At 38.1% G+C, this 72,089-nt stretch overlaps 2 non-coding genes across 2 annotated transcripts; both read left to right on the top strand.

Annotated features, from left to right (window-relative positions):
- The first annotated feature begins 37,520 nt into the window (after positions 1-37,520).
- TRNAG-UCC (transfer RNA glycine (anticodon UCC)) lies at positions 37,521-37,593 on the top strand. Its single transcript has one exon. It is a non-coding gene; the product is annotated as a tRNA-Gly (tRNA).
- A 1,796-nt stretch (positions 37,594-39,389) lies between these two features.
- Positions 39,390-39,462, top strand: TRNAG-UCC (transfer RNA glycine (anticodon UCC)). Its single transcript has one exon. It is a non-coding gene; the product is annotated as a tRNA-Gly (tRNA).
- The last annotated feature ends 32,627 nt before the right edge of the window (positions 39,463-72,089 follow it).

The following is a 72,089-nucleotide window of genomic DNA, read 5'->3' as shown; positions in this document are numbered from 1 at the left end:
ATGTTTACAAAGTTGAAAATCACAGAATTATATACACTTTAAAAAAAAAGGAAACTGATCATTATAATAGTATACTTACTCTATAGATGTTTCATAATAATTTAAAACAATGGTTATAAAGACTACACAGAGCAGGGGTCACAAACTCATATGCCCACAGGATCAGGAAAGAAAGAATAAAGATAGAAGCAGACTGGTTTAAGAGACAACAGGGAATGATGACGACTATGGTGAACTCCTAGCTAACAAGGGCAGCCACTACTCAGCTCCAGTCATTTACTACCATGGGGGAAGGTGGACCCAGTGCTGCCAAATCTTCTGATTTTTCAAAAGCATCTGGAAGTCAGGATCTCTTTGTGAAATATTTTGACATTCACACATTGGCAATTAATTCAATCTAAAACAACAACACCACCGAGTGAGCCAATATTATGAGAGTCAAACAAAACATGAGTATAGCCTGGATTTGGCCTGGAGTCTGCCAGTTTGAACTCTGCTCTGCAACTCTGAAAAATGCTTGTGTTATAATGTTTAAAAACAAAAAATACTGGGACATAAGTCAAATTATACAAATGCAATGCACTCTTATCATATCAGAGATCTTATCAGAGATCTATCAAAACTGTCCACGAGTCACATGTAATATAAAGCAGTAAGAAAGTTTGTTATCAATGTCAACTTTTATCTCCATGAAAACAGTAGTCATTTGTATTACTCACACATTTATGCACTTTATTCTTTTAAATCTGGGATTGACTTACAAAATCAACTTAACATATTCTATACATTTTAATAAGCTTGAGCTGGAAATGTGTTTCTTTCTAGCAAAGAAAACTATAAGTAATGTTCAGATTTTTAATAATGTTTTGAGTCAATCACACATAGAAGGGTGACATTAAGCAAAACCACAGAAATATATGTAAAATAATAAAAACTAAGACTGGATCGAGATGATAGGCTTTACACACATCTAAACACCTTCCTATCCTAAACCCAATGAGATGAAAGAAAATACTTTAAAAGAATAAATTCAGAATTTCAGTGAAAGCAAGGAAGAGTGCTGTTAAGCAGATCATAAATTTTGAGAATTTCTCAAAGGATAGGAAGCAGGTGGACTCAGATCAGAGAAACAAGATCAGAGGAAAACTGAGTTCTAAACACTTGTAGGAAAAAACTGCTGTGAAGGTAGGTGCAGTTTCAGGGGGCTTCAAATTTAGAGTCAGTTGAATGAGGAGCATATGGAGGTTCTGAGGCAATCGTCAGGATGAAAAGGTACACCAGGTACAGTAAGACAGGGTCATTTCTTCTCCAGATTATGCTAATAAGATGACTGATCAAAGCATCTAATATTAGCATAGGAGTCTAAGCTATCCCTTTTTGACAATTCAGGCCCTCTCCCATCACCCCTATCTGACGGCCAGCCTTCTCCAATATGACAGCGTCTTATAATATGTGTTAACCAGAGGAAGTGGCAGGCATAAGGAAGAGAAGGAAAGATGATTTATTTGGGGATATGGAAGAATGTTTCAGGATATATAGATATATACAGAGATACAGATATAGATTTTTTTTTGCTTAACAACTGGCAGAGCCTCCACCCTGACTATGAGGCTATAACAGCCGGAGGATCTGAATGTGCCAGTTAGACGTGATGCTGCCAGCATAAAAGACTTCCATTAAACAGCTAAAGGATTAAAGAAGGAATCTGTTGCTTGCAACTGAATAAGGTTGGGAGAGAGGGAGAAAAGGTCAGCACTATCTCCTTTGTGCTCCCCCCTCCCCTGCTGCTGGTTACTGCTCTCTTCTTTTCTGTCTGCATCCTTGCTCTCTTGGACCCAGAAAATAGAATTCCGGGATCCTCAAAGCAACCTTATATGACCACAACAAGATTTATTAAAGTGTGAATGTACTCCTCCTCGGAGAAGGAGGAGAAAACTAAAATGCATTTTGTCTCCACACATTCAACTTGCCCTAACCCCTTTCACAGCCCTCTAAGGAAAGTTCTATTTTGTACTGCCCAGTTTCCCAGGACTTATTGTGGTTCAGAATCCAGAGAATGGACAGAGAAGGGCAGAACCAGAGAGGGAAGAAGGAAGAATTCCTGCTTATTCTGTCAGTTTCTGGATTCACCTTTGTTGCAGACAATGTAATGTAGAGAATGTAATATAATGGGCAAGGAATAGAGAAAAATAATTAAAGAAGCCAGAAAGACTAAGTTTGCCCATCTAATAAAGAGTTGGAGAGAGTAGCTGAGAACAAAAAAATCAGGTTGAGGTGCTAGAAATAGCTCAGTCTTTTAGTGAGGGAGGGGTGTCTGAGCAGCCCTAAGGTAAAGAATCTGGAGAAAAGAATAAAGAGGATTGCGAGAAACATAACTAGACTTTTATTTCATATTCTTTGAGAGAAGCAAGTCAAGACTGAGATCCCTTTTAAATTCCTCCTGGTTGCTGGATTGTGCTTCTCTGTATGCAACTCTGCAGAGATGATCCAGCAGGGCCTTAGTCCTTCATGAAGGTGAGGGACTTGGGGTGGCCAGGAGAGGTAGAAGGGAACAGGGTGTAGGTATAGTCAGGGGTTCTAGCAGCTATATGTACTTCTTCCCTTGTCTAAGATACGTATGTTCCAAACAATAAAAGGCATTTCTAAATATAGCAGCAGCTTTCAATCATTAATATGTCTTCTACCCTCTCTCTAAAATGTACACACAGCCTTAACAGTCTGCTTTGAGGAATTAGAGGAAGGAATAAATAAAAATTAGTTAACCTGGATTCCATTTAAGTTTTTGTCACTGTTCTTTGCAGAAACAAATATCTCAAAGATTAACGAAGTTTACTAGGAGTAGTGATTGAGGCGGGTTCATATATTCTAGTAATTCTCCACTTGTGATTTAGAATAAAACTATGAGGAAGAAACTAAAGAAGCAATTATGAAAACTCTGGTACCTAAATTTCTTTAATAGGTCACAGGCAACTTGATATTAGTACATAACTCCAGGGCAGCATCTAAGCCAAATTTCAAAGCAGACCAAGTTAATTTATAGAGAGCATAAGGTGTTTTTCTTTCTACACACATTTGCATTGCACAAGGTCAAAGACATCTTTCAAAGAATGTTTAGCCTAGTAAATGGAAAATATACTTTAGGGCAGAGGGAGATGTCTTTCTGGTGCTCCTAAAAATCCAAAACATGTTGACAGTCTCCTCCTCTGACCACTACAAGGCCAACCTTGCTTAATACTCTCTATTATTTTATCATAGGAACCCCATTTACCATTTCTGCAATATCTTAGATCCATATTCAATCACTTTTGCCCATATTCACTTTTCCAAGAACCTATCTCTTCTTCCTTTCCTACCCTTATATTTTTCACTTCACTGAATTCTTACCTCAATTTATCAGATTATTTCCTTCTCTCATTCAAAATACAATTCAAACCCAAGCCCCAAGCAGATAATCTTCATAAACTAGGCAGTCACAAACTCAAATTCAATCAGATCCCCAACGTGATTCACAAAGGTGTTACAGAGAACTTTGTATACAGCCTCTCCTCTAGGAATAGTTTTAAATTATTATCATTGATTTATTAGATTTATATGGCACTTTTCCTCCAAAATGGCTCACCAACCTTCCCAAGATCCAAGAAAAGGAAGTAAACAGTATTTTTCTCCCTAGCTGACAACTAGGGATAAAAAAAATAGCATGAATGGGCTCAAGGTTCCTCATGAAATCGTCACAATGTAAAAACTGAAGGCCACTGACTTCAGACTCAGAGTGACTACCCACCATAACCTAACTGGTTCTATATCAGGATGCCTTTTTCTTTCTTTCTCTTTTTTTCAGTTTTAACAGTATTGAAAAATGCAGATTGCTCCAAAATTTAAACTTGATCTTAAGCAATTTGATGCAAGCGTAAGGTTTCTCTGGCCTTTTGGAATTGAATATCTCTGAGAGAGACAATACTTTAAACTCTCATTTTTACCTTCTATAAAAGGAATAAATTTAAGGTCCTTTCATAAGAACAGGTTTTGATAATGGATGACAGAGAGGGCAATTTTTATGCATTAGCAGTGATGCCATCTCCAGGGAAGGATATGAGAAGAAAGGTCCTTTATAGAAACGCCAGCATCACAGAGACTAACTTCATCTACTTCATACTGAATTTAAGAAAAAAATTTTTTAAAAAAGAGTAAGGCACTGTAAGAGGAGTAAGGCACTGTGAGAGGACAAAGGCACCTAACCCAGTTCTAGTTCTACTAGAATGTAAAGCTCCAGAAAGATTCCTCTCTGTTTTGGGGGGTTTTTTATAAGTTTTTGTTTTGTTTTGTTTTGTTTTGTTTTTTGACTGCGTTGGGTCTCCGTTGCTGCGCGTGGGCTTTCTCTAGTTGCGGTGAACGGGGGCTACTCTTCATTGCGGTGCATGGACTTCTCATTGCAGTGGCTTCTCTTGTTGCGGAGCACAGGCTCTAGGCGCACAGGCTTCAGTAGTTGTGGCTCGCAGGCTCTAGAGCACAGGCTCAGTAGTTGTGGCACATGGGCTTAGTCGCTCTGTGGCATATGGGATGTTCCGGGGCCAGGGCTTGAACCCATGTGCCCTGCATTGGCAGTCAGACTCTTAACTACTGCGCCACCAGGGAAGTCCCCTCCTCTCTGTTTTATTTATTACTATCTCTGGCATTTAGAATAGTACTTTACACATAGCAAGTAGTAAAAAGTATTTATTGAATGAATGAGTGAGCCTCTCAAAGGATGTGACTAAGTAAAGAAGAGGGAACATATCTCAAGGGAACAGAATGTGCAAACACAAAGTAGGAATGGTCAAGAGATGTACAGATAATTCAATATGGCTGGAGCATAGAACACCTGTCAGGGATGATCAGGACATAATGTGGACAGGTGCAGAGGACTCAGATCATAAAGGGACCTATAGATCATGCTAAGGAGTCTGGGCTTTATTCTGACAATAATGAAACCATTAAAGGATTCCAAGAAAAAGAATGGCATAAGCATACTGGATTTTAGAAAGATCTCTCTGTAATCATTGCACAGGTTAATTAGGAAAGAACTGTCTAGAGGCAAGGAGCCTAAGTAAGAGGCCACTGTAGTTTGAGCAAGAATAATGAAGACCTGAAATAAGATAGTGGCAGAGGAGGTAGGGTGGGAGGGCCAGATTTAAGAGAGATTTCGAAGATGAAACTGACAAAATGTGGTAACAGATTGATGCATAAGTGAGACAGAAGAAGGATTATAGGATAAGTAATAGATTTGGCTTAGGTAACCAGATGGACAATAAAGACACTGCCTCAAAATAGGGATTATGTCAGAGCAGAGGATTTTGGAGGTATGATGATGAGTTCAATTTGGACGTGTTGAGTTTGAGTGTACATGCCTCATGCTTGGAACACAGCCTGAACTCAATCAACATATAGGTTCAGTAGTCATCAGTGTCTTAAGTGGTAGTAGAAACTGAGGCCAAGGGTAAGATTACCCAGAAAGAAAGTATAGAGTGAGAAACAGAAATTCAAGTATAGACCTCTGTGAATCCCCAGCATGTAGGAAGGAAAAAGAACTTGCAAAAAAAACTCAGAGAAGTGGAAAAGAATGAACAGAAAAAGAGAAAGAAATATTTAGATTGATTTAAAGGAAAGCATCACAGAAGAAATTGTTAGCTGTGTCAAATGTTGCAAAAAGGCCAATCAGGATAAGGGCTAAAAAGCATCTCCAGCATCTAGTAGTTAGAAGATCACTAGCGACATTAACTACAGCATTTCAGTAGGGTGGGAGCAAAAGCCCGATTCTGGTGAGTGTGAAGTGAATAAATGCCAAGGAAGTAAAAACAGCAAGAGAAGGTGCTATCTTTCAAGGTGGTTGGCTATGGAAGAAAAAGAGTAACAAACAACTATCAGAGGGAGAAAAGGACTTTCACAAAGTGAGAAAGACCACTAAAAAAGTACTGCCACACTAGTGTTGAACTATTGACCTAGTTTCAATCTTTAAGCCAATGATCATTGGTCTAAATGTAGTAAAACTAAGATGGGAAGTCTCTAATAGGTAGACAACAGTCCGATCACCAAATCTCTAAGGCTTGTTTCTTGACTTCTATTCCCTCCCCTCTTCACCTTCTGTCAGACCCTTTCTTGGTAAATTCTATAACTTGCTGTACCCTTCTTGGGTATTTCCAGGCTTCATGGGAGAACATTTTTTAAAAGTATTCCTTATATGATAGCTAAAATAGTCTAGTCAATACCATACTTCTCACTATAAGATATAAAATACATTTATTCAAATTGCATTCCTAAATTATAGTGACATGTAACTATTAATAAAGATGTAGTGAAAAATAAAAATTCATTAACAAAAGGTAAAAAACCTTGAAACAGACATTATTTTAACAAAATTTAAGACATTTATTTAAGGAAAGAGACTTAATGGTAGAATAAAAGAAGACATTAATTAATAAAAGCTACACTTCAAGCTGATAAGACTAAGTATTGTAAAGATAAAACTCCTAAAGTAAAAATAAGTTTAATTTAATACCAGTTAAAATATTTTTGTATTTTCATTGATTATCAGCCTGATAAAACATGGAAAATAAGATGGCAATAATTATTTATGAAAAAAAAGAATTATTTATGGATACAATAAAATGAACATTAATCAAAATTGTATGACACAGACTTGAGAATAAGTGACCCACGGAATGGGATAGATTTATTTAGTATTGTTTATTTAATACATAGCAAGTGAGAAATCAGTAGCAACCCAACATTTGGGGGAAGGACTCACCACTTAAGAGATGTTGAAATAACTGAATATTAGTACAAAAAATTTATTTGGATCCATACTTTGCCTAGTATATCTGTATATGTGTATGACTGAATATTTTTAAAAATAGTAAAATAAACCAGAAAATTAACCTTTTGTGGTGAATAAGAAGATATCTCACAGAAAAAAAATAAAAACATCAGTTTACTAAATTGTAATAAAGAAAAACAAAAAGGAATACAAATTGAGAAAATGTGATAAATGAAATGTGATAAATGAAAATGTGATTTGCTGTCCAAAAATGTAAAAGAAGTATACAATTATATAAGGACAACATCTAAAAATCACTCACAAGTGGTCAAAGGAAAAAATTTTGAAAAAGAAAATACAAATGAGAAAGTAATCATGTGGGAAAATACACCATTAGAAATTAAAGAAATGCTAATTAAAATTGGTTTTAAGTACTACTGCTTAACTAACAAAATAGAAATTATAAAATCTGATGTTGAATGAACTGTATTTTGACTTAGTGACATTATTAGTCAATTCAATCTTTCTGAAAAATAATCAGTAATGCAGAATCAGTAAGAACTATAAAATTGTTCATATTTTTTGATTCAGTAATTCCAACTGGCAATATGAGGAATGTAAAGAAATATTCAGTACCCTAAAAAAAGAAAGAAGGGAGGAAAAGAGAAGGAAGAAGGGAAAAGAAAAATACAGTTGGCTCTCCAGATCCACAGATGTGGAACCCACAGAAACAGAGGGTCGACTGTACTATGCCATTTAATAGAAGGTAGTTGAGCATCCACAGATTGTGGTGTCATGGGGATCTTGGAACCAATCCCCTGTGGATACTAAGGGATGACTGTAACCTATATAGAGATGTTCTTAGATGTGCTATTTAGAATAGTGAAAAACTAGAAATCACACAAGTACCCCTCAGTAGGAGAATGGTTATAAAAACTACAATATATCAGTAAGACAGACGTTGACACAGAAATTAAAAATACATCTGGTGACAAAGGACAGCAATTAATTTGGAAAAATCTAAATAAATTTTTGTTTTTACTGTATTCTTTTTTTCTGTGCAGTTTCTTACACTCATGAAAGGGTGCTTTCTAGTTTTTCAATGAAAATGTCTCATGAGTCAGAATCGAAAGCTTACTGAAATTAAGAAACAGTAACTAGGGCTTCCCTGGTGGCTCAGTTGTTAGGAATCCGCCTGCCAATGCAGGAGACACAGGTTGGAGCCCTGGTCCGGGAAGATCCCACATGCCGCGGAGCAACTGAGCCTGTGTGCCACAACTACTGAGCCTGCCCTCCAGAGCCCACAAGCCACAATTACTGAGCCCACGTGCCACAACTACTGAAGCCCGTGTGTCTAGAGCCTGTGCTCCACAACAGAAGCCTGCACACCACAACTACAGAAAGCCTGTGTTCAGCAACGAAGACCCAAAAATAAAGTAAATAAAATAAATAAATTTATTTAAAAAAAAGAAAGTAACTATTTCATCCTTGTCTATGGGTCTTCGTTCTGTTATAGAACAGGAAATAGATCTGATATGACTGATTTTCACAGAGTCATTTTGATTATTGCCCTAGTACCTTGTGCTCTTGTTAAGTGATTCCAAGGCAGATGATAGATGATTTGTTCAGTTTCTCTCTAAATGCTGAGGTTGAGCTGATTTTTTTTATTAATTAATTAATTTATTTATTATTTATTTTTGGCTGCGTTGGGTCTTCCTTGCTGTGCACGGGCTTTCTCTAGTTGCGGCAAGCGGGGGCTACTCTTTGTTGCGATGCACGGGCTTCTCACTGCGGTGGCTTCTCTTGCTGCGGAGCACAGGCTCTAGGCGCGTGGGCTTCAGTAGTTGCGGCTCACGGGCTCTAGAGTGCAGATTCAGTAGTTGTGGTGCACGGGCTTGGTTGCTCCGCGGCATATGGGATCTTCCCAGACCAGGGCTTGAACCTGTGTCCCCTGCATTGGCAGCCGGATTCTTAACCACTGCGCCACCAGGGAAGCCTTAAGCTGATTTTTAAATTCCTTTATTTTACCTCGAGGCCTTTGGAATTGAGGATAAAGTTTCAGCTATAACTTCTGAGATCCTGAAATTCTTAGACGTTAGAAGGGAGGAGGGTGGTCTGATAAATACTAAGTACTTTTGATTTGACATTCAGAAGAAATAAAAGCTCTTTTTTCCTAAAGAAAAAAAAAAGAATATGAAGATGATAAAATCTCACTCTTTCTCATCAATCTTCAAAATTCCACCATCATTTTTATGACCTCTTTTGAGTGTCAATGATCACTGAATAAAGCACCGGCACCAATCTTGCCATAGTAGTCCTCTTTTTCCTGTCATTTTGAATTGACTCACTGCTACAGTGCCACCACTGACTATGGGGTAAGCACAACATTAACAGTGAAGCCTAGGACATCTTGGCCTTTCCTGAGTGTATCTAAAAGCAATAAGAAGCTTTTTTCAAATGTAAGTGGTTTTATCAGTAAGTTCCATAAATTACCTTTCACTTGAAGAAATTCCCACAGAGTTGCAATCAGATGCTATCAAAAAACCAATATAAGTCAGGTCAGCTACTTCAATGATTTTGTGGGACAAATGTATCATAAGTACACCAAAGTATCATTAAAAGTTCACCTCTCTGAACCTTCTCCCAAGTGATAATCAGTAAGAGGTTCATTTTGTCCTTCTATCTGATATATATGTTACCATATTAAAATGACACAATCCAGCTAGGTCAGTTAAAAAAAAAAATCTCAAGAAATATGGCTCCAGGGCTTCCCTGGTGGCACAGTGGTTGAGAGTTCGCCTGCTGATGCAGGGGACGCGGGTTCGTGCCCCGGTCCGGGAAGATCCCACATGCCGCGGAGTGGCTGGGCCCATGAGCCATGGCCACTGAGCCTGCGTGTCCAGAGCCTGTGCTCCGCAACGGGAGTGGCCACAACAGTGAGAGGACCGCATACCGCAAACAAACAAACAAAAAAAAGAAATATGGCTCCAACTGACAGCTTCAAGATCCAGGCTGAGTGTTAGAGATACTAGCATTCCCCTATGACGGGTTTTACTTTCTACAAATTTTGATTTAACCTTCTTCTTAAACCTCATGATAAAAAACTAAAATGCATAAATTGATACAATAAATCTTTAAAATAGTGTAAGTTTGTATGTGATCTGTATTAGAGCATGCTATCTGAGACTAAATGCCACAGTTCTAGAGACTATGATATATTCAAGAAAGTGTCATACAGCTCCTAATAAAATGTGGGAGTCTAAAAAAACACAGATTCTTTTCCCTCTGCACTGGTGAGATCCCTTCACAAACTTTTGCAGGAACATTACATTACCCTCTTGACTAGGAACCAACTCCTTAATCTGAGTTTCACACTCCTGTCACTGCACTTCAAGGACCCTCAGCTCTTCTTATTCTCCTATAGACTCTTTCCTCATTAGAATGTTTCTAATCCTCTTTCTCTTTGCCAGCCCATCATTCTATCCTGTCTCTTAGGAGTCTCACACACTGTGTCCCTCCTACTCTCAGCCAACCAACAATCCTTCAACCTGCCATTACTTAAATCGTTGTGGAAATCAGTCTTCTTTACAAAAATGTTCCTAAGTAACAAGAAGTGAAGGGAACATCCAGCCACTGGATTGTTAAATTAATAAAATTCCCTCATACCAATCACTGGGGGCTATTGCATTCACACATTATAAGCACTTCAAGTATCTGTTTGATGTTTGATCCTAGTGAGTGTTCATTCTGTGACTGTTCACTTCAAATCACAAAGAACCAGAAAGGAGCACTCTCTCTATATAGCACAAAACAGAACATGTTTCACACAGAGTCATTTAATAAATGCTTTTTTATTATGGAAGTCATAAGAGACAAATATCCAAATCTCAATCTGGAGTGGTCACTGGTCATTCCAGAAACGGAAAAGCACTGACTAACCACTACCACCCCCCATTTCCATGACTACTAAACAATCCCAACTTCGTTGCTGTTGGCTCTTATTTCCCTAATGATACCCGTTAATAAAAATAACCCAGCAGATGTTATTGTCATTCTAAGAGAACAAGCTTTTAGTACTATGAAGGAGGCAGCTGGAGGAATCTGGCTTTTCCCACTCTGCCTCCATTTTTACTTATACTTCCATGTTTGATTAATTTCTTCAGCAGCTGTACCAAGGAACAGAAAAGGTAAAAATTTCACCCCCAACGTACAGATGGGATCATGGCAGTAATTTGTAGAAACTCATATTTTAATGATTCTCCTGAGAGAAAAAGGGTACTCATCAAAAAATGTCCAAGATGGGCAACTATTTTTATGTCTGTATTATTTAGTACTAAAGAGTTAAGAAATTAAGTTTCACAAAGAAGTATCAGTGAAAAAGGAACAGGATTATGAAGTTGATTAAGATATAGAAGCAGAATGTTAGTCGAGATCTAACACTCTTACAGAAACAAAAGTCAACAGTATTGGGCATAAAATATTTCTACATTATAAGATCTCAAACAAGTTTTACTTTGAAAAAGATAACACAACTGAGACCACAGGCTAACCCTAATCCAAATAGCCCTTAAGGATCAAAGTCAATTATATAGGAAAAATGTTCAAGATGCTGACCATTTTTCCCCAACGTAAAATGAACCAAGAGATACCTACTTACATGCCATTTTTAAAAGTCAATTCAAGAAACTCCATCTAGTAAAAAGGAATTTTGCCTCTAAAGTCAAAACCCCAATTTTTGTGCACTTTAATTACCATTTCATACACTTGGAATCTGACCATTCTGATTTACCATTAAGTCAGACTTTGCAAGTGCAAGAAGCATTGTCCTAAAAATGTAATAAGCAAAGGAATCACAGACATTATCCCCAGGGCTATGGAACTATAGCAACAACTTTGTGCTGTGACTGAAGAATCCAGTGAGGAGTGACAGCAATTCCTGTAATTGTGTCTTTACCCTGCCATCCATACCTCAAAGGTATTTTTTTATTTAAAATAAACAAAAAGTGAAAGTAATCCTTAGAGATTCCCTGCAGTCCCCAGATGACAATATAACTCAATTTCCGCTTCAATATCCCATCAGCTCCAAACAAGAAGAGACAGCTTAAAGTCATTTCCAAGGACATCAAGAGATTCTGCAGGATAAGCTTTAAGAATAAAGCTCCTCACAACAGTCCACACCACAAAAATAGACTTAACTAGAGCCAAGAACAGAAGGAAGAACCTTTTGCTGTCCGATTTTCACAGCACTGTTCTTCCTCCAGCAGGAAGGTCAGTCTAGAAGCTTTGACTTGCAGTATTTCCCCAGGATAGTGAATAGGACCCTTCTCGTGGACTTCTGGCAAGGAACAAATGAGCCACGGGTGACACAAATGACTCAGGTAACTTTTATAATAGGTGTTCCTTAAGGAACCCCAGCTTGGGGAGCTCAACCAAGGATCCTCAATGTCAATATCCACAATGTCAGCTAAGATATCCCTTACTTGATGCTCTCTCCCACACAAATCCCTCCCTTCCCCTTGAAAGATGATGGGATGCCTTGAGCCTTGCTTGGTGATTAGTAAGATCACTCCTCCTGCAGCCAATGGTACTACCTCCAAGTGGGCTACACTACTACCAGAACCATCCTCTCCCCTGTAAATCCATCATGCCCCAGCAGGTTGCTACCACCTGTCATTACCACATCTGTGCCCCTGTGCAAAGTGAGACCCGTGAGAGACGGGCATCCCCGTCAATCCCTGGAGGCAACAGGACTTGCCCACTGGACCTCAACGGCTCTGCTTCATCTTCGTAGCCTTCTTTCCCAAACGGGCAATGCAGATTAGATCCCTCCCTCAGGACTCTGATTACATTCTTGTCTACCTCTTTTTCCAAGGATTATACTTCAGTCTTACTACTCCAAGGTAGTTCCAAGTGAGACTTATATACCACCCACAAAGGGAAAGCTCTTCTCAGGTGACTCTGGGAAACTAAAAAGAAAAGGGGTAAGTCTGGTGCAGTCCAGGCAAAGTGAACCTTGTTCAAAATTCCAGCAAATGACTCTAGAAGAAATCTTTCCATAATATATATGTATCATCTGTTAGAGTTGTGAAGCCTATTTGGGAATTTGTAAGGTTAGCACTTCAGAAGGTACCTATTTCTTCCAAACTTTGAGTAGCTAACACAAGTTATAGGATAGAAACTGGTTTATAATTGTATGGATCCACTGAGGATAAACTAAAAGGAGAGAACGACTACTGGGCATATACCCTGAGAAAACGATAATTCAAAAAGAGGCATGTACCACAATGTTCACTGCACATCTATTTACAATAGCCAGGTCATGGAAGCAACCTAAGTGTCCATCGACAGATGAATGGATAAAGAAGATGTGGTACACATATACAATGGAATATTACTCAGCCATAAAAGGAAATGAAATTGAGTTATTTGCAGTGAGGTGGATGGACCTAGAGTCTGTCATACAGAGTGAAGAAAGTCAGAAAGAGAAAAACAAATACTGTATGCTAACACATATATATGGAATTTTTAAAAAAATGGTTCTGAAGACCCTAGGGGCAGGACAGGAATAAAGATGCAGACATAGAGAATGGACTTGAGGACACGGGGAGGGGGAAGGGTAAGCTGGGACGAAGTGAGATAGTGGCATGGACTTATATATACTACCAAATGTAAAATAGATAGCTAGTGGGAAGCAGCCATAGAGCATAGGGAGATCAGCTTGGTGCTTTGTGACCACCTAGAGGGGTGTGATAGGGAGGGTGGGAGGGAGACACAAGAGGGAGGAGATATGGGGATATGTGTATATGTATAGCTGATTCACTTTGTTATAAAGCAGAAACTAACACACCGTTGTAAAGCAATTATACTCTAATAAAGATGTTAATAAATAAATTAAATAAAAGGGAGAGAACGTAGCATCTCTTGTGTAGCTTTTCATTATTAGAACTTCGAAGCACAGGGTACACAGATACACAGATTTACTTACAACCTTGACTCAGGCAAGCAGGAAACCAGTTGGCATAAACTTGTTGGTGTTAACATTGAAAAGAAATTCTTATTTCTATGCTACAAATTTCACAGTAATGTCACTACCAGAAAGTAAGTAAGTAAATAAATAAATAAATAGGGCTTTGTTTCTTTGGCACAGATGACCTCTACTGACCAAAGGATGAATGCAAGCCAGGTTTTAGCCTTAAAGCTACCCAAACTTTCTGTCTATCCAAAAAGCTATCTGGTCTAATGTTTCTAACCTCATTTCTTGTTGCTCTTTCCCTTGCTCCCTCATTCTATAGTCACAGGAGCCTTCTTGCTGTTTCTCACTTAGGCATCCTGCCAACTCAGGACCTTTGCATTTGTTGTTGCTTCAGGCTGCAGGGCCTCTCCCCCATAGCCCAGACCCTCATCTCAGTCCAAGTCTCTCTGCTCAAATGCCATCTCAGAAAAGCCTTCAGTGATTATCTAAAGAGTATTTCTATCCTCTTACCTTGCTTTATTTTTCTTTAAAGTATTATCACTACTGAATATTATATTCTATATTTATTTGTTTGTTGTCTATCTACTCCACTAGAACAAAAGTACTATGAGGGCAAAGATTTTGTCTGCTTTGTTCACCGTTACATGCTCAGTGCCTGGATCAGAACCCGGGACACAGTAGGTGCTCGATGAATGAAGTGCTCCCTTACCAAATATATGGAATTTATTACTTGCGTTTGTTTAATTTCTTTCTAATCAAGGTTTTTCTATCCTTGTCAAGTGGAGTTTCAATCTGGATAAGGAGAGAGACAAACAGGAACTGAGAGCTTCTTTTTTCTCTGCCTCATACAGTGGTCCTTTCCTTCCCTTATTCCCCCTACTTTCTATGCATCTAAGAAGAGCTATTGGAACTCCAGAACAGGGATAACTGTAGCTAAATGAGCCTGAGTCCCCAAGTCTATATAAATGACATCTCGGAATATCGAAAAAAATGTAGATATGTTGTTCGCACAACTACTCTCAATAATTTTTTACAATTGACAAAAAAGAGTGCCAGAAGCCTAGAGATAAATGTTTTCCTAGTTCTCACAAACGGGGGAGCAGAAAGGCAGATTGCAGAAACTAGGAGTCAAAACAAGCCTACTCTGAACAAAACAAGCCCTCTAGAATGCATCATCTCTTTCCAATTGTTTTCATATTTCTTTCCAGTCCTTAGTCCTATGCATAAATAATTTTTCAAAGTTGTAATTATAATGTAGACATGTTTTTAAGGCCTAATTGTTTTAGATTTCACTGTATTATAAACTTGTCTCTGTGTTATGAGTCTGGCATAATTTTTTAAATAACTACAAATGAAAGGGAACAATGAGACGTGTTTGTAGATGAGGCATAACATTTTAAAGATACTTCTGCCTATTTCCTGGACAGGAGTCACAATATTATTTAAAATGCAAACCTGATACAGGTAAGTTTTGGTAACCACAAAGTCATGCCAGGAAAATTATGAAATAGAAGATTTCCTAACAAATGCAAATAACATTTTAATAAAAACAGAATGTCAGAAATCCCAGAACCCTTTCACAAAGATGGCTAGAGTGAATATTTATTTTTATTCTATAAATCCTAGAGAAGAGTTTTATTTCTCTAGGTATATAACTAGCAGTCTGGCTATGATAAAATATAAAAGTAGAAAGAAAACAGGGAGAGTAAGATTTAGTTACTCCTATATGGTGTTTTCTAACTTTTTGGTCATATTAATTCATCATAGTCTTCAAAGAGCATAACCTTTCATTACCTTCCAGTGGTAGAAAAATGTGTTATATCTTCTAAGTTTCTTTAGGCCAATCAGACTGTATTGGAATCTTGAATACATACTGTCTTCTTTCTCCTTAGGGGTAACAAAGACCATTTTATTTCAGTTTCATAATATTATAGTTCAGACAACTATACAAATCAAAAGAGTTTTACATGTTGAGGACCTAAAGGAAAGTGCTTGAAATTGAAAAATATTAGAGACAGAGAGTCTGAATAAGACAGTTGTGTAAGTTCACACTTTGAGGCCACACTGCTCCCTACTCCCCCACCCCCCCGACCCCCACATTACTGCACTACTCATATAACAGCAATACACAAAAAATAAAAGGTAAAAAATGTAAAATCCTAGCTGCTGTATTAGCTAGGGTTCAGTTGCAGGTATGAAAATCTTCTAGTATTTTAAGCAGAATCAGATTTAATACTTAGATGCTAACACAATTATTGGGAGGGTTGGAAGAATAGCCTCTATACTGAACTTTAAGGAACAAGTCTTAGAATCCACACAGAACTGGCCTGCCAAGGGAACTGCCACCTCTGCCACCATCAGAAAGTTAAGGAAGCAGGGTGCTCCTGTGCCAAGTGCTGGCCCAGATTACACCTCCTTAGCCACAGTCCAGGAATTAGGCAGCCACCAATGTGATTGTTGGCTCTAAGAACACAATGCCTTAGCTTCAGTTAGAGATCAGGAAGTTGCTGCCAGAAATGCTGGCTGTAACAAACTAAGGGCTGCAACTTGGGGACCAAAAATAGCCATAAATTTAAGCCACTGGATCTGCTCCAGCAAAAGTGATGCCACGTGTACTATATCCTATCCCTATACTATATACTACACTTAACTCAGCTCTGAATTCAAGTCTCATAGAACTGAACATGGTTAGTGCAATCTGAATCACATCAGGAACCCTAGATGTAAGGAAACCTATGTGGTAATTTTTACTTTTCAGTCTCTGTGGTAAAGGAAGGCATACTAGAAGGAGGTTCAAACAGATACTCAGTTATTCCACCTACCATAAATGCCATACAAGGAGATGACAGTAAATCATATTAATTCTACTGTAATACATTGGTTAAAACACATATTTCCAGGGACTACAAATGGAACAGAAACATAAAGCAGTGAGTGAGGCCTAATGAGCTCCAGGTCTGGAATCAAGCAAAGAGGGCCAGGAATTCAGCTTCTGTAGGTTAATGAGAATTAAAAGTGCCTCACTTAAGGCATGGAACTGGAGCCAGGCTCATTGCTTAAAATCAGGGAGTGGGCAGAACTCCAGAAATGAGACTGAAAAAAATCAGTTTATGTGAAACTGTACACCAAAAAAGGCAGGATCCAAGCCAGCCACTTGCTAGCTCAATGGCTGGATGTGCATTATCATGACTATTATGAAGATCAGGAATCCGAGTTACCTAGTGGAACGAGATGGAGGCAACCACAAAACTGTTAGTCGAGACTGGGTAAGGTGAGATAGGTAATAATTCTCACTCAAGGTAAGCTCTCAAACCAAAATTCCAAAATACATGAAGAAAACTGACACCACAATTACCAAAAAAATCAGCTACTGAGAAATCAATTCACTCAAGACAAAATGAAAATAATAGAACAATCTGAAATGACCTTAAAATAAATGTGTTTAGGATCCTCAAAGAGATAAAGGAAAAACAGCCATAAAACACAGACATTCAAAGTGGAGTCTCAGTACTAATCAGGATAAATACAAATAAATCCACACCGAGACCTATAATTGTGAAACTGCAGAAGATCAAGGTGCCATAAAAAATATTACCTACCCAAAAAATAACAATTAGACTGACAGCAGATACTTTATCAACAATAATAGATGCCTTGAAGGTAATGGAGCTAGATTGTTCAATATGTTCAAAGTGTTAAAAGAAAAGAACTGTCAAGCCAGAATTCAATGCCCAGTTAATCTTCATAAGAATGAGGACAAAATAAAGACATTTTAAGACCTACAAAGACTGAGTTTTCCACTAACAGATTCTCAGTAAGGAATTGATATATTTTAGGATGAACTTCAGAAAGAAGAGCTCAAAAAAGGAATCAAGATATACTGATGCTCCCACAAACTGATAAAATGTATTACCAGGACTTCCCTAGTGGTCCAGTGGTAAAGAATCTGCCTTCCAAAGCAGAGGACACGGGTTCGATCCCTAGTCGGGGAACTAAGATCCCACATGCCGCGGGGCAACTAAGCCCACGCGCCACAACTACTGAGCTCGCGTGCCTCAACAAGAGAGCCTGTGTGCTGCAAACTACAGAGCCCATGTGCTCTGGAGCCCGCGTGCCACAACTAGAGAGAGAAAACTCGCACGCCACAACTAGAGAGAAGCCCACGCACAGCAACAAAAGATACCGCATGCTGCAACTAAAACCCGACACACACAAAAATAAAGAGAAGAAAATGTATTATCAAATGTACCTAATTATAGACTATAAATAAAATAACTAATTTTTCATGATTAAAAGAAAAGTGGTAACATGAATGAACCTTTGAAACATTATGCTAAGTGGAAAGAAGCCAGTAACAAACAAAACCACATATTATATAATTCCATCTATATGAAATATTCAGAATACGCAAATTGAAGTTAGTGGTTGCCTGGACTGGGAGGACAGGAGAGGAAATGGGGAGTAGGCCAGACACTGTTTAAGGGTACAGAATTAAGTGGGACAGAAATGTTATAAAATTAGATTGTTGAGATGGTTGCATAACCCTATGAGCAAACTAAAAAACACTGAATTGTGCATTTAAATGTATGAATTGTAAGGTATGCAAATTATATCTTAATAAAGCAGTTTTTACAAGTGGAGCTAGAAAAGAAGGGAATGTTCAAGTATACCAAGATCCTTTTAAACTCTGATATAAAATTCTATAGTTGTGTGAATATTAAAAACTTAGGAACAACCATGATAAGAACAGAAATGCCATCTATGGATTCTAAAATCAGTGGAGGAACCAAAATACTGACAATTTTATCAATCTAAATTACAAGAGTAATATAAAAGAAAATAAAGAGAAAGTAAAAATGGCAAAAACGAGTTCAATTCTCTCTCTCTCTCTCTCTCTACACACACACACAAACACAGACACACTCATCTAATAAAAGACAGACTAGTTAACAAATCCAATTAATGACACATCTAAAGCAAAATGATCCAGAAAATTTGAAAATAGATGGTGAAAAAATTTATCAGGTAAATATTAAACAAAGGAAAGCTGGCAAAGCAATATTAACAGACAAAATAGAACTTAAGATATAAAACAAAAATAAGAACAAAAAAGACATTATATAATAATAAAGAAGATATAATGAACTTATACAATTAATAATATAGGCTCTCAAATGTATAGGAAACAGAAACTTATGCAATTAACAAAGAGAAAGTAACAAAACTACAATTGTGGTGAGAGATTTTAACATTATCAGAAACTGACAAATCAAGCAGACAAAAATTCCCTAAGGATATAGCAAATTTAACACAACACTAAGTTTGATGTTATACATACACACTCACACACACAAAAAAAACCCAATACCAAACAGAAAAAGTAAAACCACTGGTTTTAAGCACACACACGACATTTATAATACTGACTACATATTAGGTCTCAAAGGTAGCATCAACTAATTTCTAAGAATAAATCCCATACTAATCACATTCCTTAAGCACAATACAGATAATCAGAAATCAACAATAAAAAGTAAATAGAGAACAATCATATGTTTAGAAAATTTTAAATGTACTAAAAAATAACTCACAGGGATGAAATCAAAATAGAAATTATGAAATACTAGAACCGAACAATAATGAAAGCAATACACATCAAACATTGTAAAAATGCAACTAAAGTGGTAAAGAGGGATAGTCAAGAATAGAATGATGATATCCACCATCACCACTTCTAGTCAACATTGTTTTGGAGGTCCCAGACAGTGTAATGAAGTAAGAAAAAAATAAAGATAAAAGAATTTAAAAGGATATATCAAAACTGTCATTATTTGCATGTTATCATTACTCTCATAAAAAATCCAAGGGAGTCTACAATCAGAATAAAGAGAATTCAGCAAGGTTGCTGGATATAAGATCAACTTATAAAAATTGATAGTGTTCTTAAGTACCAGTAGTAACCAATTCAAAATGCCATTTAAAAAAAAGAACTCAAAGGGCTTCCCTGGTGGCGCAGTGGTTGAGAGTCCGCCTGCCAATGCAGCGGACACGGGTTCGTGCCCTGGTCCGGGAAGATCCCCCATGCCCGGAGCGGCTGGGCCCGTGAGCCATGGCCACTGAGCCTGTGCGTCCATACCCTGTGCTCCGCGACAGGAGAGGCCACAACAGTGAGAGGCCCAAGTACCGAAAAAATAAAAAGAAAAAATAAAAAGAAATCAAGTATAAGCAACAAACACTATAAGGCAACTGGAAATAAATTCAACAAATTATGTGTAAGAATCTGCTAAAGAAAAGTATAAAACTGTATTAAAAACTCAAAGAGGAGCTAAAGATAGAAATATATCATGTTCATAAACAGGAATAATTGATGGAATAATTATATCAATTTTCCTCAAATTACTCCATTTAAAAAAATCAACACAATTCCAGTAAAAATTCAATAAGGAATTTTTATAGAACTCACCAAGCTCATTCTAAAATTCACATAGAAGGGACTTCCCTGGGCGCAGTGGATAAGGCTCCGTGCTCTCAATGCAGGGGGCCTGGGTTCAATCCTTGGTCAGGGAACTAGATCTCAGATCCCACATGCATGTCACAACTAAGAGTTCGCATGCCACAAGGAGCCCACGAGCCGCAACTAAGGAACCCTCCTACTGCAACTAAGAAGCCCACCTGCCACAACTAAGACCCGGCGCTGGGCTTCCCTGGTGGCGCAGTGGTTGAGAGTCTGCCTGCCGATGCAGAGGACACGGGTTCATACCCCGGTCCGGGAAGATCCCACATGCCGCGGAGCGGCTGGGCCCGTGAGCCATGGCCGCTGAGCCTACGCGTCCGGAGCCTGTGCTCCGCAACGTGAGAGGCCACAACAGTGAGAGGCCCGTGTACCGCAAAAAAAAAAAAAAAAAAAAAGATCCAGCGCAACCAAATGAATAAATAAATAAATATTTAAAATTCACAAAGAAGAATAAAAAGCCAAGAATAGCCAAGATAACTTTGAAGAAAATGGTAAAATAATTAAAATCATGAGATACTGGCCTAAGGATAGACAAACAAACCAATGGAAAGACAAGTGCACACACAGAAACTGGATATTGGACACTGGTGATACTCCAAACTGAGGGGGGAAATAGACTATTCAATAAAAGTTGGTGGGATACTTGGCTATGTACATGGCAAATTAGATACCCACCATACAGCCAAGTAAAATTGATGGGAGAAGAAAAAAAAAAAAAAACCTAAATGTGAAAGCAAAACTGTAAAAGTTTCCAAAGGAATTATAACACTGTGCTTCCTTTGACTTTCTTTCTTGATTCAGTTTCTAGGCTCTAAACAATCCTAATTGTTCTCCTCAAGGGTACTCTGTACTCAAACTGAATTCTCCTTGTAATTTGGAAGCTGTAGAGTGGGAGCATCACTTTCCCAGTCCTGTTATTAGACTTCTAGTAACACAGTCTACCTAAGCCCACATTAGCTTTACTTGGTCACGACAATATAGGACTGATGAACACTGTACACACCATCTATTAAACCTCTAAGTCATTTTCATGCCTGCTACACTTAAGCAAGTCTCTCATATTCTGGGCTCATTTGTATAGGGTTTTTTTGTTTCCTCCATGTGCAGGGCCTTATTCTTAAATCTATTTAATGCTATCATTAAATTAAGCCAGTTGTCTTTATCCTTGGGGACCGTTTCCATATCTTCCTACGTCATCAAATATATTCATTATCCCTTCCCACACTACATCATTCACAAAATCAATAAGCATGTCTTTGATAGAAGGCTTCATCTGAAGAACTGATAAAAATGTTGATCAAGAAGTTCTAAACAGAGAACCCTAGAGGTATGATAACAGAAAATTTCTTCCATTGATTAATACTAATCTACCTAATTATATTAGCAGTTAGTCCATATTTTTCCATCTGGCCTTCAAAAATATTATGACATGTGGGTAAATGTCCTACTGAGTTCTAGCTAAACTTTGCTTTTTGCATTTCCATGATCGGTCTACTAAACCTTTCCAAGAAGAAGTGAGATGAGTCCGACATAACTTGGTTTTGGTGAATCCATGGTAGCATAAATAACTTGTGCTTCTTCTCTTAGGTGCTCACAACAATTTATTAAGAATTTTATAAGTATATTCATTACAAATTAGCATAAATTACAAAAAAACAAATTATGAGGACTCCACACAGTTATAACATAATTACTAGAATCTCTATGGGGGACTCACAATTATGAAAATATGTATATACATCTCCACAATGTGTAGGCCAGAAATTTTCTTTAAAATCTGTCATTCTCGTAATGATAACTCTAAGAAATGGAGCCCCTCGGGAAAGGAAAAGAGTATGGGGAGGGTGATAAATATAAAAGGTTAACTGAATTAATAAGAATTACTTTGATTATTTAAATTAGGAGAAGGTGTACTGGAATACAACTGGACAAATTCTGTACTTCTTCCTAAGGGGAGGGTAAACAATGTGTTCCAAGTCCAGAAAGAGTTATAAAACTCAGCTCCAAGATAACAGGAGGTGCCCTGCCTGACCACAAAGAAAGTATCACGCACAGCACACCCCAAACACTGAAACTGGAGATTAGAAAATACTCTGCCATCCTCACACAGCCAACTGCGAAACACTTCTCATTTGATCTTCATGTTGAATTCACACGAGCACTTACAAGATTTACTTCCATCTAGCTTTCTTAGTGTCTCAAAAATCCAGGCTGTTCACTCTGGGACTGAGAAATCAGCTGTCTATAAAGATACTGTGTATACAGAGAGGGACACACAGCCCAAAATGTTCACCAACCATATAGAACCATGAGCTAGAATAAACATTTTGCTACTTAAAGCACCTTTCCAAGGGTTCCATTAATAAGCAAGATATTATTAGAGAATTATTAACTGTAAAAACTAATTCTGGAGACCAAAGAAACATGATATTTCCCAACAAACTACATGAGAGGGGTCCGGTGCAATACTGGATAATAGACAGTATTATCTTTGCCTGAAGCTCTTTTTCTTGATTGTAAATGAGAAATGGAAACACAGAACTCCTAAACCTAAACATTACAGCCAGCTACTGTGTGTGACTATGAAAGTCTCCCAGAGCCTACCAGTGTCTAATACAGTAGGTGTTCAAAATTTTGTACTTTGTCTGCTTCTGTGCAGTGATTTCCTTTACACCAGAAGCCTTGCAAAGAAGACTGAATCACTTAGATGTTAGGATTACCATTCAATACCTATTTCCTTGGAGATATCAGTAGAATCTGAGAGCTGAAGGATAATCTAGAAGCCACCTAATGCAACCACCTAAACTTTAAACATTAAAGAGGAAAAAACAGACCCAAAGAGTTCAAGAGCCCGAAGTCTCATGATTACTTCATAGTGAAACTGGAACCAGAACCAGGCCATGAGGCTCCACTATCACAGCTTTCTAAGGTCTCACTCTTGTAAGTAGGACTCATTCTTTTTCATCCTCCTCGAGCTTCACTGGCCATCATCAGACACTGCAATGACATTTCACAAAAGCCTTAAACTCTAGGAAGGTGTAGAACACATTGGGCCCTATGGTCATAGTATTTGGGCACTGGAAGAGTCCTTAGATTCTTCCTTCACATCTCCGCCTCTTACACATGCACAAACAGAGGTTAGGGGTTGGCACAAGCTCCAAATGTGGAGCACAAAGTCAGAATTAAGAACTGACTGTACTGATTCCCAGGCCAGTGTTCTTCACACGTCATTGCAGGGCTTCTCTTCTCTTTGTTTCCCTTAAAAAAAAAAAAAAAAAGGCAAAACAAAACCAAAAAACCCAAAAAACATAGCTTCTGCTTAAGAACAGGAGCTTTGTAAGTTGAGGATATCTATAGAGTAGATGTTGTTTTTATAAATTTTTTTTTTAAGTAAAACCCCTCTGGTAAAGGAACTTGTAAATAAACAAGGCCCACTCAGCCTCTGATTCTATCAGCCTTTGGGCTGACTGCTCACTGCCTCTTATCCAACTAGACATGGGAAAGGCTGAGACACAGGAGACAGAAAGGCCTGGCAATGAATCAGTGAGCAGAGGAAGGAATGCACTTAGGAGTCACCACTGTTTCACTCATGGGACTTCATGTGATACAAAGCTTTAAGCTATCAAGTGTCTTGGGCCCAGAGGACTTGGTGGTTCAGGCACCCTAAAAGATCCTAGATGATAACAACTTCTCTTCACAGGTACAACCTGAGCTAAATGGTTTCTGTGGACTAGATTGAAAACATAACCACCATTTAGTGCAAATCTATTTCAAACACATTTTCCCATAAGCAACTGACTTTTTTTTCTTTTTGTTGGCTGCGTTGGGTCTTCGTTGCTGCGCACGAGCTTTCTCTAGCTGCAGTGAGCGGGGGCTACTCTTCGTTGCGGTGCATGGGCTTCTCATTGCAGTGGCTTCTCTTGTTGCGGAGCACGGACTCTAGGCGTGCAGGCTTCAGGAGTTGTGGCACGTGGGCTCAGTAGTTGTGGCTCGTGGGCTCTAGAGAGCAGGCTCAGTAGTTGTGGCACACGGGCTTAGCTGCTCCACAGCATGTGGGATCTTCCCAGACCAGGGCTCGAACCCGTGTGCCCTGCGTTGGCAGGGGGATTCTCAACCACTGTGCCACCAGGGAAGTCCCCAGCAACTGACATTTGAATGCTTGCATAATTCATAAATATTCCACTGTTATATTTAAGACATTCCATTCATTTTCTCCAAACAAAATCCTTTTAGAAGGGGAATTTGCAACAGAGTGAGTCAAGTTCATATGATGTCCAAGCCTTCCAAACTGTGAGAAGACTGAGGAAGCCCATGCTTGTTCCCTTACTGTGGCAGGCTGCAAAGAAAGCTGATCTTTGTTGGAAAGCAAGAGAGGAAAAGAGTTTTGGTTGAAACCTGATGAGAGTCACACCATCACAGACTGATGAATTTATCCCAATAAGTTGTTCTGGAGGCAGAAAACTCTTACTCTTTTCAGTTTACTAAGATTTACAATAAAAATATCTGGAGTAGACTCCCACGAAGATATATAAACTACAGCAGTTTACTTCTCTGCTTTTGCTGCTTCACTACTGATTTTGGTTCATAGACCTACCCATAGAGGCCTCCTGCAAACATCTGTCCTGCAGTCCTAATGCTCCAGGCCATCAGAGAGCTGGCAGATAGCTGTACAGAACTGAGCACACCAACTACTCACCATAGACTAAGGTGGGAATGAGAAATGATTATCCGTTATGGCACCATCACCTTGGGTGCTCATTAGCACTTAACTCTGTAAAATCCAGCATCTCTATGGGGAGGGGGAAGGATGAGCTGTGACAAAGCGAGAGAGAGGCATGGACATATATACACTAACTAACGTAAGGTAGATAGCTAGTGGTAAGCAGCTGCATAGCACAGGGAGATCAGCTTGGTGCTTTGTGACCGCCTGGAGGGGTGGAATAGGGAGGGTGGGAGGGAGGGAGACACAAGAGGGAAGAGATATGGGAACATATGTATATGTATAACTGATTCACTTTGTGATAAAGCAGAAACTAACACATCATTGTAAAGCAATTATACCCCAATAAAGATGTTTAAAAAAAATCCAGCATCTCTTTAAAATCGCTGTTTCAATTAGTATATTACTTTTCACTATTGCATTTGCTAGAACAAGAGTTTCATAAACGTGGTGTTCTTATATCACTAAAACTACCAGGGCTTAATTGCTGGTAAGGGTTTAGAATAAGGTTTGGCAGGAAAGGTAAGTGGAAACATAGATGAAACATACACTACAAAACACAAAATTTGGGAGTGAAATCCATTTCAGTGTAAAACTTATCTGAACAGGACTTCAGTTCTAAGAAACCCAACCCTAAAAGTCACTACTTAGAGTCTGGGATTCGTCAGCATGTTACTCACAGTTACAGTTCTGATCACACACTAGCAGTCCAATTATGTTTAATAAGCCGCAGGGACACATGGTTACCAAGGATAATTCTGCCAAACTGAATGAGAAAGTTCAATATTTAACACATGGAATTTAGTGAACACATTTGGCCACTAATAAAATATAATTGGCTCCTTGTCTTTCATTTTAATCATCTCTATTAGAAAAAAAACACATCATACTAAAGAAGTTTACCATACAGAAATGGCAACTTAAAATTTAATTCTCTATTACCATGTAAAAAATTAATACATTATGATTTCACACACTGAGAATGGAACTGAATTTTCACTATGATGTGAACTTAACTTGAAATAACTTTGTCTTTTAACGTGACTTAGAAAACAGGTGTTAAGAACAGACCAACCAATACAGTACACAAGTTTTTAGTTTTCCCTAATCACTATGTTACTTCTTTATCTGCTTACATGTTTGGCTACTTAGGGAACCAAAGCTTTTTCTTTGAGATTAATTTGGATTTTAATCATACTCAATAGTGTAAAACAGTATTTATGATTTATAATCAGAGCAGATTTATAAGATGCTTCTGAGTGAAAATTGCTTGGTATATACTGCTAATTAAGTTTTAGTGAACTGTTTTCATTGCAAAACAGGCAACACTTTATGGATAAAGCCTTTATTGCAACCACTATACAATGTCTTTTCTATTTGACATTGAAATTCTGATAATTCATACTCTGATGCATTATAGAAAGGGCCTGTATGAAGCAAATTCTATAAATTTATGACAACTTTGAAAGATGAAAAGCCCTAAATACCTCACAGAAAAATTCTAGAAATCACACAGCTCTTTCCTAATTGTTTTCAAAGGCTGTTTCTTAGATCTTGTGGACTCTATAAAATCCTTATTTACCCTCTATCCCATTCCAAGAGAAGATAATAACACACAGTATTGACTACGGTTCCTTCAACAATGAAATCCAAACTAAAATAGCTTCTGTGAAATGAGAGTCCAATACTTGGTACTTACTACTCTCTGATTCCTGGCTCACACCCTTGTTGTCCTCACATCCCATCATACTGAAGAGCACGACCACTTAGAAATCTTTCTCAAACCGTGCTCCTTGGAACAATGGTATTCCACAAAAATGTGTGTTCAACATAATAGATGTTAGCAATGTTTATTTTTAAATTTATTTTAAATATATCTAGGCAAAACGGTAAACACTTTTACACAGTTATTGTCGTACACAAATCTTTAAGAAACAATGCACAACCCAAGAGAAATAAAAACATATGCTAGCACACAAAAACTGATGCACAAATGTTCATGGCAGCATTACTCATAATTATGCCAAAAAGTAGAAACAACCAAAATGCCCATCTTCTGATGAAAGTGTAAATAAAATGCGGCATATCCATACAACAGAATATTATTCAGGAATAAAAATGTATGAAGTACAGGATACATGCTGAAATATGGAGGAACCTTGAAATCATTATGTTAAGTGAAAGAAGCCAGTCACAAAGGACTTCATATTGTATGATTCCATTTAGATGAAATGTCCAGAATAGGCAAATCTATAGAGAAAGAATGTAGATTAGTGGTTGCCACGGGCCCAATGGGTCAGGGAGGAGAGGTTGGGTAGTGACAGCTAAGGAGAGCAATTCTTTTTCGCACAATGAAAACATTCTAAAATTGATGTGGTGATGGATATACAACTCTGTGAATATACTAAAAGTCACTGAATTGTACACTTTAAATGTGTGAATAGTGTAGTATGTGAATTATGCCTCAGTAAAGCTATATGTAAAAAGAAAAATAGGTATTTGAACAGATTCTTCACTAAAAAGACATCCATAAACATATGAAAAGATGTCCAATTTTATTAGGTATCAGAGAAATATAAAATTAACACGAACATGAGACACCACCACAGACCTACCAGAACAACTAAAATAAAAGATGGATAATAACATGTGTTGGTGAGAATGCAGTGTAGCAGACATACACCACTGAAAAGAACTTAAATTGTAAAGCAACATAGGAAAGCTTTGGTAGGATCTATTAAAGTTGAATATAAATATACTGTATGACCTAGCAATTCTACTCCTAGATATATATACCATGTATACACACCAAAAAATACGTATAAGAATATTCATAGCAGGATTATTTGTAATAGCTCTAAAAAGAGAATATCCCAAAAGTCCATAGAAAACTATGGTATATTTATACACTGCAATACAACACAGTAATTAAGATAAACTACAGACATATACAACATAGATAAATTGGACTAATATTACATTGAGGATAAAAACAGATACAAAAGAACACATAATAAAATAATTTAAAATGGGCGAAAGTGACGTGTTATTGGAAATTATGATAGCGATTACCTTTTGGTAGGAAAAAAAAGGCAGTAATGGGGGAGAAGGATGAGTCATGAGGAAGGCTTCTCAGGGTACTGGTAATATTTTGTTTCTTGATCTGGGTGCTAGTTACATGGATATGTTTACTTTGTGATAACTCATCTAGTTATATATTTATTATTTGTACTTTCCTATATAAATATATATGTATAAAAAATACTGTACTTTGGTTTAAAAGTTTATTTTTAAAATGTGAGGGAGAAAAAGAAATGGTACACAATAGCAAAATAACTGACAATGCCAAGAAAGTTTGACCTGTCATTTACCCAGAGTATTTTCCAACAAACAGTTACACAGAACATGTATTGCCAATTAAATAAATGCTGGTCTATGTTGTGAATCCTGTCATTTTGTTTCAGCATATATTTGTGATATTTTATTTATTACATTGCATATTTATACCACTCTTAGTTATTCCCCACAGACCTATGGCTAGTTCATAATCCATACATGATGACCCAAGCGAGCAAAAAGCCAGACCCCTTCAATGTGAAAGTAATAATCATAGCACTTGGTTTCTAAAAAATTGGAAGGTGAGCTGTCCAACATGAAACAATTTATGATTTTCAGAGCTGCATACTTCAAGAGCAGTAGATGATTGTAAACCTGCAGTTCATGTTCTCCCCTTTGTTATAAAAATCTTTTCTGAAATGTTCTTATGCTGTAAGAAAACACTCTCGGGATTTCCCTGGTGGTCCAGTGGTAAAGAATCCACCTTCCAATGCAGGGGACGCGGGTTCGAGCCCTGGTCGGGGAACTAAGATCCCACATGCCACAGGACAACTAAGCCTGCACGCCACAACTACTGAAGTCGCACGCCTCAATGAGAGAGCCTGCGTGCCACAAACTACAGAGCCCATGCTCCCTGGAGCCCGCACACCACAACTAGAAAGAAAAATACCTGTGCGCCACAACTAGAGAGAAGCTCGCATGTCTCAATGAAGACCCCGCGCGCTGCAACTAAGATTCCCACAAAAAATAAAAGAAAATAAATTTTACAAAAAGAAAACACTCCCAACAAAATTAGTGAATAGGTTTGATGCTACATCTGCTATGAGAATCAGACTGAGCAACATGGTTCCTAAGAGTAAACAGTGGATATGTATAAAATACAAAAATACTGTTTTCATTTTTAATGTGGTTTTTAGGTTATATTTCAAAACCAAAAAAACTATAAAATATTTTTATCTTGCAATATTTTAATTATTTTTGTTCTTAATTAAACTTTTTGCTGCTTGTGGACTAACACTATATATTTATAACAAAGAAAACAGCAAAAGATTCAAATTCTGATCATTTCTTGCAATAACTAACTCCTCTGTAAAATAGTTTTGCTATATGTCAATCCATGCATTAATTATACATCTCATATATTTCATTTTTACATTTTAAAATGTTCCATGGTCAACATGTTTGGGAAACTCTGACCTAGAATTATCTTCTCAATTTTAAAATATCCCTAAACCTGCATCCATAATAACATTCTATGGTCTCAAAAGGTTAAACTTTTTAAATTCACTAACTTAATCCCTCCCCCACTTTTTTACAGTGACCATTGTCTAGATGCAGTAAGGAGTGTAATGAAATATGCAGAAAGTTCTCCAACGGAAAGGAGAAAAAAAGAGTTGATAGTAATGATAAGCAGTATACTATCATAAAGGCAGAACCACTGAGGCAAAGATGAAAACCTTAAGTGTATCGAAAAAGACCATGTTTTGTCTCAATGGACAAAAGCCAGTCAACTAAATGCCCAACTGCAAAAACAAAGCAAAACAAAAAGTACATGTACAAATAATTTTTTAAACTGTAAATATGGGTCATCAAAGATTGTTCTTTAAAAAGTAAGCACAGGGCTTCCCTGGTGGCGCAGTGGTTGGGGGTCCGCCTGCCGATGCAGGGGACACGGGTTCGTGCCCCGGTCCGGGAGGATCCCACATGCCACGGAGCGGCTGGGCCCGTGAGCCATGGCCGCTGAGCCTGCGCATCCGGAGCCTGTGCCCCGCAACGGGAGAGGCCACGGCAGTGAGAGGCCCGCGTACCGCAAAAAATAAAAAAATAAATAAATTTTAAAAGTAAGCACAAAGTTCAGGATTTTGTAGTAGCTTTGGCACTCAAACTTTCCTTTGAGGTTCACATATTTGACTTTTATATGTGTTTCCAGTAACACATAATGTATTAAAGTTGAAGAATACCTATATGCCCCAGGTAGGCTCTTGCTTCTGAAGCTAAGGCACATTCTTCCCCTGCTATTTGGAAATATGAAAATGGGATTTTGTTTGGCACTGTGATAAACACTGGGAAAACATCTTTTAAATTGACACTTCTAGATATGCAAGAAACTAGTAACATTAGTTGCCACTGAGAAAGCAAGCTGGGAGACGAGAGGTCAGGGATGGGACAGAGATCAACTTTTCATTCTATTCTCAAATTTTCAAATGTCATTATGATTACATCTTCTACATCATGTTAAACATACACAATAATTTTTGCACACATTATTTTTATGTTGAGCTGAATTCAAATGCCTTCAGATACGTTTCATTCCTAAGTCTCTGCATGAAGCCTCCTTTCTTCAGAAGTCCCCATCCTCAACCTCTATTTACAAAGCACAGTTCATGTCAACAAACACTTAAAGGATCCAAAGCACTCCCCACTGGCCAAATGTTCAAGAATAATCCATCAGCATCAGTGTAAGACATATTCTATATTTGTGATCTATGAGGTTCCCTCACATTAAGGACTAAATCTTCAGAATTACTCCTCTTTAAATAACTGTGGATCATTTGATTATATCAAAGTCCTAATAGATGTTTAAATTATTCGTACCACTATAGTACCCTGCAGGCAGCAGTGCCTACATGCTTTCTTTCTTGAAAAGCATTTCGTCTAAATTATACACATTTTCAGATAAATAAATCAACAAAATTACAACATCAGCTTTGTTCAGAAAATATAGAACATCCCTAAACCAAATGCTTTTGCTAAGCATGCTAGAAGAAAGGATCCATGTTGAACACCCTTCTTCTGAGTTGTTACTTACTTTTGAAATGACATCTTTGGAGAGCAAAAGACATTCAGTTACATCAATGCACAATGTGGCCCTAAATTACTAGTGGGTGAATTAGGCTAAATTCTTAGACACAGGCATTTTACAACGACAATCAGGTTGTTTTGTCGGTATTTAAGTTAGAGAGCTAAAAAAGAAAAAAAAAGAATCTAAGTAACAATGATGACTTTAAAAGTCCTAAACAGGTAAGTCACACTACCAAGGCACTACTCTTTCAATGTGCTGAAACAGAAATTTCTAAACATATTGTGTGAAAAACAATGACTGCAAAGTCATTTATATCATAAATTGCAAATCCAAAATACCACTAGTTCTACAATATGCAAATGTACCATATAATTTCACTTTAAATTACTCTCACTTCCTTTTTCCACTGGACTCCAAACAGGAAAGAAAATAAAAGAGTACAACTCAAGAGTTGAAAGAAAAAGAAAATGCAGGAACCTCAATCAGATCTGCATGACTCATGTTGTGCCAACTGCAAATTTCTGATTTCAAGCCTTTAAAAAAAAGAAACTTCAAGGACCCTTCAAATTATGTTCAAGTCAGATGCTTGATTAGACAATTGAATCACTTTACTGGACTTCATTTTTTTTTCTTGATTCAGATCTCTTCTCTTGCTGCCACAAATATGTTTGTTCAGTGTAAATGGAGTGATGAAGATTGACCTTTCTAGCTGAGCAGCTGGCTGAACAGGATTTTAAATGGTATGCTTAGCATTTTACTCCACTCAATTTAAGGCAAAAGGAAGTGAAATAAAAGTGCATGAATGATAGATCCACATATCTAAGTTTTATTCTAGGAATTTTTCTTTTTAAGATGTTGGGGGTAGGAGTTTTATTAATTAATTAATTTTTTTGCTGTGTTGGGTCTTCGTTTCTGTGCGAGGGCTCTCTCTAGTTGTGGCAAGCGGGGGCCACTCTTCATCGCAGTGCGCAGGCCTCTCACTATTGTGGCCTCTCTTGCTGCGGAGCACAGGCTCCAGACACACAGGCTCAGTAGTTGTGGCTCACGGGCCTAGTTGCTCTGCGGCATGTGGGATCCTCCCAGACCAGGGCTCGAACCCGTGTCCCCTGCATTAGCAGGCAGATTCTCAACCACTGCGCCACCAGGGAAGCCCTTATTCTAGGAATTTTGGAGCTTCTGTCCCACTCCTTCTGACAAAGCATCTCACATCAGGGTGAGGTATAACCGGAAGTGAAACGTTGAACTACCACCATGAGAAGTTAGGGACGCCATAACAGAATTAGTAGTGGCTCTGTCTTTTAAGAATTGTCCCTGTCTATTTTTCTGTTCTCGGAAAAAAAAATTGGACAGAAGGAAAAAAAGAAATTGCTGTGCCCTTAAACCCTGCCTAGTACCTTGACTCATTCCAGTGTCTTCTCTCTGATTTTCCATCCAATAGCACCAAAATAAGACATCCATTTCCTTCTTTTATACCTCATAACCTGACAAAAAGCAGTCTTGGAAACTCACTATTCTGGATACTGAAGACCACACATATTATACTTTCAGCATTTTGTAATATTTTTACTCTCCCTAATTCTCATCCCCCCTTACCCAGTTACTGTATACTCCTAACTCAACCCATCACTCACCCATTAAAATCATAAGTATAGGAGACTATGTCTAACTGCCTGAGAAATTACATACTCAAAGCAGCCCTCAAAAGCAAATTTCCATGAATATCTAATGAAAAGGAGAAAGAGCCTATATTTATGAAATTTCTTTTAGACCTGCTACCTGATTTTCATTCAATGCTAGCATGTGAGCAAGTGCTAATTTGCCTAGCTGATAGGAAGCTGAGTCCAATCGTTTATTCACAGCAGGCACAATGCTAGAAGCTAAGGATGCAGAGAAAAAAGACTCTTTATTCAAAGTCAGACTTCTCATTCAAAGACCTCAAAGTCTAGTGGAAAAGAGCCTCATAAGCCAACAATCATAATATTGTAGATGTGTCATGATAGGTGTATGTCCAGAGTGGCATGGGAAGACAAAAAAGCATACACCAAACTCAAGTCTAAGGAATCGTGGAAAGTTTCTCAGACAAGGTGGCATTTGATTCAAGTCTGGAGAGATCCTTAGGAGGAACAGGGGTGGGAGTGGAGGGACACGGCATTCTACTTAGAGGAAGCAGCATGTAAAAGACACAGCAGTTCAGGGAATTCTCTGGCAGTGCCATGGTTAGGACTTCACGTTTCCACTGCGGGGGGCATGGGTTCCATCCCTGGTTGGGGAACTAAGATCCCACGTGCCATGCAGTGAGGCAAAAGAGACACAGCAGTTCTGTTTGGGACGATGAAAGAGTTCTGGAAATAGACAGTGGTGATGGTTACACAATATTGTGAAGGTACTTCATGCCACTGAATTGTACATTTAAAAATGGTAAATTTTATGTTATATATATTTTATTAAAAATTTTTTAAAAGACACAGATGTCTGAGAGAGTAGAAACACCAAATAAGGTATCTATAGAGAGACTGAGTGGCAGGGAAAAGGATGGAGCTGTATCAAGGCTAGACCCTAAAGGGCTATGTGTTCCATGCTAATGGAGTGTGGAAGCTAACTCAGAAGAGGAGAAAGACTTGGAAGCTTCATGAATGATTAGGAGGCTATTAATATAATCCAGATGAGAAATGAAGGCCTGAACTCTGGAGAGGCAGTGGAGACAAAAAGGATTAACAGATTTCCAAGACTGAAAGACAAAAGAATAAAGAAAATTTGGAGGCTAAACGTGAGCGATCGGGATGAGTCTGGAATGCCTCAGGTTTCTGACTGGAACAAGGAGGCAGATGATGATGCCATTCACCCAGAGAGTGAAAGCAGGTGGACTGGGCAGCACGGTAACTTCTGCTGTGATCTTCCAAGTTTGAACCCTTGTGAATAAAGGATGAAGACCAGCAGTTAGAGGAATTGCAGGATTTCTTAAGTAGGTCTGTGGACTTTTGCAACAAAGCCCAGCTCTGTGGAGGAAGCCACTTTTCCCCACCTCTGAAAAGAACAAGCAATTCCCTGGCACACCAGAATTAAGGGATTTGATAGACTCATGCTGAATAGAGGCAGCTTCTCTGTCAAGGCCCTGAGGTTCTCAGCAGTACCTTCAGTGAGGCTCATCAAGGGTAGCATCTATCAACAAGGGTGAGCCAAAGACGAATAATATGGCACATTTAGGACTCTCAGAAATAACTGGGAGCTATTACAGGATAGACCAGAATCTGACAGGTTGGTAAGAAGGAAAGGGCAAGATGGGTTATTATCATTGGGAGAACATAAAAAGGACCTGTTTCATTCTTCCAGGCTACTGAGGCCTGGAGCTTACCAGTTAATACACATTTTAGAAAAGTGATACCATGTTACTCACTAACCCATCTGTAGACCACTCTTGGACATTCAGCAACATGGTGAGCATCTATGTCATAACATTCTTCCATAACTTCATACTTAAGGCTAAATAGTATCTGAGAATATATCATGATTTATTCAATCAGTCCCCTATTGTTGGACATTTAGGTTTGAATGGAGCTTTTCAAACTATTAAATATTAAATCCATCATCACCAATTAAGCACATTTTCATGACAACTAGGAATATCTAAGCATTTTGTTTGAAGATTCTTTGTCCATAAAATTCTCTTTGGATTTGTGTTTAAAAAAAAAACAACTTGTAAAAAAAAAAACCCTATATAACCAGCTAAAAGAATACAAAGCAATTTACCAGCCCTGATTTTATAAGAAGAAAGTAAATTGCTCACTTGTGGAGGGGGTGTTAATTTTATCAAGCCACTAGCGTACCATATTGCACAATGGAAGAGGCAGGTAATTTGCTAAAGGACACCCTGGTGGCACAAAAGAATAAATACATCTCTAGTAAGTGAACCATGTGCTCTTTGTCAGCAGGATCAAATGTATTGTTTTTTATCTCCTTTACCATCCCATGGATGCTTATTGGTCCCTTTCTGAGTTGGCAACACATGTAGGCAAAGACGCCTCTACCTGTGCCCATGCTATTCCTTCTACCTGTAATGTCCCACGGCTCCCCCAATTTCTTTTCTTTTAAATTTATTTTTGGCTGCGTTGGGTCTTCGTTGCTGCACCTGTGCTTTCTCTAGTTGCCGCAAGTGGGGGCTACTCTTCGTTGAGGTGCGTGGGCTTCTCATTGCGGTGGCTTCTCTCGTTGCAGAGCACAGGCTCTAGGCCCACGGGCTTCAGTAGTTGTGGCACGCAGGCTCAGTAGTTGTGGCTTGCGGGCTCTAGAGCGCAGGCTCAGTAGTTGTGGTGCACGGGCTTAGTTGCTCCGCGGCATGTGGGATCTTCCCGGACCAGGGCTTTAACCCCTGTCCCCTGCATTGGCAGGCAGATTCTTAACCACTGTGCCACCAGGGAAGCCCTCCCCCAATTTCTGTGCCCAAACAGCTCCTACTTACTATTCAAGACAGTTCAACTGTTACTTCTCTAGAAAGTCTACCCTGACCAGTCTCATGCTGAGCCAAGTGTCCCAAAGTATCCTGTCTATACCTCTGAATACTTAGCACAGTTTATTATGGTGTTTGACATTCACCCACCTAATCATAAGCCTGTTTAGGCTAAGACCTTGGCTTTCACTGTAACACCCTCAGGGTCTAGCACATTGCTTCATTAAATGATTGCCAAAAAACATGCTATGACTTAAAGAGCACCACAAAGTCTCACCTGCATATCAATACTCTTACCCACCAGTAATGCTTTCTATTGAGAGTAATTGAGCAACATGCCTAGCTAAAAAGGTTATGTACAGTTTTCTAATAAAATAAAACACAATAATTTTACAATGCATAATCATTGCTGTGATGCATGGTAATTAAGCAAACAATAAGTGATTGTATAAATTACTACCACTGGTAATTTCCAGGAAGGCACTGGGATGTTATACGGTGATCAACTTCTTTCTCCATCAAAGATGGGACTGATCTTAACTAGTTCTACTTCTATTTAAATGTCCCAAACTCTAAAACTGCCCTCTACTCCACAATACCTTCCCCTCCTTCTACACACTCTCCACTACAATGATTATTTTCTCTGGATATGGGATTCAGCTGAGAGACTGCTTTCTGTGAATCTGTAATGAACTGTCTGTCACCTTTACAAGCCTCACGTTCTGCCATTCCTTCCTGGGATTTTTAGGTAGACACACTTTCTTAAAGGGTTATAAGAACCTCAGACTCCTCTTTTCCTTCCCTACTTGAAGTGTCTTTTTTTAGTAAATAGGTGCAATAGGTTGAGTGGTATGAATGAAGAAAACCTGTCCTGCCTCAAAATCTCTCCCTTAGATTACAAAGCATTTCCATCATTTACACCTTCATTTAAGTTAACAAATAAACACATATACACACACCTCCTGCCACCAAAAGCAAACTAAGCAAAATAGGTTTATTGGTCACTTAGGTGGTTGAAAGAAGCTGACAATTAATCATACTGGGGGAGAGTTTCGAGGGAAAGTGAGGAAGAGGAGGAGCAGTGGGAACTCTTTTTTTTTTTTACATCTTTATTGGAGTATAGTTGCTTTACAATGGTGTGTTAGTCTGCTTTATAACAAAGTGAATCAGTTATACATATACATATGTTCCCATATCTCTTCCCTCTTGCATCTCTCTCCCTATCCCACCCCTCCAGGCGGTCACAAACCACTGAGCTGATCTCCCTGTGCTATGCAGCTGCTTCCCACTAGCTATCTACCTTACGTTTGGTAGTGTATATATGTCCATGCCTCTCTCTCACTTTGTCCCAGCTCACCCTTCCCCCTTCCCATATCCTCAAGTCCATTCTCTAGTAGGTCTGTGTCTTTATTCCTGTCTTACCCCTAGGTTCTTCGTGACATTCTTTTTCTTAAATTCCATATATATGTGTTAGCACATGGTATTTGTTTTTCTCTGTCTGACTTACTTCACTCTGTATGACAGACTCTAGGTCTATCCACCTCATTACAAATAGCTCAATTTCATTTCTTTTTATGGCTGAGTAACATTCCATTGTATATATGTGCCACATCTTCTTTATCCATTCATCCGATGATGGGCACTTAGGTTGTTTCCATCTCCAGGCTATTGTAAATAGAGCTGCAATGAACATTTTGGTACATGACTCTTTTTGAATTATGGTTTTCTCAGGGTATATGCACAGTAGTGAGATTGCTGGGTCATATGGAACTCTTGTAATGAGGCAGCAAGAGAGTGCTGGCGATGAGAGAATAAGGGATGACAACAGAAAGAGGAAGAAAACTGTGTGGAGCCCAAAGATTCACTTCGAATTTCAGTCTACAGCTGCCCAAGCATCCCTCCTTTCTTCCCCTCTTTTCTAAAAGCCAACTTCCAGGAATTCCCTGGTGGTCCAGTGGTTAGGACTCTGCACTTCCACTGCAGGGGGCACAGGTTCGATCCCTGGTTGGGGAGCTAAGATCCCACAGGCTGCATGGCACGGCCAAAAAAAAAAAAAAAACCAGAAAGAAAATGGGGACAATACCACCTGCTCTCAGACCAAGAGAAGTTAGGTGATTGCCCAGGAATACATTAACATTACCTCATCAGTCTAAGAGGTGCACTTAAAATACAAGTCCAAAGTTCAATCTTCTTCACCATGATTGAAATATTTCAGATTGAAAGTAAATTCTGGTACACAAATGTTCATAGCAGAACATAACAGCCAAAAAGTGGAAACGATCCAGTGTCTGCCAAACGATGAGTAGATGAACAAGATGTAGTATATCCATACAATGGAATATTATTCAGCAATAAAAAGGAATGAAGTACAACAATGTGAACGTACCTAATGCCACAGAACTGTACACTTAAAAATTGTTAATATGATAAAATTTGTATTTTTTATGTTTTACCACAACTTTTTTTTTAAAGAAATGAAGTACTGATACATGCTACAAGCAGGTGAACTTTGGAAACATTATGCTAGTAAAAGAAGTCATTCACAAAAGGCCACATACTACATGATTCCATTTGTATGAAATTTCCCAAACAGGCAAACTCATAGAGATGGAAAGTAGATAAGTGGTTGCCAGGAGCTGGTGATAGGAGGAAATGGGGAGTGACTGCTAACAGGTAAAGGGTTTCTTTTGGGGGTGGTGAAAATAAAAATATAAAGTGGAAATAGACAAACAACTTTGTGGATATTCTAAAAACCAGTGAACTGTACTCTGTAAAAGGGTGAATTGTATGGTAACTAAATTACGTCTTTTATATTTCACTTTTTAAAAGGCAAATGCTAGTAAACAAAGTGTGCTGATATATATCTGGGACATTTAAGAACATTTAGAAAGTCAGGATTAAGGTAAGACCTCAGAAAGTGCATAAATATCTATTTGTATATGGGAAAACAGCAATAAGTTACAAACACGACCAACATCATGAAACTAACAACAAACACATTGTTCAGAAAAAAAGTAAGATTGCCAAGATGCTAACTAAATCCACATAAAGTGAAACGTCCAAGTGTTCATTCTTAACCAGATCTGAAAGAGAAGAAAGTGAATGTCTCATGAACAGAACTTTTGCAGGGTCTCACGTTAGGGTCAAAAGCTGCTGTCTCCCTCTCCTCTTTACGTTTGGTAGTGTATATATGTCCATGCCTCTCTCTCACTTTGTCCCAGCTCACCCTTCCCCCTTCCCATATCCTCAAGTCCATTCTCTAGTAGGTCTGTGTCTTTATTCCTGTCTTACCCCTAGGTTCTTCGTGACATTCTTTTTCTTAAATTCCATATATATGTGTTAGCACATGGTATTTGTTTTTCTCTGTCTGACTTACTTCACTCTGTATGACAGACTCTAGGTCTATCCACCTCATTACAAATAGCTCAATTTCATTTCTTTTTATGGCTGAGTAACATTCCATTGTATATATGTGCCACATCTTCTTTATCCATTCATCCGATGATGGGCACTTAGGTTGTTTCCATCTCCAGGCTATTGTAAATAGAGCTGCAATGAACATTTTGGTACATGACTCTTTTTGAATTATGGTTTTCTCAGGGTATATGCACAGTAGTGAGATTGCTGGGTCATATGGAACTCTTGTAATGAGGCAGCAAGAGAGTGCTGGCGATGAGAGAATAAGGGATGACAACAGAAAGAGGAAGAAAACTGTGTGGAGCCCAAAGATTCACTTCGAATTTCAGTCTACAGCTGCCCAAGCATCCCTCCTTTCTTCCCCTCTTTTCTAAAAGCCAACTTCCAGGAATTCCCTGGTGGTCCAGTGGTTAGGACTCTGCACTTCCACTGCAGGGGGCACAGGTTCGATCCCTGGTTGGGGAGCTAAGATCCCACATGCTGCATGGCACGGCCAAAAAAAAAAAAAAAACCAGAAAGAAAATGGGGACAATACCACCTGCTCTCAGACCAAGAGAAGTTAGGTGATTGCCCAGGAATACATTAACATTACCTCATCAGTCTAAGAGGTGCACTTAAAATACAAGTCCAAAGTTCAATCTTCTTCACCATGATTGAAATATTTCAGATTGAAAGTAAATTCTGGTACACAAATGTTCATAGCAGAACATAACAGCCAAAAAGTGGAAACGATCCAGTGTCTGCCAAACGATGAGTAGATGAACAAGATGTAGTATATCCATACAATGGAATATTATTCAGCAATAAAAAGGAATGAAGTACAACAATGTGAACGTACCTAATGCCACAGAACTGTACACTTAAAAATTGTTAATATGATAAAATTTGTATTTTTTATGTTTTACCACAACTTTTTTTTTAAAGAAATGAAGTACTGATACATGCTACAAGCAGGTGAACTTTGGAAACATTATGCTAGTAAAAGAAGTCATTCACAAAAGGCCACATACTACATGATTCCATTTGTATGAAATTTCCCAAACAGGCAAACTCATAGAGATGGAAAGTAGATAAGTGGTTGCCAGGAGCTGGTGATAGGAGGAAATGGGGAGTGACTGCTAACAGGTAAAGGGTTTCTTTTGGGGGTGGTGAAAATAAAAATATAAAGTGGAAATAGACAAACAACTTTGTGGATATTCTAAAAACCAGTGAACTGTACTCTGTAAAAGGGTGAATTGTATGGTAACTAAATTACGTCTTTTATATTTCACTTTTTAAAAGGCAAATGCTAGTAAACAAAGTGTGCTGATATATATCTGGGACATTTAAGAACATTTAGAAAGTCAGGATTAAGGTAAGACCTCAGAAAGTGCATAAATATCTATTTGTATATGGGAAAACAGCAATAAGTTACAAACACGACCAACATCATGAAACTAACAACAAACACATTGTTCAGAAAAAAAGTAAGATTGCCAAGATGCTAACTAAATCCACATAAAGTGAAACGTCCAAGTGTTCATTCTTAACCAGATCTGAAAGAGAAGAAAGTGAATGTCTCATGAACAGAACTTTTGCAGGGTCTCACGTTAGGGTCAAAAGCTGCTGTCTCCCTCTCCTCTCCACTGTGCTAAGATTTTTAACAAGGCCTCTTCTCTTGTTGCATGGGGTGAATGTGCAGCTGATTAGAGGCCCTGAAGGTTGCCTAGTCAAGTGCCTCCACTTCATGTCATAAGAGCCAAATTAAATGTCGACAGACATCATTATCCATTTTTAACCCCACATTCTCTATCTCTGCCTTTCTTCCAGCAAGAAGTCTTTCAAACCTGCATGCTCCATTTTATGCTGCTCCTTAACCTGGGCACCGTCTCTTAGGAAAGCAAGATAAGAGGCTTCTCTATCTCCTGCTCCTCACTATCCTCTCCACCTTTCATTTCTACAGCCTCACTTCCTTCCACACAATGTCTACCCACCCCCATCATGTTTTCTTTGTTTTCCCGGAACATCCTTCCTTACTAGTGCATGTATGTGGTGGTCATCTTAGCAGATTGCGAGAAGACAAGTCCAAGATTTTTCTCATTTCAACGTCTGATATAATAGTCTACTAATGCACTTCCAAATGATGATCTAGCCTGAGATTCCAGCACTTGATCACGGTACACTCTCTTTGTGTACTGATTATTTTTGTATCTTTAATCACACTTTTCTGGTTATAGAAAAATATACTTTTTCTAACTTCTATGGATTTGTTTAACAACAATTTACTGACTACTCACCATGTTTGAAGCACATATTATTGGTCATTCTTTACAGATTCAGAATTATTCTTTAAACTAAAATCAGCCTACATTATTGAAAAAGCAAGAAATAAGTGCTGGTGAGGATGTGGAGAAAAGGGAATGTCCCTTCATGCACTGTTGGTGGGAATGTAAACTGAAGTAGCCACTATGGAAAACAATATGGAGACTCCACAAAACATTAAGAACAGAACTACCATATGACCCAGCTATTCCACTTCTGGATATTTATCTGAAAAATACAAAAAAATATTCAAAAATATGCACCCCTATGTTCATGGCAGCATTATTTACAATAGCCAAGATATGGAAACAACCATATGAATGGATAAATTTATCCATTTATGATGGATAAATAAGATGTGGTATATATCAATGGAATATTACTCAGCCATAAAAAGGAACAAAACAGTTATTTGTAGTGAGGTGGATGGACCTAGAGACTGTCATACAGAGTGAAATAAGTCAGAAAGAGAAAAACAAATACCATATGCTAACACATATATATGGAATCTAAAAAAAAAAAAATGGTCATGAAGAACCTAGGGGCAAGACAGGAATAAAGATGCAACCCTACTAGAGAAGGGAGTTGAGGATACGGGGAGGGGGAAGGGTAAGCTGGGACAAAGTGAGAGAGTGGCATGGACATATATACACTACCAAACGTAAAATAGATAGCTAGTGGGAAGCAGCTGCATAGCACAGGGAGATCACCTCGGTGCTTTGTGACCACCTAGAGGGGTGGGATAGGGAGGGTGGGAAGGAGGGAGATGCAAGAGGGAAGAGATATGGGAACATATGTATAACTTATTCACTTTGTTATAAAGCAGAAACTAACACACCATTGTAAAGCAATTATACTCCAATAAAGATGTTAAAAAATAAAATAAAATAAAGATGTGGTATATATATACAATAGAATACTACTCAGCCATAAAAAAGATAAAATCTTGCCACTTGTGACAATATGAATAAAGCTTGAGGGTATGATGCTGAGAGAAATCAGATGGAAAAATACAAATATCATGTGATTTCACTTGTACATGGAATATAAAAAACAAACAAATAAATGAAAATAAGTGAAAAAACAAACACATAGATACAGAGAACAGAGTATTGGTTACCAGAGGGGAAGGGAGGTGAGGAGGTGAGAGAAATGGGTAAAGGGGATCAACAGTATGGTGACAGATGGAAACTAAACTTTTGGTGGTAGGCATGCTGTAGTGTTGAAATATAATATTACAAACCAATGTTGCCTCAATAAATAAAATTTTAAAAGAAAAAAAGCAGCCTTAATAATGGAGAAAGCTATGCATGTGTATGGGAAATCCCTCTACCTTCCTCTCAATTTTGCTATAAATCTAAAACTGCTCTAAGAAAAAAAGAAAAGTCTTTCAAAAATTAGCCTAAAGATCAAAGATCATATATGAAAGTCGACTGTGACAATCATAAACAGCATCATACAATAATAAAAATTAACAGAATGCTAGGCTATTCACTAGCAGGATAAGGGCTACAGAAAGTAAAGTTTAAAATTTAGTTCATATTTTGATGGATGCATAGAAATAATGGATTTTTCTGCCCAGCAAAACTGCCTTCTAACTTTCTGGGTCTTGGTGGGAGATACTGTAGAAACTGAAAACATCAGACACTCACTTTCCTAGCCTTCCTTGCAGCTGGAATACAGCATATGACTCTGGCTTGGCCAACCAAACACTTCTACCCTGGACCTTTACTCTGAAGCTGTGACAGTGAAGAAGGAGGGACCAAAGAGAATACATGCTGGTGGCAGACACAGGCAGCTAAGACAGTTGCAGCACCAATATCAAGTGTACAGGGGCAGAAGTGGCAGGAATGTGACACTGGTACCTAGTTTCCGGTATCCTTGGTGACAGTGAGGCAAGCTGTGGCATCAGAGACAGAGACAGCAGTGTCTTTTCCAGACAGGCTCTACAGTGTTATTCTTGGTTCTGGGTGCTCTCTAGCTTCCCTTGCTGTTGTCCATTTTCCAAACCTGCTTTGTATCCTCCCTATAAGTTTTCTGAGCTGTGTAATGTCTTATCAATAAATTTCTCTTCTGTTAAAATCAGCCAAAGTCAGTTCTGTTGCTTGCAAGTAAGAACTTTGATACAATGGGCTAATGGCTGGCAGGTAGCAGATATTAATCTAATTCCCGTAAAGTAATATTTGTTGAGGACCCTCTCAGTATACCTTACACTTTTTTGGTCAGATTTAGTGGAGTACAATTTACAAAAAGTAAAATTCACCTTTTTTAAGTAATGTGCTTTGACAAATGTTACAATCATATAACCACTATCACAATGAACATACAGAATGTTTCCACCATCTAGAAAAGCTGCCTTGTACATTTTTAGTCAATTCCTTCTCCCAGGCCCCAGCCCCTGATAATCACTGATGTGATTTCTGTCCCTATATTTTTGCTTTTTCCAGAATGTCATATCATAGAATTATATAGTCCAAAACCCTTTCGTGTCTGGCTTCTATTACTTAGCAAAAGGCATTTGAAATTCATCATCTTGTTGCATAAATCAATGGTTTGTTCCTTTCTATTGCTGAGTACTATTCCATTTTATGGCTGTTCCACAGTTTGGTTATCCATTCACCAGTTGATGGATATCTGAGCTCTCTCCTACAGCAACCTTTTTTGAAACATAGAAATTTATCAAAATAGTTATACTCTACCTTCTGGAAGCTTAAATGGCGGGAATCTTAGGACAAAACAGAGGAAATATGGTATTTTCTCTAGCATAAAACGTTTTATTTTTAAAACTGATATATGCTCAGATGTATATATTTTTCTTCAAATATCTCCTTTTGGCGCATTTATGAAAATAAAGACAGCATCCCTCCCAATTTACAAGAAAATTATAAGAAAAATTCTTCAGGGGAAAAAATTCAACAAATATATATATGTACATTTTTGTTTCTCCTATGCTTAGCAGTATCATTATAGCAGGATGCAATAAAAAGCAGAATGCTACTTCAGTAACACCTTCTCTCTTAAATTAACTAGGTTCCTAACTCGACAGCAATTCCAAGGCTGTTTTCATCTTGTAGTAATTCATCCTATAGGAGAAAAATCATTCTCCTAATCTATCTTCATGACTCTCAAGTTTATGAACATATGGCCTAAGGCTGTTACAATCCAGTTGACCCCTAAGTATTAAAACAGATACAGTTAATATACGTTTCAATATGTAGAAGAAATACTGGCTCAGAAAAAAAATCTTAACACTTCTATGTGAAACAAAGAATTCTAACCCTAATTCTGCTGATGCGGTTTGGACATAAACGCTGACCTCTCTACTTCTACTTCCCTCTGGTCATACTAAAAATAAGCATCCTTGTCAAGACTTGTCAAGATTCTAATATGTCTTGGAAGGCTTTTTGAGATTTTCAAAATTATAGATTTGCTTAACCCTATTATTTTGTGGTCATTTTGCAAACATATTTCCCAAGCACATGGATTCCAGTCAAAGACATTGATCATAATTAAATGTAACTTAAGGTTAAAAATAATAAAATTAAAATCCCCAGGTAATCAGGGTACATATTTATACCCATACTAAGGAAAGTCAATTTATTTCACTTAAAATAACTAGTATTAGTGAAATAATACTATTCTGGATAAATTATGGAGATATTATCCAATATGTATAAAATCAGGGCAAGCTAGATACTGCAGCATTCAATAAACCACAGAAATGAGATCTTGAACTTGATTATATCACACTTACTACTTGAGGCAGGAAATCTTCCTGCCATGTTACAATTCTACTGTAAAATGTAACATGTATTTGCTATATTTTGTTTTATATTTGTTATATGTGACTTATCAAAGGCCACCTTGACCTTTAACAAAACAAAGTAAACTAAGGAATTGAAATCCACTCTCTACCGCACAAGCTAACCATTTTTTATATAGTCTCAAACCTAATATTCAAGTTCCCCCTCATTTTCTTTACTTCTTAAAGAAAGGACTTGGGGAATTCAAAGGAGTAGAGAATAACAGGGTTTCATAATAGTAGCAACTGCAGCAATGTTAGTGATAGAAATCTTCAGCTGGATGGGAATAATTTCAACCTTCCAGCAACCTGGGGTACCCAACTCCAGCATGGCTCTGGAAATGAATGAAGATACTTCAAGAACTACCAAATTTGAGCAGAAATGAACGGATGAGATCTTATTTGCATCTACAGTTACAAACACAGTTAAGCTTTCTTGTCTTTACATCTTAAAATTTCACCACATTGCTATCTGTCCATCAAAATGAAATGGAACACTTGCTTCTTTCTAAAGTTAGAAGACAGTTTAAGCAAAGTAGAAAGTGAGTTGAAGATGAAAGGTAGATTGGGGTAGCTAATAATATAAAAACAAATTCTGAACGATGTCCAAAAGTTAAAGGATGCTGACAAAAGCAGAGATGGTTTTATCAAAGATGATGGAGGAATTTACAAGTTTAACTTTTGATTCAATGATTAATTTTGTAGATTATAGTCATACTACACTTCCCTAAGAGGAGAATAACTTAAAATATTTATTTAAAATATTTTAAGAAATAAATTCTAAGGGTGCTCCCAACCCAGAGTTCTCAGAACATTTAGGAATAAAGATGTCCATTAAAGCCACTACCAGTAAAGAGAATAATAGTGATAATCTATGAGGTATTTTCAATATTTCAAATAGCCCAGTGAAAATTCTATATTGACTCAAGATTTCTTTGTATTTGGCTATTCATAATGATCAGAAATTCTAGTTGGCATGTATATATGTCCTTCATTAATTAAAATGGGAAAATTTAATTATTAGTAAATATAGTTTAGTGGTTAAAAGTCTTTGAAAAGCAATCCATAGGAGGACAAATAATAATGGAGTTCTGTTTATCTGTCCTGTTAGGGTACAACTTCTAAATCAAATAACCATCATAAAACTGAAGGGGAAAAAAGTCATATTTCTAATGTTTTAAATCCCTTCTGAACCTCCAAGCAGAGTGACCTGATAGTCAAAGATTTCAAAAAGGTTTAAATCATATCTGATACAGTTTGAGAGAAGCTCATGGAGTTAATATTACTTCCCTGAGTCTTCCTGGAAGACAAGGATATAAGATATAAAATTTAAATCCTCCATAATCACAACACCCAGAGATAATAACCATCAAAATTTTGATGTATAACCTTCTGTAATAGGCTGAATAATTGCCCCCAAAGATATCATTTCTAATCCCTGAAAATGTTACTTTATTTGGAAAAGGTCTTTATAAGATTGATTAAGTTAAATTAAATTCAGGAGATCATTTTGAATTATCCAAGTGGGCCCTAAACGCAATCACAAGTGTCTTTATACAACAGAGGCAAGAGAGGTTACACACAGAAGAGAAGGCAGCGTAACTGAGACTGTAGTGATGCAGCCACAAGCTAAGGAATGCCTGCAGCCTCGAGAAGCTGGCAGAGGCAAGGAACAGATTCTCCCCTAGAGCCTCTGGAGGGAGATACAGCCTTGTCAACACCTTGATTTCAGCCCAGTGATACTAATTTTGGACCTCTGGCCTCCAGAACTATGAGAGAATAAATGCTTGTTGTTTTAAACCACCAAGTTTGTGGTAACAACAGCAGTCACAGGAAATTAGTGTATCTTTTGATATTTTTCTATAGTTCAGATTATTATACACATTTAAATTTTTATAAAATTATCTTTCAAATTATCAGATCCTTGTATACATGATTAACTCTATTATTCTACCTTCTGACATACCGTAATTTACTTAACCATTCTTCTATTTTATATATAAGTTTAATTTTTTCACTCTTATAAATAATGTTCTAATGAACACCTTAGTATAAATATTATTTTCCTGTAATTTTAATCATTTCCTTGGGAGAGTGAACTAGGAATAAACTTGCCAATCTTTTCAAAAAAGACTGCACCAATTTAAACTTTTACTCAGTGTATTCTTACCATAATTGAGAATTATTTTTTAGTTTTTGCTAACTTAAATCATAATACCGGGCATCTCATTTTAATTTATAGTTTTTTGCTTATGAATGAAGGTGAAGTAAACATTTTTCACATGTTTATTAGCCAACTGTAATTCCCAACTGCACTGTCCACTTTGTGGCATTTTCCCCATTGAGCTATTGGGTTATTTTTTAGTGTTTATATGTGGAGTTTTTATTATTATTACTAAGGATATAAATCTTTTACCATATTAGCTACAAAGTTTTCTCCTGAATTTCTGCTTACCTTTTAGCTTTTGTTTTTGATGTCTCTGACATGAAGAAAATTTTAATTTTCATGTGATATATCTTTTAATCTCTTTCTTTTTTTTTTCTTTGCAGTACGCAGGTCTCTCACTGTTGTGGCCTCTCCCATTGCGGAGCACAGGCTCCGGACGCACAGGCTCAGCGGCCATGGCTCACGGGCCCAGCCACTCCGTGGCATGCGGATCCTCCCGGACCGGGGCACGAACCCGTGTACCCTGCATCAGCAGGCGGACTCTCTACCACTGCGCCACCAGGGAAGCCCTGATCTCTTTCTTTTTTATTTCTTCCATTATCTTTATGCTTAGAAAGCTCTCCCCATGCAAAGATTAAACAAATATTTCTAATTTCTTCTAGTGATTCCTATTACTGCTAATTTAGAAATTAAAGTTTTTCCAAAGTGAGAAATTGCCTTCTGAGTTTGCTTTTATCTAAACTCAGATATTTCTGAAAGTCAATGAATCATTCCAACTGAAGCAAAGACCAAAGGTTTAATATCTTTCGGCATTTTTCAATCCAACTAACTCCTTAATTTGTAATTTTTTCCTAATAAATCTGTCTTTACCAATTGGACTTTTCAATATAATAATAAGTAGACAAACGGGCCGACAGGTTTCACTGCCAAGCAACTGGTATGGACTGCCTAGGTGCACTGGATTAAGAAAAATGCTCAGCAGAGAAGAGTATCTGCATTACTGACAATGGTCCAAGAAGGAGCGTACAGCAACAATGCTCTCTTCCCCAGACACCTGGATCCTGGTGGCCCTGACTTTCTTCTTCATTCTTCATCCTCTGTACTTGGCCTAGTGCCTAGCATATAAGAGATATTTATTGAGTATTTTATGGGTGACAATGATATCCATTCCAAGTCCCCTCTCTCTGAGGCATTCTAAGCACTTTAATGAGGCATAGTACTAATAAAATTTAACTTCAAATTTGTAGTTAAGTCACTGAAAGTCCATGTTCAACAAAGCAGAACACTGATCCTATTTATCCTCTGTTCTAAGAAATCTGATGCTAATGTCAATTAACAGTTCAATCTTCTAATCAAGTAAAGTGACTAGAAACTCTATTGCCAATCAATAATAGATAAGCAACTCTTCATTAAAAAGGGGGAATAATTTACTTAACTACTAGGACAACTGTTAGAATAAATTAAATTGTTTGCACTGAGAAAGCACACCTCTTGCAGCAAGAGAATGACTGCACTAAACAGAAATGACCATGACTTAGTTTATACAGCTGTTTAAACATAAGTCTCATGCTGAGTGATTTCTCAATTAAGAGGAAATTAATGTTATAATGCAATTAATATCTTTTTTTTAATCTCTAAAACTTTGAAGTCCACACTGTGTATGAGGATCCTTCTGAGTTTAAAGTTCTTTCACACATAGAAGATCACTCATTTGATTAAGTTCTCACAAGGACTAGTGGGAAAAATCACATGTATACAGACTTGCTCACTGCCAAATTAAAAGGAATTTCAGAATTCTTGTGTTTGATTTTTGTGTGTTAGAGCCAGTTTTATTTTTGGTGGCAAACACAACAGAAATTATAATAGTAATGACAAGAACAGTTAATTTGGTGTAAAACCTGTTTTTTTTAAACAGCTCCACTATTTGAAAGTGAGCATAAACTGTATCTTTACTGCCCAATCAGAATCTAGGAATCAATTTAAATGTATATGGGAGTTAAGAGTTCAAATTGTAGGTGCAATTATATTTAGAGGCTGGGACAATGCAAAGAACTGGAATTGACTGATTTCCCCCAGATAGTTCATGTCTGATAATCCAGATTTTACATTTACTCCACCTCTACCCACCCTTTTTCTGATTCCCTCCTAGGTGCTGATCTTAATGCCCTAGTTCCTCTTCTGCCAAGCCGACTAAATAAGTGCTACTCCATCATACATTCACCTGCTGCTACAGGCCTCCTCTACTTCAAAGGTTTCTCCTCTCCCTGTTGTTCCTTGATCGATACCATTTCAGGATCTCCTAGGCTACTCCTCCCTATCACTTACTACTTCAAATTGCTCTATTTGATCTCTCCTGTGCTCACATGTAATCATGGCCAGAGAACTCACGTGGAAAATGCATGAGCCCTGGATGAGGCAGCTTTCATTTTATTCAATAGAAATTGACAAGTATAAAACATATGTACCTAATAAACCACTTACTTCTGTGTTACACTTGAACTTACTCTCTTCAACTCCAATTACTCCAGGCTTCCTGAAAGGCTTTAATCATTTCTTATACTCACCTTGGATGTACTCCTTCAGGACACTCTACATCCTTTGTCTTCCATCAAGAAAATATAAAATGGGGCTTCCCTGGTGGTGCAGTGGTTGAGAGTCCGCCTGCCGATGCAGGGGACACGGGTTTGTGCCCCAGTCTGGGAAGATTCCATATGCCGCGGAGCGGCTGGTCCCGTGAGCCATGGCCGCTGAGCCTGTGCGTCCGGAGCCTGTGCTCTGCAACGGGAGAGGCCGCGGCAGTGAGAGGCCCGCGTACCACAAAAAAATAAAAAATAAAAATAAAATAAAATAAAAAAAAGAAAATATAAAATGGTCCCTTAGATTCTCCTCCATTCCTCCAGACCCTACAGGAAAATTACCTTTAACAAAATGATTCCTTTGAAACTGGAATCCCCCAAAAATATTTTGAGTAGAAAAGACCTCTTTTTTAAAAAATCCCTGAGACCTAAGATCATCATGTAGAAGGGGGAGTTGAGAGAAATGAAGTTCCTAAGAAAATAGAGTTGAAAGGAGGGAAAGGGGCTGGCAGAGAGCTGCTGAGAACAGTTATCCTGAAAATATTCAAGCACACATCTCCTCCAAGTAAATGTAGGTGTAATATGAAGCCACTCCAGGACCTGCTGTGTCAGATTTTATAGGGGTTTACTTGACAGCAGCAGATTTCTGGAGACCCTTGCTTGAGACAACTCATCAAAATATGTGCGTTCCAATATAACACAATGACAAAATGTGGAATTTTTTTAGCCAAAAATATGGTAACTATTTGCATATAATTTCTGATAATACCAAATTTAGACTATCTGAATATACTTTTTTGTGTGTGTGTGTGCGGTACGCGGGCCTCTCACTTGTGCGGCCTCTCCCGTTGCGGAGCACAGGCTCCGAACGCGCAGGCTCAGCGGCCATGGCTCACGGCCCCAGCCGCTCCGCGGCATGTGGGATCTTCCCGGACCGGGGCACGAAGCCGTGTCGCCTGCATCGGCAGGCGGACTCTCAACCACTGCGCCAGCAGTGAAGCCCTGAATATACTTTTTAAAAATATGGTAACTATAGCTATTTCCCTATTTATATATAGTACTAATACTCCCTTCATGTTATAGAAAAAAATACTATCATTACTGAAACACATGCAGAGGTGGAATATAATATTCAGTCTTTTGCCTATTGCCTTGTATATAGAAGCTACAGGCCCTTTTATGTCTGGAGAGAATACAGGATTAGTGTATAAATTTTTCCTTCTGATTTTTAAATATTACTTTTGGAGGTTTTCTTCTCAAATACAGATTTCCCAAAACTTGCTTTTCCCACCATTTTTTAAGACTACCTAATTGTTCTCAGCTGTCTCTTTAAACATGGAAATAAATCTCCATTTTCCCAAGATTTTCCCCTTTCAGTAGAGTTGAGAGTCCTTACATTTACTGTCAGTCTCTTTTTGGCCCCCAAAGCATTTCGAGGCCCAGGACCTCTTGCAAACAAAGCAGGCTGTCTTTGACCCCTGTCAGCAACTTCTGATGGAGCTTATGCCCTTAGATAAACCACTGGCTTTTGTCTGCTCTTCCAGAAAGAGTTATCTTACCTAGCTGGTTATACAACACCTTTACCATGAAAACTAGGTTGAGTTATGTATTACTTTATATATGATTTTTCATTTAACAACAGGATTTGCTACAGATTTTCATGAATAGTTCATTTAAAAACGCTTCCATTTACAATCAGTTTTTTTAGAAAGTCATCTATTCTGTGACTCAAGATATACCTATATTACTCTAGCTGATAATGCTTTAATTGATATATTCTGTTTATGTTGCTATGTTAAAAACACACACACATAACTATTAAAATCTACAGTACTCACAGCTTGGTCAGGAGATACATGCCTACAATCAGAAATGTTTAAGAGCCCACAAAGATGCCCTATAGCCCTAAGCAGAAGAACCTGCTCTTCTTAAAATACGTTAATGCACATTTTTTGTGTAAAACATCCAAATACAAAATACACTGTTATCACAAAATTGTGACACTCTTAGAATACAATTTAATGTATACATGAGTGAAAAATATGAAAGCTGCATTATAATTCCCGCCATAATTAAGTCTGATAAGTGATATTTTAGAGAAGTCATTCTACTGGCAGCCAAATTACTGATCAAGCTGTTCAAACTGCCCAATTTTGCTGGTTATGAATTTCTCTGATCTACTTAGCATTCAACACTGTAAGCTTTTGGTTATAATTGCAAGGCTGTATTTAGGGACCCAGCATTTCTGTTTTTGTTTTTAATATACTATGGAGCATAAAATAATGCACACTGAAAATGCTGGCCCTGTAGTATTTTTAGAAATTAGATTTCTCTAGGCCAAGATATGATTTTCCCCTACATATGAATGATTACAGCATATGCCAACCTTTGAATTCTCAATGAGGAATTCAACTGGCACAGGCACCTTCATCTACTCCATCCCAGGCTCTGTTTTCCCAACCCTCAGGAAAGACTGTCATGAACAAAATAACCCTAGAACATCATCACTGAAAAGAATATTCCTTAAATGACTATCTGTTGCCTTTTAACACAGTATCCCTATATATAATTTTTCTTTTTACTGAAATATAGTTGATTTACAATGTTGTGTTAGTTTCAGGTATACAGCAAAGTGATTCAGTTTCATGTACATGTATACTTTCTCAAACTCTTTTCCATTATAGCTTTTTACAAGATATTGAATATAGTTCCCTGTACTATAAAGTAGGTCCTTTTGGTTTATCTATTTTAAATATAGTAGTGTGTATCTGTTAATCTCAAACTTGTAACCTATATATCCTTTTTATTGAAGTGCACAAATGGTGTTTTCTAAAATACAAAGTACAACGTAACCCAGTAGTAACTCTAAATAAACGATGAACACACTAGTATTTCTATTCCTTTGCTTTAATTCAGAATTAAATTCAGTGACTTTTTTTTTTTTAATTCAGTGACTTTTTAAAAACTAGCCTCTAATTTTAAAAAATGAAATGTTTTGTTACTTTAAAAAGATTACTCCAAATGATGAAGGCAAGCCTAACAAAAATCATAAATAAATCTCCTAACAATGAAACAGTATTTCATGCCAGATATGACTGTTCTCCAAGATATTCATTTGTATCAGTAATATTTAAAATATACAACTTTTTTAAAATTAACTTGAATAAAAAGAAATAAGACAGACAGTGGCCACTCAAAATGACTTTGAAAACCCTCTGGTAAAATTCTGTTCTTCTCTTAACCAGGAAGAAAAAGAAACAACACTACAATTTACAACTTCATCAGCTTCAGGTATCAGAAACGGAAAATACTTCCATTTCACCAACACAGAAGAAAGTTGTTTCCAGTGTCTACGGTTTCTGAAGACTGACAAAGACCCTTAACTCCATCTAAGACACAGGAGTCAGATCAGCAAATGAAATCTCTTCTTGTCAGTATTGGGGGAGTTGAGATATATGATTCCACCATTCATGTCCACAAACTAAATCTTGATAAGGTATCATGAATTCCATTACAAACCAACAAATGGGCATGACCAAGGCAAAAGTATATTAGGTGTCAAACACACCTAAAGGAAGCGGAGAGCCCAGAGAAAAGGCAGTAGTACAAGAAACTCTACAACCATGAGGAAGGGAAATTCAATACCAAATAAGAAAACCCACATGCAGTTTATAGCTTTAATACTTCAGCCAGGCTTCTTAAGCTAAATATCTGTACAAAATTTTAAAAAAACTCATCTTGTCCTTAAGAAAAAACTAACACAGTCATCTTTTCTAATAGACAGCAGTGAGAAAGGGTCACCTATTTGAAAGAGAAAGAAGACGACTAAGGACAGAGCAGAACTTCCCCCAGAAACTAGAGACATGTGACAGAGGCAAAAAGAATGCAAATTATAAACAAATGGGGCCTAATTAAACTTAAAAGCTTTTGCACAGCAAAGGAAACCATAAACAAAATGAAAAGACAACCTATGGAACAGGAGAAAATATTTGTGAATGATGTGACCAATAAGGGATTAATTTCCAAAACATACAAACAGCTCATACAGCATAATATCAAAACAAAACCAAAATAACCAACAACAACCCAATCCAAAAATGGGCAGAAGACCTAAATAGACATTTCTCCAAAGAAGACATACAAATGGCCAACAGGCACATGAAAAGATATTCAACATCACTGATTATTAGAGAAATGCAAATCAAAACTACAGTGAGGTAACCCCTCACACCAATCAGAATGACCATCATTAAAAAGTCTACAAATAATAAATGCTAGAGAAGGTGTGGAGAAAAGGGAACCCTCTTACACTGTTGGTGGGAATGTAAATTGGTGCAGAAACTATGGAAAACATTATGGAGTTTCCTTTAAAAACTAAAAATAGAGCTACCATATGATCTAGCAATCCTACTCCTGGGCATATATCTGGAAAAGACGAAAACTCTGATTCGAAAAGATACACGCACCCATATGTTCATAATAGCACTATTTACAATAGCCAAGACATGGAAGCAACCTAAATGTCCATGGACAGATGAATGGATAAAGATGTGGTACATATATACAATGGAATATTACTCAGTCATAAAAAAGAATGAAATAATGCAGCAACATGGATGGACCTAGAGATTATCATACTAAGTGAAGTAAGTTAGAGAAAGACAAATATCATATGTTATCACTTATATGTAGAACCTTTAAAAATGACACAAATGAACTTATTTACAAAATAGAAATAGATTCACAGGCATAGAAAACAAACTTATGGTTACCAAAGGGGAAGGGGGGTGGCGGGATAAGTTAGGAGTTTGGGATTAACAGATACATACTACTATATATGAAACAGGTAAACAAGGACCTCCTGTATAGCACAGAGAACTACATTTGATATCTTATAATAACCTGTAGGCAAAAGGATCTGAAAAAGAATAGATATATATGAAACTGAATCACTCTGCTGTACATCTGAAACACATTATAAAACAACTATACTTCAATTTAAAAAAAAGAATGCAAGTAAATTGTGGCCAAATATCAGGAAGAAAAACCATTTTAAAAACCTTGTATATCACAATTCTAAAAATTATTATTTATAATGATACTATAGCTGAGCAATACTTTAAAATTTACAAAGTACCTTATATGTTTTTCTTATTTTTTTCTCTCCTCATATGACTCTGGGAAGTAGCCTGGGCAGATATCACTGTCATCCTTTCTAACTGAATTTTTTTAAAAAAATGAAAAAGTCACAGAAGTGACTCATTCAAGGTCACAGAGGTAGTATGAAGCAGAACTAAGATTTGACTTTAAGTTTTCTGAATCCAAATATGATGCACCTTTCACAATACCATTATTAAATAAAACTTCTACTCAAATCCACCAAAGGCATTCTATTAAAATTCTGCTCAATCTAACCATGCACTGCCTACTCATCAGTCCTGCAGCCAATCTCAGAACTGTCAATAGAGAATTGCTTTCACACTCTAGTAATTTCTAGAAAAACCTCAATAAAGGAAGGATCTCAGAACTGAATGCTTCTTATAAAATATAACTTATTCTAACCTTATGATTGTGCCTAATGAATTCAATTTTACCCTTTCAACATTGATGAGCCACTGCCGGTGTTTGTCAAAACTGATAAGAAAATATAATGTCTGTTTCCCCAAGGCAAATCCCTGCTTGTTCCGTCACCTATTTCCATAATGTATTGTCATTTATAACCTCCGACAGTTGTGCCACATTTTCTACAACACTTAGAAACCAAGCACATAATTTTAAAAGGTTTTGTACTAGAAACTGGTTTCCTAAAGAAAAAAAAACACTTCCTTAGTGCAACTAACTCATGAAAGATGACTTAGTTTCTATGTACTATTTTTCAGCATAAAAGAAACTTGTTTTTTTAAATACTTATGATTTTAATAAATCTTGATGATGCTTTTTATCATAATTCTTCCATGGGCCAACAAATACTAGAATTTTATTTATGACAAGATAATATAATGTAGAATAAAGATCACTGGATTATGAGCCTACTCCAAACTAACTATATGAGCTTAAGTCAATTTACCTCTCTTGGTTGCAGTTTTGTCCTCTAAAAAAGAGAGTGAGTTCATTAGCTTTCAAACATTATTTTTTTCACAGAGGTATCTTTTTTCTAGTGACGTGTTACATGGAAATTCAATATAAAAAATGATAAAAGTACAGCTCTTCTGGTCAGGGAACTCAGATCCACACCCAGTCAGAATGCTCCTCAGTCCCCCAACTCCCCCAGCCTCAGACAGCCCATGAGATATGTCTGAAGAACACTGCATAAAAACCAGTAATGAACTCTTTCATGTTTATTCTGACTCCAAAAGTCTAGGATTTCATGAATTTTATGTCCCATAGCATATGTCATTAGAGAAATGCAAATGAAAATTTCAATGAAATACCACTACACACCTATCAAAATAGTTTTTTTTTTAAAAAAAAACGACTAATAATACCAAGTGTTGCTGAGGATTTGGAGCAACTGGAACTCTCATATATTGCCAGTGGGAATGCAAAATAGTACAACCACTTTGGAAAACGGTTTGGCAGTTTCTTATAAAGGTAAACACACACTTATGTACAACTAGTAACTCCATTTCTAGGTACTTACCCAAATGAAATGAAAACCTGTATGCAAATATCTTTTACAGCTTTATTCGTAACTGCCAAAAATAGAATTAACTCAAATATCCATCAACTGGTTAACAGATAAACAAAATGTGATCCATCCATACAATGGAATAGTACTCAGCAATGAAAAGGAACAAACTGCTGATACATGCAGTAATATGAAGGAATCTCAAAAGCATTATGCTTACACTGAAAACTACAAAACATTGTTTTCAAATATCTAAATAAATTGAAAGACATTCTATGTTCATATATTAGAAGACTTAATATTGTTAAGGGGATTGCAACACTCCCCAAATTGAGCTACAGATTCAGTGCAATTCTTATCAAAATTCCACCCGGACTTTTTGCAGAAATTGATAAGCAAATCCTAAAATTCATATAGAAATGCAATGCACTAAGAATAGTCAAAATGATCTTTTTTTTTTTTTTTTTTGGCTCCATCGGGTCTTAGTTACAGCACGCGGGATCTTCGTCACAGCATGTGGGATCTTTCCTTCCACCAGGTTTCATTCTAATTGTGGCGTGCAGGTTTTCTCTCTCTAGTTGTGGTGCGTGGGCTCCAGAGTGTGTGGGCTCTGTAGTTTGCAGCACGCAGGCTCTTTAGTTGAGGCACGCAGGCTCAGTAGTTGTGGCATGGGGGCTTAGTTGCCATGGTGGCATATGGACTCTTAGTTCCCCGACCAGGGATTGAACCCACATCCCCTGCACTGGGAGGCGGATTCTTTACCACTGGACCATTAGGGAAGTCCCCAAAATGATCTTTTAAAAGAACAAAGTTGGGGGCTTCCCTGGTGGCGCAGTGGTTAAGAATCTGCCTGCCAATGCAGGAGATACAGGCTCGAGCCCTGGTCGGGGAAGACCCCACATGCCACGGAGCAACTAAGCCTGTGCGGCACAATTACTGAGCCTGCACTCTAGAGCCCACGTGCCACAACTACTGAAGCCCACGTGCCTAGAGCCTGTGCTCCCAACAAGAGAAGCCACCACAATGAGAAGCCTGTGCACCACAAAGAAGAGTAGCCCCCACTTGCCGCAACCAGAGAAAAGCCCACATGCAGCAACGAAGACCCAACACAGCCAAAAATAAAGCAAATAAAATAAAATAAATTAATTTTTTAAAAAAAGAACAAAGTTGGTGGATTCACTTCCCGATTTCAAAACTTACCACAAAGCTGAAGTAACCCAGACAGTGGTGTGGTACTGGCATATAGATAGATCAATGGAATAGAAGAATCCGGAAATAAACACATACGTTTATGGTCAATTGAGCCTAAACCAAAGGGACCAAGATAATTTGATGGGGAAAGAATAGTCTTTCCAACCAAAGCTGCTGGACAACTGGATGTCAACATGTAAAAGTATAAATTTAGATCCCTATCTCATATCACACACAAAAATTATCTCAAAGTGGACCATAGACCCAAGTGTAACAGTTGACACTACAAAACTCTTAGAAGAAAATACAGGAAAATTTTCTGGGGTTAGGTCAGTGATTTCTTACATATGACACCCAAAGCACAAACAATAAAAAAGATTGATAAGTTGGACTTCATCAAAATTAAAACCTTTTGTGCTTCAAAAGATATCATCAAGAAAATGAAAAGACGACTCACAGAATAGGAGAAAATATCTGTAAATCATCTGTCTGATAAAAGACCTGCATCCAGAATATATAATGAACTCTTACAACTCAATAATAAGGACAAGCCATTTTAAAAATGGGCAAAAGTGAATAGATGTTCCTCAAAAAAGATATACAAATGGCTAATAAACTCATAAAAAGATATTCAGCATCTTTAGTCATCAGGGAAGCGCAAACTAAAACCACAATGAGATCCTACTTCACACTCATAGAATGGCTATAATCAAAAAGACAACAGTGAGGATTGGAGAGGATGTGGAGAAACTGGAGCTCTCATGCAGTCACTCTGAAAAACTGTTTGGCAATTCCTCAAACGTTAAATATCAAGTTACCACAGAACACAGCAATTTCACTCCTAGGTATCTATCCAAGAGAAATAAAAACATATTTCCACACAAGAACTTGTATACAAATGTTCACAGCATATCCAAGAGAAATGGAAACATATCCACACAAAAACTTGTACATAAATGATCATAGCATTATTTTTAAAAGCCAGAAAGTGAACAATGCAAATTTCCATCAACTGATGAATGGAAAAACAAAATGTGATATGTCCACACAATGGGAAACTATTTGGCAATAAAAAAGAAGTACTAATATAAGTTACTACCTGGATGAGCCTCAAAAACATTATGCCAAGTAAAAGTTACAAAAGACCATATACAGTGTGATACCATTTATTTGAAATGTCCAGAATAGGCAAATCTATAGACAGAAAGTAGATTAGAGTTTGCCTAGGGCAGAGAGTTGGGAAGAGGGAGTGAAAGTTACAAAAGACCATATATAGTGTGATACCATTTATTTGAAATGTCCAGAATAGGCAAACCTATAGACAGAAAGTAGATTAGAGTTTGCCTAGGGCAGAGAGTTGGGAGGAGGGAGACTGGAAATAGGGTACTGCTAATGGGTACAAGGTTTCTTTTGGAAGTGATATCAGTGTTCTAAAATTAGATTATGCTGATGACTGCACAACTCTGTAAAAATAATTAAAACTGTTGAATTGTACACCTTAAACAGATTAACTTTATGATATATAATTTGCATCTCAAAAACGCATTATGCTAAGTGAAAGAAACCAGATTCAAAAGATTACATATTGGGCTTCCCTGGTGGCGCAGTGGTTGAGAGCCCGCCTGCCGATGCAGGGGACACAGGTTCGTGCCCCGGTCCGGGAATATCCTACATGCCACGGAACGGCTAGGCCTGTGAGTCATGGCTGCTGAGCCTGTGCGTCCGGAGCCTGTGCTCCACAACGGGACAGGCCACGACAGTGAGAGGCCCGTGTACTGCAAGAAAAAAAAAGATTACATATTGTATGATTCTATTTATATGGCATTGTGGAAGAGGCAAAACCATAAGGACAGAAACCAAATTAGTGGCTGACATAGATCCAGGGAAGGGGGAAGAGACTGACCACAAAAGGGCACAAGGTTCGAATTATAGGGGTCCCAGAAGTAGAAGAGAAAAAGAAAGGGACTGAGAAAATACTTGAAGAGATTATAGTTGAAAACTTCCCTAATATGGGAAAGGAAATAATCAAGTCCAGGAAACACAGAGAGTCCCATACAGGATAAATCCAAGGAGAAACACGCCAAGACACATATTAATCAAACTATCAAAAATTAAATACAAAGAAAACATATTAAAAGCAGCGAGGGAAAAACAACAAGTAACACACAAGGGAATCCCCATAAGGTTAACAGCTGATCTTTCAGCAGAAACTCTGCAAGCCAGAAGGGAGTGGCAGGACATATTTAAAGTGATGAAGGAGAAAAACCTACAACCAAGATTACTCTACCCAGCAAGGATCTCATTCAGATTTGATGGAGAAATTAAAACCTTTGCCGAGGGGCTTCCCTTCCCTGGTGGCGCTGTAGTTGAGAGTCCGCCTGCCAATGCAGGGGACACGGGTTCGTGTCCCGGTCTGGGAAGATCCCACATGCCGTGGAGCGGCTAGGCCCGTGAGCCATGGCCGCTGAGCCTGCGCGTCCAGAGCCTGTGCTCCGCAACGGGAGAGGCCACAACAGTGAGAGGTCCACGTGCCGCAAAAAAAAAAAAAAAAAATGCAAAGAACTGTACACCTATAAAGGAGTGAATTTTTAGTCTATGTAAATCAAGTACTGACTTTTATAATAGGCAAGTTTACATTATAGAAAATGCAGAAAACACTATTTGGAAACTTGAGAGCAAAAAAATAGTGGAAACCTTTAAAATACATTCCATAGCATATGTAGAGGATGCCTCCTATTGATGTCATCAAGATAATACTGTCTATGATAGAGTGATATATGAGGACTATGGCAGAACCCCCCCTTAAAATTTGAGATCAAAGTTTAAAAAAAGGCCTCCCTCTGAAATACAGGCAAAATTAAAGAAAGTTCTCTGGCTAAGTCCACTAACCTAGGGGGGAAAATGGCATTTCAAATAGAGTCCTGAGAAACACCTAAGCCTAATCAAAGTAAACAGAGTATCCTCTAGACTGGATATAACTTTAAAAAAAAAAAAAGAAAAAGAAAATTTGAAGATGTATTATTAACATATGTACATGTTAATGCATAATCTTCATGAAATGGGGGAGGGCTAAAGAGAAGACTTTATCAGCATTTAGTAAGTACTCCTCAAGGGAGATAGAAAAACTGATTCTGGTAGATACATCATTACTAGAACTCTAGTATGGAACAGGGATAAGTTTATAAGGCTTTTACACAACCTAGAAGAATATCCCTCAAAACAGTTTGATTTTCTTTGCCTTCCAAAAAAGCTTTTAATTTGGTTTTCCAAAGTCTCTGATGCTAAAAGAAGTGCCTACAATGACAGAAACTAGTATTCAGTACCCTACTATATAATTAACAAACAGATTCTGGATTACAAAAAAAAAAAATTCTTATGACTTTGATTAGCATGAGTCAATCCCCCAGAATCTAATGTGTTGCATGAGTAGATAAAACTATATTTTGTGTTCTGCAAAACCTAGGGCCAGATAATAGACTGAAGCAGTCACCAACCTCTTTTTTGACATCTCTTTCTTTAAAAGGAACATTTGCATTTATAAAGAATATCCTTCACCGAGGGAACACAAAGAAAAACACTACTGAGCCTTGGACAAATGTCTGTGCTAAAAGAGACTTGAGGGGTCTTCTATTTAAGCCCCCTCATTTTGCAGATGAGAGGTTAAGTTGCATCTTAAAGCTTAAGTTACCTGCTCAAGGCCTCAAAGTTAACCAGTCAGAGTCAGGCATTTAACACAGGTCTCCTGACTCCCCAACATCAGTGTTTTCCCCTTTGGACTATACTGCCTGCTTCATCACAGAGCAGTGTGTTAGAACAACTCTGAGGTCAGAGACCCATGTTCAAATCCCAGCTCCCACACTGACTAGCTGTGTAACATTGGGGGAGCTGTTTAATATCTCTAAGCCTTATTGTACTCATCTGTAACTAGGGGCAATAATATTTTCTATTAAATAGGTAGGATTAAATGAAAGAATGCATATAAAGTGCTTACCACAGAGCCCAGAAACACAGTTAAGTACTCAATACATTTTTAAATGGATCAATTAACACATATTACAATTAAGATACATAATATGGTCATTATATAACTCTCTAACACATAAGAATGGCACCATTTATGATATGCATAATTTGTCAGTACATTCATTTTAACTGTAATTAATTATGTCAGGGAAACATTATAAGGAGAGGAACAGGAAAAAAAGGATGCAAAAAAGACTACTGAGATATTTCTAAACCCTTAATTTATCTTATTAGAATATAATTGAACTTACTGTATTTTCAAGTATCATATGTCAAAATGTATCTACTTATAAATAATCCTACATAATTTTGTAAACTAACTGGATCCTAGGGGGCTTCCCTGGTGGCGCAGTGGTTGAGAGTCCACCTGCTGATGCAGGGGACACGGGTCTGTGCCCCGGTCCGGGAAGATCCCACATGCCACGGAGTGACTGGGCCCGTGAGCCATGGCCGCTCCGCCGGCGCGTCCGGAGCCTGTGCTCCACAACGGGAGAGGCCACAACAGTGAGAGGCCCACGTACCACAAAAAAAAAAAAAAAAGTAACTGGATCCTAATCAAGTGAGAAAACTTTCTACACTCATTCTAAACCATAAATCCTAACTAAATAATAAACATATTTGCTCAGGAAAACTAATTTAATCACTCTTTAAAACTTTTTATTATAATAATAGAAAAATTGTAAAGATAGTTTAAAGATGTCACATGTGTCCTTCGCCCAGCTTCCCCCAGTGGTAACTTACATAACTGCAGTACACTGTCAAAACCAAGAAATTGACGTGTGAATTGAGATAAAATTCACAACGTAAGATTACCATTTTAAAGTGTACAATTCAGAGGTTTTTAGTATATTCCTAGAGTTGTGCAACCATCACCACTAAATCACCACCTTTTGAAGTCACCATAACGTATCTCTAAAGACCAGAAAATCTGATATGTTCATTTTTTTAAATAAATTTGTTTATTTTATTTTTGGCTGCATTGGATTTTCATTGCTGCGTGCGGGCTTTCTCTAGTTGTGGCGAGTGGGGGCTACTCTTCTTTGTGGTGCACGGGCTTCTCATTGTGGTGGCTTCTCTTGTTGAGGAGCACAGGCTCTAGGCCTGCAGGCTTCAGAATTTACAGCACGCAGGCTCAGCAGTTGTGGCTCGTGGGCTCCAGAGCACAGGCTAAGTAGTTGCAGCGCATGAGCTCAGTTTCTCCGCCACAGGTGGGATCTTCCCGGACCAGGGCTCACCCCTGCATGTCCAGCCGCTCTGCGGCATGCGGGATCCTCCCGGACCGGGGCATGAACCTGTGTCCCCTGCATCGGCAGGCAGACGCTCAACCACTGCGCCACCAGGGAAGCCCGGCAGGCAGATTCTTAACCACTGCCCCACCAGGGAAATCACTGTTCATTTTTAAAAATCTATTCAGTTCAAGTCAGAGGTAACCTTACATTTGCATTATTAATAATCCCCTTTATCAGAGATAACATTTTTCATTCATGCACATCTATTATCAACATTTCTTGGGCCCCAACATGAGACCTTACCTACTAACTGTACAAAGATATAATCTGTGCCCTTCCAACAGTTCACAGTCTAAGGAGAGGAAAACATGTGAATGAACATTTACATTTCAATGTGGTAAGTGCTACAATAAGGTCCCCCAAGGCACTGCCCAGCAACACTGGGGAGTGAGTCTACCCTGGAATAAGGAGGTAATGAGAGGCTGATGATTCATGCAGCAGGAGAAAATGCATATGGAAGATGATAGGAGACAAGGCTGGAAGGGAGGCAGCAGAGAGATGATGGAAGACCTCCTATGCCAAGCTAAAAGGCTGTAAGCCAGTAGGCAATGGGAAAAGCTTGAAGAATTTTAAAAAGAAAATGATCAGAGGTGCATTTTGGAAGCATGAGAAAGGTCAGAATTGGTTCGCCACTCCGCAGGAGGGTAAAACTTAGACCTTTAGGACCCCATATCTGGCAAGCACAAATGGAGAGCCAGGGAAGGCAATGTAGGAGCTCTGATTCCTGCCATCACTGAGGCTAGAGTTCAAAGAGGAAAACTGAACTCATCCAGATCCCTATCTTACCTCAGAAACACCTGAGCTCTTATGGCCTCTTGGAAGTTCCCATCTCATCCCACCTAACAGAAGAAGCCTGAGGGAGTGAGGAGTGAATTCAGCTTGGTGTGCTATGGATAAGACCATGCCGGTCATTAAAATGTTGAAATCTCTATCAGTTGACAAATAGCCTCTGCCCTGAGAGGCTTCTCCCTTCTGCCCTGGGACCAATCCCAACCCCACCTCCCATGATTCAGCACTAACTATTTAGTGTCTGGCGCTAGACCCAACTTCAGTGCCCTCTCGCAGAGTCTTGGTCAGTGAAGTAGGTATTCACCATGACTCACTGATTGTTGAATATTTTAAACATCACCCCAACATGGGGGCCAAGCCCAGAGGCCTCCTTTAAACCATTAAGCTCTTCTATCACATTCAGCTGCAACAACAAAAAATATCAGGTTGGCCAAAAAGTTCGTTTGGGTTTTTCCGTAAGATGTTACAGAAAAAACCTGAAAGAACTTTTTGGCCAACCCACAGATCTTCAATATTCTTTCATCATCCCCAACTTTCTTCTCCAGATTCTCCCTCCAAATTCTGACCAGGTATTTCTGCGTAAGGCTCATCTTGCTTTATCCCGACTGTTTCTCTGCTTTTAATCTTTTGTTTCTTCCTTTAGTCAACTATTTTAACTCTCCATCCAGTTTCACTGACTTTAGCTGTCCAGAGTAAAGACTTTCCTGGTCATGGGCAGCCCTACCATGTCCATCCATTCCCTAAGAACCAGACCTGAAGTCACAGTAGACATAGAGTCTCATTAGGTCTATTAATCCATTAAGTATAAAAAACTGCAAAAAATTTAATAGAAAACTCTAAACATATAATACTCAGCCCAGTCTCAAGATACCATTTTATACAATACAGACTTTCATTTGTTTGTCTTATCTCAAATTCCAATTAACTAAAATATACACTTTTGTGTTAAATAATGAAATTAAAGGATATGGACCACATTATGCCTCAGTGTATATATACATACACTATGATTATATCTTTTTTTAACACCTCCCCCCACCAACAGAAGGTGTGGCCACCACACAAAGAATCTGACCATAAGCAAAGGTATACCTTGGCAGTGATGCCAATTAGAAGTGGTGATAAGAAATTGTATTAAATGAATGGCCCAAAGTATAAATGAGCATAAAACAGAGGACATAATAAGAGATGGACAGAAGAGCTATCATGTCAGAAAAGATGGTAGGAAATAAAATTGTGGAAACCAAAACGAGAAAGTAAGGTTTTTCTACTTCTTTTGTCATTTTCTTTTGACCAGAAGCTAAAGGTATCTTATATGAGATACATTATTAGTAGGAATAGTCCATAATATTTTATAATGATACACTAAAAGATCTAATTTGCAGCAAGACAATATAATAGCATTCTATCTGTCTCCTTAGAATAATCAGGCTGTCTAGTATACCCAAAATCAAAAATTGGAATACAGGTAATATGTGTTCTCCTTTACCATAAAAATTATTAGAAGACAATTCCTAGATGTGCTTTCTGTACTATGGGTATTCACTTAAACAAGCTTGTCTAAATTATCCAAGGTGTATTTAAAAATAAGCAAAAATAAGCAAAGAAAGTGTTGATTAGCTATTCTGCTTATAAAATCTGACATTACAATAGTTAGCTCAGTAACTTATGTCCTACAGCTATACCAAGCAAACTCTCATTCACTTTTTTTTTTAACCTACTTCACATGTACCAGAACCTGAAACTGGACACAGATTGAAGAAGCTGCACTGTAGGACTGGAACTACTTTCTGTTTCGATCAGATTTTTGTCTCTCAACAGCCAAATTTCCTGAGTGGCCTCCCAAAGAGCTGATGGGATGTTCTGTTGTACAGATGAGTGTATACTGTGAAATTGTAGGTTCAACATGTCTTATAACATCCCACACATCATTGCCAGTCCATAGGTCCTCCGGACCTACAAACCTCCAATTCCGTAATAACTCCAGGGGCTTTTAGATTTTTCTAGAGGCAAAAATCTGAAACAGGGCAGGCTGGATGCCTTCTCCAGCCTCAATTATCCCCCAGAAGTACTTGAGATCCTTAGGTGAATTGATTAATTCTGCTTCCTTGTGTTGTGATCAATGTTCTTACCTGCTTGGCTCATGTTTGACAAAATAAGAATCTTGGTAGCACCTCCTCACTAGAGTATCTGGAATCCTCTGGGACTCCTGAAGCCAACTCTTCCACTTAGGTGTCTTCAGAATTAAGCTAGGACCCAGACTAGAGGCCCTTGAGTTAAATCAAGCTATAGAGAAATAAGGCTGTGCACCTGCCTAGAGGCAAAGGATAATTTGCCTGATTATGCAGTGCCTGGAGGGAGTACCAGACTGAGAAGATTCCTAATGATTTGGCTTTCTCCTACCACAAATTCAATGAAAGTGGCCAGACGTTTGAGTGTGCCCTAGGGCATGCTGTTTTGAGGTACCACTATTTCTTTCAGGCTTTGGGCCTGTGGGCCTTTGCTAATTTAACTGGCCCCCATAATACCATTTCACAGCAAGCCTCCTTAAACTTGCCAAAAAAATGGAGTGCTTGTATTGTCAGTCATTCCCCTATTCATCAGTCTTTAGACTATCCCTCCTTATTCTCCTCTTCCAGAGCAAAATAACCTATTAGCATTGGCATTCTGCCGAACATTGATTGCCCAAATGCCAAACAGCGCTTTCTTGGAGGTTCCCATCCCCAAAGCTCCAGCCTGGCACTGTGTTGAGTGCTAAAAGTGCACCCTGTGTAGGGCTGGGAACTTTGGAGCCAGCAGGCAGCGGCTCACACGAGAATCCAGGGAAGCACTCCTCTGTCCTCCAGAAAAGCTATTTTGGGTGGCCACTTAGGTTTGGGAATAGAGATGCTGAAAAGTGCCTTTTAGGGCTCCACGGGTTACATTTCCTGTTAATGCACAGTCTAGGCTACACCGTATTAGTCAAAGGATTTTCAAACAACAGCTGAATGTTGGAATTTGATACCCTCTTTTTTTTGTCAGATAACTAAACTGATGACGTCTCTTGAAAATAAAATTCATACTTAGTTGCTGCAGTCACAGAATTAAGATTGATATCCCAATCTACCTTTTCTTTATATGATGCCATTGCTTTGTGAAGAATCTTAATCTGTGTTACACAGTTTTGGAATTAGATTTAATTCATTGCCAGCTTTATGCATTTATTTTTAGTTTAGACTGATTCCTCTGAGCAAGTCAAGAATGATTGAAATTTGCTGACAGTAATTTTTCCTAGGCAAGTAGATTTCTGTCGTTTGACTCAACTGTACCAGAGTAAGTCAAATCAACATAGTAAAGGAAAAACTAAGCATACTTGGCTTTACATTTTTAGCTTTTCTACCTAGAAGTAGCCTGCTGTTACCTTAGCCTGGAATGCCCTTTACCCATCCGCACAGCCCATTTTCTGCTTTTGGCAATCTTTCATGACCTAGTTCAAATCTCACCTCCTTTGAGAAATATTTAATTTCAAGTCCCCCACATGTGCACTGCCACAGCATATCACCTTGCCCTAGCCCTGAATTCTGTGATGTTTTATAGTTTGCTATTTACATGTTTATAATCCCTCTCTAGGTTGTAAGTCCTTGGACGACAGGGAGATTTACTCCTCCTATTCCCCCAGTGCTTTAAGTTGTGAAGATTTCTTTGAAAAACAGTATACAAATATGAAATAATCATATCATTTGTAGGTCAGGAAAGACAAAAAATAAAACTAACCAATAAATATAAGAGCATCAAATTGGAATTATGAACCATCTTTAGAATCCTGCCCACTTGAAGACAGATATGCATATCTGCAAATAACTTTTTACCTTTTAAGGGTAGAGAATCAGTTAAGGCCATTCAGAAATAAATCAAAAGTCAGAAATATGAGATTCACTCTTGGCTTCTCCTTCTCCCTCAGTTTTTATATCCAGTCAATCAACAATACTCATCAATGTTATCTACTAAATATCTGTGTGACCAAGTAGTAACTATTCTCAAACCTCAGCAAGCATAAGACTCAGCTGAAAGACTTAAACTGATGAGTTCCAGGCCCCAACTTTCCGGTTTGCTAGGTCTGCAGTGGGGACAAGAGTCTGCGTTTCTAACGAGTATCCACGTGAAACTAATGCTGCTCATCCAGGAACCACACTTTTAAACCACTGAGAAGGTTTAACGCCCCCACTCTATTCTCCTTGCTTTTCACAAGGTTCACAATTTATACAAAAGGAAGAAAACCCGAGTTGTGACACAGTAAGATGGCTCAAATAAGGCATAAGAATAGCTAAGTTTGGTCCTGATCCTGAATGGCTTCCCCTGGTGGGCAGTCGTTGCCTAACTTGAAATGATCTTTAACATACAAGAACAAGTCCTAAAGCATTTCTGGAGTGGTCCAGAGTGCCTCTAAATACAGACCAACAGATGAGGTCATGGTAATGCAGGGAGTCAGAAGTAGAGGAGGGGGATGAAAGCTATAATCACTGTCAAAGGGGTGTTTTCTGTAGACAAGTGAATGGAGCTATTGTACACAAACTCAGTGGTTGCCAAGCATGTGGCCCAATTATTTTGCCTGTATGAGCATGGCACGGAAGGATCTCCTTAGAGGACTTGATTCACACAGTTGATGTTTACTCTGACAGTAGCAAGCAAAAGCCCAGAGAATTTGAACCTAAGATTCCTTACAGGTTCCTACCTTCCAAATCTAGGATATGATGCAATTAAGCTGGAAAGACCACAGAGTAAAACACCATCCCTAGAAATAGTACAGTAATTATAATTGGTGAAAGACCAATACAGGGGCCTACCTTGTTCAAAATATTGACAACAGTAATGAGCGTCACGTGATGGCCTTGGGAGGCAAGAGTTCCATAATTTAAATCTGGGGATTATCCTCCCAGAGAAACTGCTCTTCCTAGACTTTCTTTGGCTCTAATACATGTAAAATGTTTGTAAAAGCTTCAAAAGTTCTATTGGCCACCAGGGCCTAGGGTCTTAAAGGAACGGAAGGCCTGCTTCAATGGCTAGGATGGACGTATGACAAGGTGTTTTGCTTTCTTAGGGGAAATACCACTCACTGTACAGCATAGGATGGAGATGCTTCAGCACTCTCCAAATTTCTCAGCTGCATAAGAAAACCATTCAGGTGGTTGGCTTGAGCCCCAAGGATCAAGGCCATAAAACAGAGGGGCAACAACTGCCACTGGGCCTCCTGGAGAGCAGCACCCTCCTCCCTGAGCACCATGTAGGTGAGATACAGAAGCTATATAAGGTTGCTGCCAATCCTCCATGATATTCACATATCTTGTACAAGCTCTGGCTAGGCACAGCTGAGGAAGAGTGACCCACAGGAGGCTGCTCCAAGAAACAGGATCTGCAGAGTCCAACAGAATGTTACAGATGAGGCTATCAGAGAGAAGATGAATTCAACTTAAAATAGACATAGGGCTTCCCTGGTGGCACAGTGGTTAAGAATCCACCTGCCATGATTTGTGACCACTAGAGGGGTGGGATAGGGAGGGTGGGAGGGAGACACAAGAGGGAGGGGATATGGGGATATATGTATATGTATAGCTGATTCACTTTGTTATACAGCTGAAACTAACACACCATTGTAAAGCAATTATACTCCAATAAAGATGTTAAAAAAAGAAAAAGAATCCACCTGCCAATGCAGTGGACACGGGTTCAATCCCTGGCCCGGGAAGATCCCACATGCCGCGGAGCAACTAAGCCTGTGCGCCACAACTACTGAGCCTGCGCTCTAGAGCTCGTGTGCCACAACTACTGAGGCCCGTGCGCCTAGAGCCGGTGAGCCACAACAAGAGAAGCCACCACAATAAGAAGCCTGTGCACCACAACGAAGAGTAGCCCCCGCTCTCCGCAGCTAGAGAAAGCCCAAGCACAGCAATGAAGACCCGACACAGCCAAAAATAAAAACAAATAAATAAATAAATTTATTTTAAAAAATAATAAAATAAAATAGACAAAATTAGAAACAGATTGCGAAGCATGGTGCACTTCCTGTCCAGATAACAGGTTAGAAAATGAGGCTGTGAGGAGGTTGCTTTATGTAGTGCTGACTTGGAGGAAAGGAGTGCAGGAGGGTTCTGTGGCTGTGGTGAACCGTATGCTCAATACCCTAATTCTGCCAGACCTCTAACGCTCCATGAAGCACCGTACTACACAGTATTCATTTGCTGTAAGCCTTCTGAACCTGCAGAGATGGGGGAAGTGAGGGCACCTGAAAGGCTTGAAATCCTAACAGACAAATGAAAAAAATCATAGGAGCTGTGGGCTGAAGCTCCACTAATTCAACAAAGGATAACTGCAAAAAGTTAGCAGGCTTCATAAAATACCACATTTACATACTGTACTTCTCACCAGAGAGAGGGGCTACAGAGCAAAATGGTTTGAAATGGGATGGGATGAAACTACAAAAAGGGATATACGATTGTTAGAAAATGTTTATTGTTTTCAGGCAGAAGAAATTTTAAAGTGTTGTAGTTAACACAGCAATCATGTAGCACAAACAAATTAGAAAAAGTATTTACTGAACTATGTAAGGCACTGAACTAGTGCTGTGATTCTTGGGGTTTAAGATTTATAGCTTCCTCTTACTCTCTCCTTTATAAATTCTAAAGTATAATCTATCAGAAAATAAAGTTCTTAAAATAATCCAAAATATTTTAATATAGTAACTATTATATCATTGGTAAATTGCCTCTAAAGCTAATGCCTTGCTACTTATTTTGGATTACACATTTTAAGAATTACACATAAACCACTACAAACATGAAAAATGTTTATTGCCTTCAGGTTGTCTGATTTTATTTTGGCAAACATTTCCTTTTTTAAATATGATATTAATATCACAGACATGATACACGAGTCTCTGGACAATGTATAAACAGAGGACTCAAAATCACATGCTCTGTACACTATGTTGAATTGCCTCATCTAGCATATTCATTCCAAGCACCTAACAGAATGCAAGTTCATACAAATACCCTTGAGTAAAATCTGTTGTAGTGATTGCATCTAGGTTTCTCTTGGATGCCAATGACACTTCTTAAACAGGACTTCTTCAAAAACAAAAAGAATGAAAGCATAAATACACATCTAGAATTTACCTTCTGTACTGAAAAGACTAATTTGCATTAGTTTTATACAATAAATGTTTTAATATACAAATTAAGAAACAGAATACAAGTGCTTTTAGGATCCTAGAAGGCTAATTTTGGAACTTAGTTTTAAGAATTAGATTCTAACTGACTTGCTATTGTAACAGAGATCCTGAGACAGCATAATTACTTTTTAAAATAAAGTTTTTAAAAACCAATATTCATGAAAATACAACAGCCTTGTGTTTTTCTCTGTGAATAAAATTATCCTAATTCTCTAAGAACATCCTTTTTGCATTAATGAAACCAAGGATTCCACTTACCAAGAAGCAGAAGTTCTTAGAAAAGACAAATCACGGTCCAAGCAATAAATGCCTCTCTAAAGCCTAAGACTTGGTAGAATAGAAGGAAAGCAAACCTGAACTCTTGATTTTAAAGAAGAGTTCTAATAAAGATTTCAGTTATGCCAGTCTTGGATTTCACAATTTTACTGAAATTAATCAGAAATCATTTTACGGGGCCTTACAGCTTAAGTTCAATTATTTTTCTAAAAAAGTAAAACATTTCTCAATTCTATTTCTGAACTGAATAGAATAAGGCACAATATAAGTACAGTATATTAGTCTATTTAAATGTTCCTTATTATTTGTAGTGATATCTCCAAATAACTTTCTCTTTACTGAGAAATAAGTATTAAATTTCCATTTTATAGATGAGGAAATTAAGGTACAGACAGGTGAAGTAACTTAAGGAGTCAGAATGGATAGAGGGAATAACGATGGGATTTAGAGACAAAAGGGCTGGGGTTTAAATACAGTACAGCCACCTACTAGCTTTGAGCAAGTTCCATCATCTGGGACTATCTTTCATCTGTAAAATGAGGATAATACCACCTACCTCTCAACGGCTGATGTAAGGTATAAGCAAAGCACCTAGCACAAAGCCTAGTACATAGTTAGCCATTCAACAAATATAGGCTCTCCCACCAATCCATGATCCCATTTTCTTTAGCTGGTACAATGGGTATAAAATCAATCCATAACACTGATGTGAGGTAAATGAGATAATAATACAGGCGAAGTGCCTGGCAGGTGCAAGGATCAATACATTTGTTCTCTCCCTCAATATTCTCTCCCTTACTCCATGTCCCACAGTTACTAAATGGCTGAGCCACAATCAAATCCACA

Source organism: Neophocaena asiaeorientalis, unplaced genomic scaffold, assembly GCF_003031525.2.
Source record: "Neophocaena asiaeorientalis asiaeorientalis breed wild unplaced genomic scaffold, Neophocaena_asiaeorientalis_V1.1 scaffold119, whole genome shotgun sequence".
NCBI lineage: Eukaryota > Metazoa > Chordata > Mammalia > Artiodactyla > Phocoenidae > Neophocaena > Neophocaena asiaeorientalis.
The sequence above is the reverse complement of the archived record's forward strand: the minus strand, read 5'-3'. Positions and strand labels throughout refer to the sequence as shown.